The sequence below is a fragment of the Rhipicephalus sanguineus genome, chromosome 5 (assembly GCF_013339695.2).
Source record: "Rhipicephalus sanguineus isolate Rsan-2018 chromosome 5, BIME_Rsan_1.4, whole genome shotgun sequence".
Classification (NCBI taxonomy): domain Eukaryota; kingdom Metazoa; phylum Arthropoda; class Arachnida; order Ixodida; family Ixodidae; genus Rhipicephalus; species Rhipicephalus sanguineus.
Genome location: NC_051180.1, coordinates 126,669,402 through 126,741,490, shown reverse-complemented (window position 1 = coordinate 126,741,490; position 72,089 = coordinate 126,669,402). Strand labels below are relative to the sequence as shown.

At 46.7% G+C, this 72,089-nt stretch overlaps 3 protein-coding genes across 5 annotated transcripts in view; all 3 read right to left on the bottom strand.

Annotated features, from left to right (window-relative positions):
• The window catches only part of LOC119394955 (histone-lysine N-methyltransferase 2C), a 62,126-nt gene extending 56,413 nt beyond the window's left edge, over positions 1-5,713 (bottom strand). The window contains exons 1-3 of the mRNA XM_037662251.2: positions 3,921-5,713; positions 2,554-2,766; positions 620-778 (exon numbers count right to left, since the gene is read on the bottom strand). Of these exons, the coding sequence (XP_037518179.1) occupies positions 620-778; positions 2,554-2,766; positions 3,921-4,070 (522 nt within the window). The 5' untranslated portion in view covers positions 4,071-5,713. The remainder of the gene's footprint in view (positions 1-619; positions 779-2,553; positions 2,767-3,920) is intronic.
• Positions 5,714-14,705: 8,992 nt separating this feature from the next.
• On the bottom strand, positions 14,706-46,883 carry LOC119392949 (serine/threonine-protein kinase Sgk1-like). The gene is made up of 13 exons (XM_049416030.1): positions 46,809-46,883; positions 40,918-41,130; positions 37,581-37,859; positions 32,852-33,142; positions 31,398-31,559; positions 27,009-27,106; positions 24,920-25,053; positions 23,599-23,684; positions 23,049-23,124; positions 22,093-22,221; positions 18,985-19,064; positions 16,718-16,812; positions 14,706-15,165 (listed from the first exon to the last, which is right to left on the bottom strand). The coding sequence occupies exons 1-13, from the start codon at positions 46,881-46,883 to the stop codon at positions 15,114-15,116; spliced, it is 1,770 nt and encodes a 589-aa protein (XP_049271987.1). The 3' UTR covers positions 14,706-15,113.
• A 7,616-nt stretch (positions 46,884-54,499) lies between these two features.
• Positions 54,500-72,089, bottom strand: part of LOC119394232 (histone-lysine N-methyltransferase 2D) — a 128,120-nt gene continuing 110,530 nt past the window's right edge. For all 3 annotated transcript variants that reach the window (XM_049415716.1, XM_049415717.1, XM_037661519.2), the window contains 11 exons: positions 71,291-71,395; positions 70,885-70,994; positions 67,692-67,935; positions 66,982-67,097; positions 66,049-66,166; positions 65,200-65,359; positions 61,319-61,455; positions 60,700-60,830; positions 58,784-59,096; positions 56,047-56,229; positions 54,500-55,121 (listed from right to left, as the gene is read on the bottom strand). In XM_049415716.1, the coding sequence (XP_049271673.1) occupies positions 55,029-55,121; positions 56,047-56,229; positions 58,784-59,096; positions 60,700-60,830; positions 61,319-61,455; positions 65,200-65,359; positions 66,049-66,166; positions 66,982-67,097; positions 67,692-67,935; positions 70,885-70,994; positions 71,291-71,395 (1,710 nt within the window). In that variant the 3' untranslated portion in view covers positions 54,500-55,028. The remainder of the gene's footprint in view (positions 55,122-56,046; positions 56,230-58,783; positions 59,097-60,699; positions 60,831-61,318; positions 61,456-65,199; positions 65,360-66,048; positions 66,167-66,981; positions 67,098-67,691; positions 67,936-70,884; positions 70,995-71,290; positions 71,396-72,089) is intronic.

Genomic DNA, 72,089 nt, shown 5'->3' with positions numbered 1-72,089 from the left:
AAGCCTAAAAAGATGATAAATTACTTTCAGTCGCTATGTATGACGCTAGGTTATGCCATTCAATGATTGTGCGTGGTATAAATGATGCAGCGTAAAGAGATGAGCGGCAAGTTATGCGTGCTAGTTTGTTATCATGGTCACGGCGCGGGAAGCCAGCGGGGGGTGAAGAAAAGAAGTCATTATGAAGCGCACGATGATAGTACAGTTGAAGAAATAAGGTTAGGCGAGCAAAGTGACGTCGACGTGATAGTGGTTCCAACTCGGCTCGTTGCTTTAATGCTGTGACACTCGTGAAGCGGGAGTAATCGGAGTAGATGAAGCGAGCAGCACGGTTTTGCAAGGATTCAGTGTTGTTGATGACATATGTTTGATGAGGGTCCCATATGGCAGAAGCATATTCAATGTTTGGGCGGGTGAGCGTTATGTAAGCTAGCTTTTTTTAAGTGGGATGGGGCATGCTTGAGGTTACGAGTATCTAAAGGGCACACGCAATATAGCAAATCTTCACTCTAGACTAGGTGTGACTTTGTCGCGTTTATTTTGTCGCTGCCTTAATTGTAGGCATGTTTGGCTAACATTGACCAGTAACAATGTGCTAATTTGTGAGCACGGCACTCACCGAAGCAAGGACGGTGTACTGAGGTCCAGTGTAGCGCGAGCACACGAAGCTGTAGAAGTCGTCACATGGCTTGAAGCTTCGATCTAGCGCCGATTTCAGCAGCTCCGTCGCATACAGACAGTCGCTCGTGTTGCATTGCTCGGCCACATCATCTTTCATCTGCGTTTCGGCGTAGACATAAGCGCTGAATTTCTCCATTAAGACTGAAGACTCTATGAAGACCGAATATGTCGATGTCCTTCATTTCGTCCACAAGTGTAAGCTTTCAGCACAAACTCGCAATTTTTAGGAAGAAAAAATATGACTTTCGCGCGCACAGTGCTCTGTGGAAAGGAATTGAAAGTTTGATTAAAGTTTTCCGATTTCAATTGTTAGAGCCAATGATAATTAACTAAGTGGAAGCCACGTAAGTCATCCACTGGCGAAGAAGAGCAACCACTTCTAGATGCTTCTTCAATTTGTCTGATTGTCTTCTAAAATATACAAGTTTAAAGCATATAAATTTCGCGGGAAAGGTGGAAAAGGTCCAGAATCCCTCAGCGGTATCTTCGAAATACACGCTCCTCACGTACGTCATTAAGGGGGAGTTGCGTATTTCGGCTGATGTGCAGTTGAATATCATTATTTGGACGTTGATTGCGACTTTCGCAGCAAGTGCTCCAAAGCGCCATGTAACCGTTATTCGCAGTGGGTATGCCGTTCCACTGCCGCGCGTATTGTCGCTTATTATCCCGGGCACAAAGGGACTGAAATGCATAGTGAATGTAATGCACTTAAGCAAAACCAGTTTGTCTTAATTCTGAGTTCCTGCTTACGCTGTCTCAATTTAAAATGCCGTGTTTTTTGCGTACAAAACCTCAGTGATCACGTTAAATTGCGCATATAAGCTAGCGAACCGAAACTTTGCACTTCATGTCACACATAAATGGGGAGGTCGTTACAAAACCGACGTGCTCGCATACCGTAAACTGTGCGTGTGAATTACGGCCTTTGAAGTAAACTATTACACCAACAAAAGCTAGAAATCCATTCTAAATGGAAAATGTTTTCCTTTTTAGTCTAATATCTGGCTTGGAGGGAATTACTTCGCGCGAAAAGAAGCGAACTTAAATGTCGCAGTGATAAATAATTTCTGTAGTAATAACGAATGGGCAATTATTATGTGAAACTATCCCCAACTGAATGCTCGCCCCAGCGTGTCAAAAACACTCAGCGCTTAAATCAGTATTTTGAGGCATCATACTCAGCGTACCGAAAATCACAGGTCACGCATTGTGAGATTACCGTACTGTCCAAAATGTTATGTACTTGTTTACCTGCCGTGCCGATATCACCAGATGTTGTGTTCTATTTAAACTGTCAGGCAACAGGAATCGTTTAATGGGTCAGATACCGCCAAAGTTGTACAAAGCATATGGTTTAGCTGAGGAGTGACAATCACTCATGCAACGGCTCGAAAGAAACCGCTTCGCCAGAAATCGCTAAATAAGCATTTCTTTTTCACCTAGGTGTTGCGTAATGAGGTGCTTGCTTAAAGTAAAACGCACAAAAAGGAAGACGCTCCAACCCACGCACCGTCGCTAGCGTGCCTCATGTGACAAAACGTTTTCGTGAGCCCTTTCAGTGGCAACATATCTTTCAGATTTACATATATGGCGAGCCCGTACAGGTCCCCGGTTTTCTCATTTGTTGTATACAGTGTGGAGCTTAATCAATCAGTCTAGGCCAGTCGCCAGTCCAACATCTTACTTAGCCTGAATGAGTGTTATAGCTATCACACTCATTTAGGTTAAGTACTATGTTAGACCTACTTACACTGATTGCTTAAGCTCAGCACTGAAGACAACAAATGAGAAGATCGGGGGACCTGTACGAACTAGCCATATGGTAGTGGAGTAGACTAGTATATATATACTCCACTGAGAACCATGCACCTTGGACCATTCCAGGTAGGCGATCGCAGCGCCCGCCAGCATTCCGGGAAGTAGTCCCCAGAACCAAGCCAAGGTGCGCACACTTCTGGTCAGCACAGCATCGTCGCCGGGCTGCTGTCCTTCCTGCGGTTGTTCAGGGCCAGCAACAGGGGCAGGACCCTGCCTCTCCTCGCTCGCCTCGGTGTCACCCACTTCGGCGTCACCGCTCGTCGCCTGCGTCCATTTGATAGCCGTTGAAATTCAATGGGCAACTTCCAGCGTGTTCTCAGTAGCTTCAGCAGAACTGAAATAAACGCAAACGCAATTCGCATGCATTCTTGGCGTGGGTGCTCTGCTGATGCTGGCGCATTCGTTCATGGCCGCCCGGCTTGAACTTAAACTTAAACTTGAACATAAGCTTGAACTTAAAGCGCTGCTAAGTTGAAACAAGCGTACGGACGAAATTTGCACACACGAAGCGTATCAGCGTTTTATAAAACAAATGGAGAGAGTGAACGTCGTCGGCAAGCAACGTCATGCGCAAAGAGTAACGCGCGAATTGAGCTTGGCACGTGGGGAGTGTCTATTTGTGTTCTTCATGCGCAAGTGAATAAACAAAATTCATAGATGTGCGCACGCTCTGGATTTCTTTCCTAACTGTCCGAAGAGTCCTAACTGTAGTCATTAATAGTATAACTGTTGGGGTTTAACGCCCCACAACCGCGATATGATTATGAGAGACGCCGTAGTTGAAGGGCTCCGGAAATTTCGACCGCCTGCTGTTTTCTAACGTGCACCTAAATCTTAGCACACGGACCTCAAGCATTTTCGTCTCCATCGAAAATGCGGCCGCCGCGGCCGGGATTCGATCCCGCGATTTGCGAGTCAGCAGTCTAGCACCATAAGCACTAGACTACCATGGAGGGTCCATTCGCCGTCGAGTACAAAAATTAAGTTCCAGCGCAACAAAAAGTGTGGCATTCAATTATCACCGTTGTCCGTAATTTTACAAATATTTCCTGGAAGACTATTGAGGGCTATGTCACAAGCATCTCCCAGAATATTTATATCTTGTATTTGTATATTTACACGCACATACACATGCACATACATAGACACGTAAAGGGGGGAAGGTAGAGCCCCACCTTGCGTAAGTTTTTCGCTGGAGCGCTGGCGTTCGCTGCCATTCATATATATCAGTGCAAATTTGGCGAGGCCACGTTCGCTAATACAGGCCGATCCCGCCTCCAGTTACTTCGCGTCAGGCTTGTCGTTAGGCCTACGCTTCAGCCAGCTGGCCAGATCACGATACAACTCCCTGACTAATGTATATATCGCATGTATGCTGGGAAAGCAAATTGGGTGATTGAAGGAAGAGCGTTGCTTACTTGAGCGTGCCCCACGGGCTGATTATCCGGGGTAGCTCGATGTATCGCTGTATCACTAGCAGCCATGTTCGTGCAGCGAAATTCTTCTTCTTCTTCTTGTTCTCCGCTGAAAAAACCCGTAACCGCTGCGGTGGACTGGCCACAAAGCATGTGCGTTTGTCAGTATTAATTCTTAATAACATTGTGATCAAGATAAGACTTTCATTAACATAGTCTGGGTGCAAGCAGGTACGAACGTTGAAATGAGAATAAGGAAATAATTTCTTTGAGATAGAACAACTTCAAAACGTGAAATCAATTTAGGGCCTTAACTACCAAGGCGTGCACCATATCGAGAATGAACTTCCTCGCCTATCAATGCTGTGGCTGCGGCACAAATGTGAATAAAATTTCTTTTCAAAATGAATAATGTTTCTTATTGCGTTAGTTTGCCCTGCGGCATCAGAACACGCCGTCACACATGATTTAAAAAAAAGGAATAAATATTCTACGACAGCTAATCGAAACAGAGAACAGTAGTATGACAGCATACGTGCGCGTAATGCATATAAAGAGCGACACTTTCGCACAAGCGTGTAGCATTAGAAGGATAAATATATATTTGGCGAAATAAGGATGTTTAATGGGCTGGGTAAGTTCCGCTAAACAGTCGCTTGCTGATTGAACGTGGGCGCATTGGCTGGGACAGCAGAGGTGGCTGGTGACTTCGTGCGCAGTGTCGTCGCGCGCGCATAGCGCTGGAGGTCGCGTAATACCATTCTCAATTCCAACGGCGGATTCAGAGCAGCCGGCCGACTCCGCAAGCGAGCACTCGTCTTTGGCGCACATAATTCATGTGATTGGACTGGGCAAGTTATACTGCGAAATCCTATCGTAAGCTTTTTTCACGAAAGGCGTGCGGATATCCCCAGAATACCCACAAAGGTATCGACCTATGGCAAAGTGCAGCCAACAATAACCTCACTTTAATCACTGATCCGGCTTTCCCCACTAGAATTGGCAATTCGTGCTCTAGAGACTCTGTGCCGGATCTTACATTTGTCAAAAATGTCGATTCGATGACCTGGTCAAACTTATTGACAGATCTGGGCAGCGATCACCATATCTTAGCCACTAGCATGTTTGTGGAGACGAAAAGACTAAGAAGCTTTACCGTCACAGACTGGGACCTGTTTCTAACACTTCGAGAAAAGCGTGGGCAGTCCCAACACTCACCTCCTGATTTGGAACGATGGTCTGAACAATTAAAAGAGGACGTCAAGGCGGCCACGAAGTCAATCCAGACCGACCTCGAAGTCGACAGGATGGACAGCCGGTTGGCGCATCTTCTGGAGGCTAAAAAGTCACTCGTTGACCGATGGAAAGGGCAGAGGCTCAATCGGAAGCTTCGAAAAAAGATTGCAGAACTGAACAGGACCGTTGAAGAGCATTGTCAGGTGCTAGCTAAGCAGCAATGGGATGAACTCTGTAACTCTGTGGATGGTCAGATGAGAGTCGGAGGAAAATGGACCTTGCTCAAACACCTCCTAGACGACACGAATTCCAAGTCTAATCAGAGGCACGCGATAGAAAAGGTCCTTCATGAAGCGAAGCGGTCAGAACCCATGGGCGTCATTGCGGATGAGTTGGCGAACAGATATCTTCCGGTTGGTAGCGTACGTCCGACGGACTATCCTACGTACAAGGGCGAGCCGAATCCAACACTTGACGAACCATTCAGTACCAGCGACGTCAGGGCAGTATTACATAGCCTAAATTGTAGGTCTGCCTCTGGTCCGGATGGAATTGCCAACAGGGCTCTCAGGAACCTGGATGACGACTCCATCGAGTATCTCACTGAAGAGATAAATCGGGCCTGAAGGAGGGTTTGGTTCCAGATACCTGGAAGTTCGCATCGGTAGTACTCATTCCGACATTCCGAAACCGGGAAAACCCCCAGGACTCGCAAACCTTCGACCCATCTCCCTTACGTCATGCGTGGGGAAGGTCGCAGAGCACGTCATTCACAAACGCATTTCGGACCATGTAAAGAAGAGCAATTTATTTCCATAGAACATGATTGGCTTCCGTCCGGCTTTGTCGACACTGGATGCGATGAAGCTCATCAAGTGTCAAATAATCGACAATCCAACCAGGGATGTCCGGCCTATTCTGGGTTTAGATTTCGAAAAAGCTTTTGACAACGTGTCTCACGCACACATTCTGAATCCCATATCTGATCTCAATTTGGGCGCAGCCTTTCACGGTTACATCAGCTCCTTTCTCAAGGAGCGGAAAGCGCAACTTAAAATCGGAGACCTAACAACAGAGGCTTTCGAGCTTGACCCTTGAGGCACACCGCAAGGAGCGGTCGTTTCACCGCTATTATTTAACGTAGCAATGAGAGGTCTCTCGGAAAGGCTCTCTGCTATAGACGGTGTTAGTCACACAATCTATGCAGATGACATAACTATATGGTGCACCAAGGGATGTGAAGGAGATGTTGAGGTGAGTCTCCAATCGGCAGTCAATGAGGTTGAGTCATACCTGGAAAACACGGGACTAAAATGTTCCCCCAGTAAGTCCGAGTTACTCCTTTATAGACCAATCAGACGAGGTCCCAAGCCCAGGGGATGGAATTCACGCGCAGATGTCGATATCAGGCTAACCACACGTGATGGAAACCTCATTCCTAGAGTCGAGTCCATATGCATGTTGGGCATGGTTATCGAATCCAATGGATCCAATAGGCTTACGCTAGATAGGATTACCAAGAAAAGTCACAGTTTCGCCGCAAGGGCGAAGCAATGAATGCGATAGCAGAAAACTAATGCTATACGAAGTGAGGCTCGCCAATGGATACTCTCAGTTTGAACAGCGCTCCTGTTGCAAAGGCGGCCGAAGCAGCGAAGAAAACTAGCGTGCTTCAAGTGTCGAGCTGTGACACTTGATAGTTCGCGCTCATCGTCTGTTTGTTCGGTTAGCGGCGTCCCTTGAGATCGAGTGACTTCCGTACGCTCCGTAACATGACCGCGGATACCACGGTGAAAGCTTGAAACAAACCTCTTCCCCTCACCACCAGAAAACCACGCGAGCAGACAGCGGAAGGGCAAGGTTCTCCCTGCGCAATAAGAAGAAGCGAGCGAGCTCGCCGACGACTTTTAAATGCGCCCGTCGTTCTCCTAACGCCATCTCACTGGTAATGAAGAAACGCTTATAAGCGCAGCCGTCTCTGAGTCCTCCAGCGGTAAATGGTGTGTATATAACGCTCGCCGTTACCTACGTGGAGGATCTGCGTTTCGTGGCGTAGTGGCTAGCGCCACTCGCTGCGGAGCAAGAGGTCCCTGGTTCGATTCCGCGCTTCGGGAGCATTTTTCTGAATTATTTTTCTTTGGGGCTTTTATATATATATACATACTTATACATATACGGTGCATGACGGCGACGGCGACGGCAAAATTCAGCCGAGACTGTCCATATAATTGCTATCGCAATAAAACGGAAATGGTCATCAGACTCATTACTAGGGTATCTAATAGAAGAGGAGGCCTGAAAGAAGACAATTTACTAAGGATTTTCCATGCCTTCCTCATAAGCCACATCATCTACGTAGCGGCCATGCACACCTGGCGCAGCTTCGCGAAAAAGAAGCTTAACACCCTCATTCGGAAAAGCATCAAAAGGGTGCTAGGCATTCCGATGACGGCTAGCACAGAACGCCTCTGTCAATTAGGCGTGCACAATACGCTGGATGACATCATCGAAGCACACGAATCAGCCCAGCTTGCTCGAATATCCTGCTCTTTGGCAGGTAGAAGAATCTTAGCCATTCTAGGCCTCAATCCAGTGTTGGCAGAGGAGAGAAGCCATCCAATCACCGAGGAGCAAAGAGAAAATATTCTTGTCGCACCGATCCCTCGCAATATGCATCCGCAGCACAATGAGGGAAGGAGTAGAGCAAGAGCGATTGCGATCCTGAAGAACATCAATGATGATCTTCAATCGGTCTGCTTCGTAGATGCGGCACAATATGGTCGCTCATCTCACTATGCCGTAGTCGCAATAGATAATAGAGGTGAAATAATGTCGTCGGTCTCCCTGACTGAGACCACCTCTCCTAAAGCGGAGCAGGTTGCTATTGCTTTGGCCCTCTTGGATGACAAGAGGACGCAAATCTACTCGTATTCTAGATTGGCAGTCAGGGCGTTTGCCTCGGGCTCCATAGCGAAAGAGGCAGATGACGTTCTGAAGAACAGGACTATAACTATGCACACAATCATTTGGTTCCCGGCACACCTAGGTCAAAATTTGGACTCGCTCACCAACCTCAACGACATCGCCCACTCCCAAGCGCGCATACTAACTCTCCGCGCGGGAGGAGAAGCCTTGTCACAGGGCAGGGCTCAAGAGTTCCGAGACACTTTATTCACATTTAATGATTTCACTAAGCATTTTTATCTGGAAAGAAGAGTATTTCCCCCACAACACAAAAAGCTCACGAGACCACAGGCGATGACTCTTAGGATGCTACAAACTAATTCTTATCCGAATCTCATCTTCATGTACTCTCTATTCCCAAGTGACTACTGCTCGCAATGCCCTGGCTGCGGGGGAACGTGCGATTTAGAGCACATGCTTTGGCGGTGCCCTTCGTTACGTGGGGATAAGGACCTCACAGAGCAGAAATGGAGCTCGGCCCTCAAGAGCTCGGAATATCAGCATCAACTTTGGGCTGTCCAGAGAGCCTGCGATGCGGCGGTTAGGCTAGTTCTAACTGTCCCCACGTGATAGCGGCCCGCGGTGTCACCCTAAGGGGTGGCACTTCTCCGGATCTTTAAATAAAGTTCTCCGTACCGTACCGTAAGAACAGATTTCGTATTAACTTGTGTGTACCACTGTGTGGTGTGTAGTACTCCGGCTCCCCGTCCGCCAGTGCCCGTTTATCAATCAGCAAAAAAAAAAAAACACGAAAAAAAACGACCCTTCTTCCTGACGTTCATTGACTGCTGTTATAAAACTCACATGGTCGTTTATGCATCCTCCTCAGTCGACTCGAAGGCGAAAGCCATCTTCTTCTTTTTCTTCTAATTCGATGTAGTGAACCTCCCACGCCCCCGTCCGAAAGCTTTCTGCAACTAACGTGTTTTGCAATGCCTCCAGGATCGGGGGCGTTGTAAGCCTTCTGCACCTCACCGGGTTTTGCACAGCCTCCGGGATCGGCCCACCTTTGACCAAGCAATGATGTCACGTGATGACGTCACCATGTGGTGTCACGTTGTGTGACGTCACAGGTAAGTCATGATTACGTCACGGATTTTGGCGATATGTGACGTAATGATGACGTGATATGGTCTGAATCACATGTGTTTACGCCATACGTCGGCAAAAAAATTTCAAGCTCACTAGGACTGACTCGTGAAATAAACTTCGCCCTTAGAGCTCACTCGGACTCCCATTCACCAAAGTTTTCCTCAACCGGACTCGCTCGGACCCAGACTCGCTAAAGTTTTCCTCAATCGGACTCACGCGGACTCAAACTCACCAAAATATTACTCACTTGGACTCGGACTCAGACTCAGGCTCACGGCTCTGAGTCTCAGTGAGTGTGAGTGAGTCGACTCATGAGTCCGTTAGCGTACTATTAGCTTTTTTCGTCCAAGGTGTCAATGCTTTTTAACACCGATATTTCGCCTGATCGGCGCTCTACTTGACGCTTTTGATCTATTACGTTTAAACGCGAGTTGTCAGTGGTTGCAATCCTCTAAGGACGTTTTTATTGAAAGCGACTCACACGTTTTTAACAAGACCTTCCTTTGAAAGAGAATGGGTGAAGGGTCAAGCCACCTTTCTCCCCCCCTCCGTAACTCACGCATTTGTTCAATTCATATTGAGCTGGTGTACGAACGCTACTGCGTTGACCTGTGAGTAGACAAGTATAAACGTAAGCCGACATGTGAGGCTGATAGTAATGCTGAAGTTGAGTAGATCGGATGAAAGGTCGGCAAAACAATGTGGAGCTCACTCAGGCTCACTCAAGAAATACATATTGCGCTTAGGACTCACTAGACTCAGATTCACCAAATTTTCCTCAAGCGGACTCACTCGGACTGAAAGTCGCCAAAATATTACTCACCCGGACTCGCTCAGACCCAGACTCACGATTCAATCTGAGTCTGAGGGAGTCTGAGTGAGTCGACTCATGGGCGAGTTTGCCGACCTATGATTGACGCCGCTGACGTGGGACGTCAAGCGGGACGTCGGTGAATTTTTGCGTTTTATGAGGCGTCTAAGGCTTTCGCCTTAAAGGGACACTAAAGGCAAATATTAAGTTGACGTTGATTGTTGAAATAGCGATCCAGAAACCTCGTAGTGCTGCTTTTGTGCCAAGGAAGTGCTTATTTTGAAATAAAATCACGTTTTTAGTGGTCCGCATCGCATTAGCGCGCTTCAAATCTCCCGCCTGAAAATACGACTTTCATACGTCACTGCTGCCGTGCCCAACGTTGCCCGCTTTTACTGCGCGGCCGCCGACACTAGTAGCAGGCGAGCGGAAGTAGCGGGACCCAGAGTCAGGGTGTCGGAACGGAACGAAAACCGAAAACGAAAAACGAAAAAAACGATATTTTTGACCGGAACGAAGACGTAACCGAAACTTTATCTATTATTTCGTTCCGGAGTGAAACCGAAATTTTTTCAATCGTTTTTCGGTTCACGAGAAAACTTCGCCATCCGGAACAGCTGCGCTCATGCAATGTGAGCATATCTCAGGGTAAAGTATTAACGCGTACCTTAGGAAGGAATTCCAAAGCAAAGATATGTAGAAATTGTGCGAAAAACGAAAACAGTGGCAGCCAGAAATATTTATATTTCTGGCCAAAGTAAAGAGGGCATTGTAGGCGCTGAAGTTTGTTACGGCGAAAACTTTTATGAGATCACAACAACTGATTTTGGCGCCATAGTGGTCCGCCGCCGGTGTCCGTGACCGCTATCGCGTGAAATAAGGAAAAAAAATGAAATCAGAAAAAATTTCTAGGATCGGATGGGATTTTAACCCGCGCCCTCTGCTTGGCGGTCGAGTCTTCGACCACAGTGACATGCTGGTACTTGTAACTCATTCGCAAAAACGCCAGGCCTGTGCGAATAGAGCAGCACAGTCACAGCGAAACCTGGAAGAGCGGAATTTCTAGAGCCCGTTATAAACCCTATAGTGGCTACTAATACAAGTACACTAGCAGCGTAACCACTTCGCCAGAAATCATAAATTTTTTGAAGTCCGGAAGCACGCACCACATTATTCGTCATTCTGCGGAAATGCGAGGTACCATCTGTAAGCCATTATGTGCCTTTGTTGATGCGACGGTTGACACGATGAAGAATTGTGGCTGAGCCATTTGTAATGGGTTGGAAGCTTTCAACGACCCACTAGTTACGTAATTCACATTGTGTGCATGACGCCCGGTCGTTACTTAATTCTCCCACGACGCTTTATAACATACGTTAACGTGAGACAGAGAGAGAGAGGGAATCAACTTTATTAAGACCCTGAGGAAATGGATCATGGGTGCCTTATGGGCTTCCTGGACAACCAATAGAAGTACACATGCGAGGAAGCCACTACGCTATAAATCATCATAATATTTGTGAAGTAGGGATGCAGCCACTATTGAATTTTTCGTCAATCTGCGGAGAACCGTGCTACCCGCTAAACACTTGTACGGCATTATGTGCACTTTGTTGATGCTGTGGCTGATGACGATGAACAATCATGGCAGCCCTCTGCAATGGGTTGCAAGCATTCAACAACCCTCTCGTTGCACAATTCACGTTGTGTGACGCCTGGTTACAAAATTCGCGTTGTGTGACTCCTGGTTGTTATTTTACTCTTCTACCACACTACATTACACATGTTATTGTGGTTCCTTTCCGACATCAAGCTTGTAAAGGATCTTTTTGCAAAGCAGTTACAAGCGCCGGCATGGCTCTGAGGTAGAACACTGGGCTCCCACGCTGAGGGCCCAGGTTCGAACCCCGTTCCGTCCTGGATATTTTTTTCTTATTTCGCTTTTTGTCCTCATTTCGCGCGACAGTGGTTACGGACACCGGCGGCGGCGGCGGACAACTACGGCGCCAAACACGGCCCTTGTGATCTCACAACAGCTTTCGCTCTAAAATATTCTATAAAGGTGTCATGCCATGCAAGGAATCGTGTTAACATATGTAATATAGCGTGGCAGAAGAGTAAAATAACAACCAGTCATCACACAATGCTAATACCGCAAAGAGTATGTGGTTTAATGGTTCTCACTCACCGCAAAGTGCTCAGCCATAATTCTTCATCGTCATCAGCCACAACACAAAGTACACAAAGTACACAATAATGCCTTACAGATATGTAGCGGGTACCACGATTCTCCGAAGAATCACGAAAAATGGCATAGTGGGGACTTCGCTACTTCAGAAAAATTACGACAATTTATGGCGTAGTAGGTACCTTGCATTTCTACTTGTATTAGTTGCTCCAAGAGACTCTACAACGGGCTCTACAAAATCCGCTCTTCCAGCTTTCGCTGTGACTGTGCTGCGTGCAGGCCTGGCGATCTTTCTATCAGAACAGCGGCCTTGCACATCAGAGAATACTGAGGCCGGTGTCGGAATTCTCACTGCCTTCACACAAAGCATTGTGCCTGCTCAAAACATTCGTAATTGACTTTTGAGAAAATAAATACTATGACTCTGAAGACTATACTGGTTTGTGCTAGCTGGTAGGAATTCGTGGTACATGTAACAACATCACAAATCCAATGTTTTTTATGATTACCTTAACCTCAAATTTTTGCATACAAAAAAAAAACGTTACGAACCGTTACGGAACACTTTTGTTTCGTTCCGGAACAGAAACGGAACGGAACTTTTTGCGGTGGAACGAAACTAAAACCGAAACGAAAAACATTTCGTTCCGACACCCTGCCCAGAGTCAACAACGGCGCTGCGGCAAAGACTTGCTCGGATGGGCACATTCAAAGCCTTCACCAAGTTGCGGTTGGTCTCGTAATCCTCAGTACGAAAGGGCAGCGAGCACACACGCAGAGGTTTTGACTGTTTAGCACACTGGCGCAATGGCATGACACTAAGCCACTTCGAGCGTAAGGGTTCATTCCGCGGCACCCAGTGAAAAGACACACCGGTTTCCTTGCTGCAGCACTGGCGTTGTGCACCATTCGGGCATCCGGCAATATCACACGCATGCGGCATTTTGTCAAACTTTCTGTCAGAGCGACTTTCACGAGCGCGCAAAACACGCACGGCAGTACGCGATCCGGAAACTACCACTGAGACGGGCGAGGCGCAGTTCGGCGAAAACGGAACCTTTGAACCACGCGCGCCGTACCCCATGTCAACGCCATGGAGGTTTTGTTTTCCATGAATCAAACGGAAACGAACAAACAGCATTTTATTACGTCTTTTGATGCTCGGAATGTTCTTTTTTTACTGCTGCTAGTTTGATTACTAGTGATTTATTGTAGGCCGACTTCCATACGTCATCGGGATCACTTCGAAAATGTCCCACTCGTGGCGCTCATCATGTGATACATTTAGCTTAATTTCTCGGTAAGTAGGGCACTGCTGTTGATATTATTGCCATTTTAGAAGTTGTCATACATTGGGCTTTCACTCTGACATAAATTGTTATTTGCCTTTAGTGTCCCTTTAATAAAGAAACGGCGTTCATGTGACTCTCACTTCGTCTTTGAGAGAGGGCGAAATAGAGGCGATAAAGTAAATAAGGACGAAGATCCCCTGGCGCAGCAGACGTCATGGAAAGTGTCCGCGGAACGGCACCGGCCGCTTGTATACAAAATCGGCGTTCGCGTCTAGGGGAGCGAGGACCATACAAAAGCGAAAGCACGGCTCTGCATATATATCACGATTAAAGCAAATTTAGGGACTAGCGAGTTAGTGAGATAGACAGTTATATAACAATCTAAAGAGATTAAGTGACGTCCAAGTTAAGTAGTGCAGGTTAATGACAGCTAGCTATTTGCAATGGTTAACTAGTGAATGCCGGGCGTCGATATAACGTGTGTGGTAAAGTAGCCACACCGGATGGCTTTCGCCTTCGACTCGTCTGAAGTAAAGTCCCTAGAGTTTTCCTTTTTACTTTACTAAAGAACAGGGAAAAATCTAGGGACTTCAGTCTGAAGGGAATGCAAGCGGGAGTTTTTCCTTCTCACGTTTAGCCAGTGGTTTGAAAGTTGACGCGTCCACCTCGTCGTACGTGACGGTCGGCGTAAATGACTGCTAAAATTGAGTAGCGGCCATGCGTACGTTACACCGGCCCTACTCTGCGGAATGACTTTAACATAGCACACATCGCAAGAATTGAACGTATAAACGTAGCCCTGCTGCACTGATCGAAAACAACCGTCGCCTCTAAGGCCATCACGTACGTTTGGCGGGAGTCGCATCCGGTCCGTTCATTGATGTTGCGGTAGGCTTAGTTTTATACAAGAAGCTATGGCATGACGTTTTCGCACGATGTATGCAATATTGAAATTGCGAAGAACTTTATCGTGCTAAGTCCGCCCTAACCGTTGTACATCTAGTCCAAGAAACTGCTACAATCTTACCAACAGTAAAGCGCTTCCAGCTATTTCGGGAAAATTTAATCGGTAGGAGACGGAAACAGTGCTATATGTTTCTCTCGTCCTTTCGCGATGTGGTACTTGTCTTATCCTTGAATATACGACACGCGAACTCCTGTGTGCGCTCGTGGGCCTGTCGACCATCGATCGCTTTCAGCAAAGTCGACAAAATAAAACAAACTAAAATAAGCCTTCGTCGGGTGTCAGTCGTGGTATTTTGTGCACCCCGCGAACCTTCTGCGACGTCGACAATACTCGCTTTCCTTGTGGACGTCACCTTCATCGACGTCATACTAGTAGCGATGTCGAAAGCTGCTGCCAACTCAGAAGAGCACTCACGGTTAATTTAAAAACCAATCAAAATGCCTTAAAGGCAACGCTCGCCACTAATATTCGGCCACAAGAGCCCACGTATACAGGACAATCAAACAACACAAAGTTCTCGAGGTTTCGATTTTGGTGTCAGGTGTTCTTTAAGGCCGAGCGTGACGCCAATAATGTTGATGACGATGGTCCGGGGGCACATCTGTGTCGGCTCGCTTTCGGCCCACTTGCGTGAGTCGGCCCGCCCTCAGAATGACTGGTTACCCTTCGGAGCATTTCGCGTCGTGACGCTTTTCGCCCTGCAAATAGATAGAAAATAAACCCTGTGATGAAATACATGAAAATTTACTAAGGTCTCTACATTTTCGTTTTTAACGTGTGCATGATGATCTAGTGATACAGTGAGAAATGTAGGACACCACGAAAATAAAAATTAATGCTCAGGGGGGTCTTACAATGTCACTTGCTCTACATTTCGAATTCGGCGTTTATAGAAGTGCGTGCTTAAGGCTTTGAAAATAGACTCGAGCAGCAGCCAAGTGCTTCGTATGCAGCCGGTTCACGCTGACCAACGCCGAATGAATGATGATGATGATGAAATGAACTTTATTTGGTCCTGGAGAACCCCGATCAGACAACCCCCCGAAGGGGGGTCCGCCGCAGTTGCTGGCCGCGCCCACGCCGGTACTGGAAGACCGTGGCCCTCCGCCCGTTCGCAGGCCTCCTGGACTGCCGACAGCTGGACTGAGAGCTCGTTGCTGAAAGAGCAACTTTAATTATCCCTGTTTAAAGGTAAGGGCGATGGGCTCGAGGGTGGGCGACGAACTAATTGGAATAGGCCTCCTCCGTCTCGGCCCACTCCAGGACGGCATCCTGGAACTCGGGCCTCGAGCTGCGGAATGCAGCCTCCCACAGCTTCTCTCTAGATAATTTTGTGCGAAAAGAGGGCAGGGGGTGCTTAGGGCACAACGGCATCTTGACGGTATCGGGCAGCATCGAGGTACAACGCGTGCCACGCCACTGGTGACGCTCCTCTTTGTGTCAGCGCTGCGGGGCGCCTAGTATGTACCAGGGCGTTGTTCCTGCTGCGCAGCGGCAGTTGTCGCCAAAATCACAGTGCGAAAACACCTCAACTTACGCTTTAAAACGACCCGCCACGGTGGTCTAGTAGGTATGGTGCTCGACTGCTGACCCGCAGGTTGCGGGATCGAATCCCGGCCGCGGCGGCCGCATTTTCGATGGAGGCGAAAATGCTTGAGGCCTGTACTTAGATTTAGGTGCGCGTTAAAGAACACCAGATGGTCGAAATTTCCGAAACCCTCCACTACGGCGTCTCTCATAATCAAATATTTGTTTTGGGGCGAACATATCTCGATTCCGATCAGGTTTTACGGTAGCCGACAGAAATGTGGAAGACATTGAATGGCGGCGAGCTTGGCACAAGAAACGCGGTCGAAATGGCAACAATTAAAACGGGATGAGCGTAAATATGTTTATTTCTTTCAACTTTAGGCCAGTGCTCGTTCTTATTTTAACAATGTACTACCAGTTTGCCGGCCAGTTTTCGTCGAACATTAAAGCTCATATGTGTTCTTGACACTACCGATTAACATCCGAAATTGAAGCGGCGAGACTCCGGTGACCTTGTGTTTTCCATACAAAGTTGGTCGACGTGAGTTGGAAACGTATAGTCCTTTTAATCTACAAACTTTTGTAAGCTGAGTGCACTTTAACAGATGCTCTCTTGTATACCTACTAGTCCGGCTGTCCGCTCTCCCGCGTCGTGATAAATTTGTATACTTGTAACACCAAGACATGCGTGATATAGCAACACCACAAACGTATACTCACCTCGTGAAACTGTCCCAGTCCACATGGTGGAAGAATGGATGTTTCATCACTTCGTAGAAGCCCGTTGAACGACAACCCAGGCGAAGCCGAGGTCTCTAAAAAAATGTGTAGTATATCAAGATTACACATGTGATATGCCATGTATTGCGAACTTCCAACATGTCACGTTTGGCTAATAACGAAAAACGATTCTCCCTATTATAGACACACATACACAAGCCTTATTACAGCGATCAGTACACCGTACTGTCTCGTTATTACCCGAGCTTCTGTGTGGAAGAAAAGCCACAACCTTTTATATACAGAGGTAAGGCTAATGCACGTTATCTCGCACGTCGCTATACGCTTTAGAATGCTTGCAGTAGCGCGCCAGACCGCTGATCTCTAACCGATGTTAGAAAAGAGACATCACGAAGAAATTAACAAGTAGCAAATAAGCTACGTCAGTGAGTTCGGAGTACTTCCTCGCGTTTTGGCCATTGCTGTGGCATAAAGATTCTCGAAACCGCAGCTAAAATATTAACTCAGTCTGAGTAGATGGTGTCAAAGTCACCCAATGAAAAAGAGACGGTCGCGCGTGCGTGCGTGCGTGCGTGCGTGTGTGTTGAGGGGGGGGGGCAAAGGTGGGGTCAGCATAATCGGACGGCACTCGATGAACAGCACAGAGCTCAGCTGGTTGGTAAGTATTCAGGTTAAAAAGACTGGGCGTGCAAACACAGACACAAGAGACTATTCCAGACACCATAAACGCAGTTTGCGGTGTCCTGACTTACCTCTTGCGTCAGTGGTTGCACACCCGGTCCTTTTACCTTTATGGATATTTCCGCACGCTACGTAGCCTCAATGACACTCGTACGCATTGCAGTCCGCTCATGTTCAACTCAAGAGCATTCAATATCACCAGCCCAGACTTACGTTAGTTTACTCACGTTCACTTGCGCCCATTTCCGTTAATTCCCACGCCCACTCAAGTTCACCATCGCTCAAACATATTCGTTCTCACGTCCACTAATTGCCTTCGTCGCTTACTATAACGCTCCATTCCCACGCTTTTGAAATGACTGCTCAGCTATGTTAGCGCTTGAAGGGGTCCTGCAACTCTTTTCCAAGTAACCATCGAACGGCTTTATTACGGTAGTTTATTGCCTCCCGAATCCACCGCCGCGAAAATTCTTGGAAGTACGAGCGAAGTTACAGAGATTTGTCGCACGCTGTTACAGAGCGCGCTGAAAGCTAGGCAAGGAGGGGTGGCACGGGGGACAGAAGTTACGTCATGCGCGCCTCATGACCTTGAGCACTTTTTCTTTTCTTTTTTTTTTCTTCGAACGCGTGGCTTACTTTCGGTGTGATCGCGAGCGCGAGCGCAGGCACGTGTCGGCCTCCCGCGGCGGCAGCGTAACAAGGCAGCTAAGGATGCTCAAATCGGCCAATCGCCGTGAACTTGGGGTACATGGCGCGGCCGTCTGGGTATACGGCATCATTTGTCTATAGAAGAGGGAACAATTTCCAGCTAAGTTTGAGAATTAATTGTGAATTTCAGGCCGCGTGCTGCGCTATAATGTTTGGCTCGCGTGTTCTGAGAAGCCTCGACTACCGATGGGCAGCGTTTTTTGACCAAGCTGAAAAAGTGTTGCAGAGCCACTCTAAACACCGTGAACGTGTAGAAAGAAAGGACGATCACAAACAATGGTCACCATCTAATAACTTGCCCAAGTTACCTGCGAAGTAGTTTACAAAGTGTTCGTGAGCTAGTGTGACTCGGGAGTAAGTATGCCGACCTATCAATGAAGCGCCACTGATCACCCTGTTTAATGTGCCCTTGAAGGATTGCCAAGAGAACCTGCCGATGCATCAAAATCAAGTTTCCATAATAATATAATCTGGAGTTTAAAGTCCCAAAACCACCATATGATTATGAGAGACGCCGTAGTGGAGGGCTCCGGAAATTTCGACCACCTGGGGCTCTTTAACCGTGCACCTAAATCTAAGTACACGGGCCTCGGGCATTTTCGCCTCCATCGAAAATGCAGCCGCCACGGCCTGGATTTGATCCCGCGACCTTCGGGTCAGCAGACGAGCGCCATACCCACTAGACCACCGTGGCAAGGCAAATGAAGTTCCGAAGACGACATGGTGACTCTGCATTCTGACGACCTTAGTTCGTTCAACCGACATCCATAGAAATATCGTTTAAATTATACATTCTCAGATGTTCCTCAGAAGACCGCCCTTTGCGGACCTTTTTGCATGCAGCCGCGTTTGATTACCTCAACTAGAAGGCCACATATGAGGCTTTTTGCATGCGGAGGCATGTGCTTGGGCAGGATAATGGGGACCACCTCGGCGTCTGAAAAAAAAAAAAGAGATAAAAAGGCACCTTATTAGGCACACTTTTTCTCTTCGTGCTGGTGAAGTCGATGTCACAGTTAACCCGAACACGAAACAACTCGGAAATTAAGAGAAAGGTCGAAGCCTTAAAGCGCTAAGAAATCGAACAAGTGCCACTGGATATCAACGTTTCGACAAGGGGATTTGTCACGGCTGCGACTCTCGATAATGAGCCCTAACGAAGACAAGCATCTGTGCCGAAACGTTAGCTCCCGCCATATTTCTTCTTCAGGGAATTATCATTTCTAACTCGAGGCTTCTCTCGCGGAAAATGCCGCGAGTAACTGTGATTTGGGAGCGTCAAATTCGCTAGTTAATAAGGTAACAAGCGGCGCAGAACGGCAAGGACGACAACCACCTGAGTAACAGTGCGCGCGCTGCCATGCTAGTGGTCCACGTCCTGTCATCCTGGGTATCTGTCCTCGTCAAATTGTATTACCTTGTTACGCTAAAAACAAGAACAATTAACTGACCCTGAACAAGACCCTGTCTAAATGTGTCACAACTAATCCGTCTTCCTTTTTAAAGCATTAGATATTTGCTCCGTACAGCCTCTTTTTGTTGTAAAGCTATTATCAATGTGTTTTAACACGATAGCCGGTGTCGGTGGTGTCGGCGGTGTCGGCGTCTTTGGCTGTGAGGGAAAAAAAGTCATAGTTCCGCCGCAACGTCAATGAATGCGATAGCAACAAATTGGAGTGTAACGCGAAGAACGGAAAGCAGCTCAAAATTTCCAGTGCGTCACTCAAGCGCAAAGGACGCACGAAAAGAACACACACAGGACGAGCGCGAACTATCAAGCGTCGCAGCTCGACACTTAGAGCGCACTCCTCAAACATAAAGAAGGACGCATGAAACGAACCCACAGGTATACACAGGATGAGCTCGAACTAACAAACAACTGTCACAGTTGTTACTTATTTCTGTTTGAACAGCGTGTTCGTTTCGCAAATACGGCCACTGCAGCGAGCGAAGTGACCTTCGTACGCTCTGTAACTGCAGCGCGGACATCGCGGTGAAAGCACAAGACATACAAACACCCCCTCCCTCTACGAGATAAGCGCGCGCGCAGGCGACCATGCCCTGTAGGGCGAAGTGCACGGAGGCGCGCGCGCATCGCTATGAGCGGGGCGATGACCTTCAAAGCGCGCCCCTCGCGCACTTCGCGCCATCTCGATGGTGAGCCAGAAAGCATGCTGAAGTAAATGGTGTACATAAATAGCTCGCCGTTAGCATGCTGAAAACGGTACTCTTCGTGGCCTAGCCGTCTAACGCCGCGCGCTGGGGGCGAGAGGTCGCCCGTTTGATTCCGCGCGTCGGAAAGTATTTTTCTGTGTTTTTCATTGTGGCTGTTAATACATATACGTCTCGCCACGGTGGTTATGGCGCTCGACTGCTGACCCGAAGGTCGCGGGATTGAATCCCGGCCACGGCGGCTGCATTTTCGATGGAGGTGAAAATGTTTCAGGCCCGTGTAGTTAGATTTGTGTGCACGTTGAAGAAATTTCCGGAGCCCTCCACTACGGCGTCTCTCATAATCGTATCGTGGTTTTGAGACGTTAACTCCAGATATATATATATATATATATATATATATATATATATATATATATATATATATATATATATATATATATATATATATATATATACGGGACATGACGGCGACGCCGACAGCAAAAAACAGCCGAGGGTGTCCATATAATTGCTATCGCAATAAAATCAACGTTGTCCGTGAGCGAAAATTCGAGGTACCTAGATGCAAATAGAGAAATAAGTATCTTTGGTTCGAGCGGGATCGGGGACTCGAACCTGCGACCCCTCGCTCCGTGGCGCGATACGTTTAGCCGCTCGGCTACCACGCTTACATCCTCTAGCATACTAACGGCGAGCTATTTATATACACCATTTAGCGTTGGTGGTACGCACATCTCAGAAATTCTTCAGCGGCTTGACAGAAAACCCGCGAAATGGCGCAAAGGGCCCTAGGGCGCGCTTTCCGTGTTCTGTCTCGCCGCATGCATGGATATAGGAGCCGGCGCGCGTCCGGACTTGGGCTTTCCATGCGGCAAGGTTTAGGTGTCGATCGAGAAGCCAGGTTAGCGATTGGGAAGGCGATATGAACACATTCCGATTACGCTATTACATTTTACTTTTGAAAGCGAAGCTCAAGCGTCCACCAAGTTTTTCCATTATTTGACTCAATTCTTACGGCAATCGTAGGCGAAGCGTGGATGTATAGTGAAAGAAACAATGAACTTTCGGTTACGAGACCAAAATGCGCCAAAATGAGTACACTATTGTGCACTCTTGTCTTCTCGATCGTGCGTGACAGTCATTATCAAGACATCCCCTGTAATTTATTACCACATTTTAAAAAAGGCGTACCTGCTTCTCAAGCACTCGTATTTACCTGTCTTACTTGTCCTTTCTCAAATACATCACTCGATATTTTTCTGTCAAGAATGCTGTGACCCGCTGGTATACAGTGCATGCCGCTCGGGACCTGCAAGTGTCGAACGCGCAGCGGTAGCCAAGAAAAGTAAAATGAATCTTCTTCGGCTACAAAGCAGTTCCCAAGGTGGCCAACCTTTCTTCGAGTCCAATTTCAGATGGGCGCGTGCATTTCCAGCAAAGGGGCGCGTGTTATCAAAGAATCCCAAAGCAGTCAGCATTAATCTCGAAGGCTACCCTTTATAAGCTCTCCCACCCACCCAATAGGACTGTGAAGGTCCGCGACTAAGAGGCGTCTAGCGGCTAACACATCGCGACAGGATATCGCGAGTCGAGGGCTCGCATACCTTAGATTACTGCAGCGTTGTGGTGACAGACAAGGTGGTTGACAGCCAGCAAGTGCGCTTTCATGGTCGACGAATGTGCACGTATTCTCTCGCTGTCGGGCGAGATAGATTAGTTCGTACGAAGCAGGCTTTTTTCTATTATGCAAGCTTTAGAGGAAGCACCGTTAACGGACTTCCCTCACTCACATTGGTACATGTAGTCCCGGTCGGCCCAGTGGTCCAGGTTGGTCTTCGCCGAATAGATGGACATGGGCGTGTGGCGAACGTACAGCACGTACGTCAGAATGCCCAGCGACCAGTAGTCGGACGTGCGATCTGCGTCGAAGCGTGGCACAACGCATGTGCGCAAGTCACACCGAGGTCGGCGAGATAACGTTGCTATATCTAAAAAATACGAAAGAAGATCGTCCACTCGGAAGTGGTATGGAAATCGTAGTTCAACAGTCGAATAGCTGTCCTGCTAAGAGAATCAGAAAGAAATTCGTGACGTCGATGTGAAAGAAGCGTCAGCGCGACGTCAACGGTATGACAAGATTGACTGACATTACGGCAGTCATAGGTTGTACCAGTTACCTGTCACTGCGATGTTACGTGCCAGTGTTTCTTGCAGTGCTGTTACTACTCTCAAAATTTATGTTTCCAAAGAATGTGAGGGTAGCCGAAATTTCCAATGATAATCCAAGAGGCGTTGAGTGCCCCTTTTGCACTCACCTGCCTACGCCCATGGGTCTAATAATTTCTCATATTTCCTCAACAAAAAAGCTTTGCGAGTTTTCTTGTTCTTTCATGAAATTGCGGGAACGGGCATGTAGTGTGTTTGAGCGCTTCAAACAGCCCTGACGGCTTTTCTGTAATACCCTCGATGCAACAAATGCACACCTTCAAGGTACGTCATTCCAGGAAATAGAGCGAACAGACTGCTGAGAGCATTCCGCTGTTCGCTTACCAGGACAATAGTCACCGACGTTTTCTGAACTGTTTTGCCTATCCTTCGTGTTTAGGACGGCCAAATTTCGCCCTACAGATCTTACACCTAATGTATATCACACGCTTTCACACACATTGAGACTGCTGGACAGACACGCGTATCTGCAAAACCAGGTTAGGAAACATTGCGCAAATAAAGAGAACACGACGGTTACCGTATACTTCCATTCTTAGGACTTCCGGCGCCATGTAGGGTATCGAGCCGATCCGGCTGCTCGACGTCTTGCCATGCTGCAGAAATGAATGTAGATAGACTATTAACAGCACGAGCGCTTAACAGGAAAAAACTAAGACGACGCAGGACAGAGTGCTCAATTCAACTAACCAGTTGGTTGAAGTCAGCAGTCTGTCATGTGTCTTAGCTTTCAAGTGAAGCGTGTTATGAGTTGCAGATTTTGGCGACGGTGGCGTTATACGCGAAAATCCCGGCGCCGGCGAGTGTATACAGAAACACGGCCCTCTAAGGTGCCCCGGTCCCATGCTTATTCGTATGCGCCGTTTGCAAATCATTGATGCGCGTATTGGTATTGCCGTGGAAGTCGCCTTCCTCGCATTTCTGTAAAATAGTGCCGTCAAGCCAACTTGCACGCAGAAATTCGCGTACAACTTGCACCCCGACTTAGGCTCCAAGTTTTCTCTACATCTTGCACGGGTTGTACGCGAGAAAGTACGGTGTTGCGGACGCATCGGTCGTCATGGACTCACCGAGCAGAAGGCGAAGTCGAAGAGTCGTGCGGTGCCCTTCATGTCAATGAGGATCGTTGTCGGCGAGATGTTGCGGTACATCATGTCTGCACGACATACCGTAGATAAAGCGCTGATAATTATGACATAAAAGGGTGAACTCGATGGACGTCCTGCTTAAAACGATAGTGACAAAATAGTCACCTAACCTGCTTCATCTACTTCACGTTTGAGTATATCACAGTCTAACATTTTGCCTAACACCCTCTTGTACTCTTTAATAAAATTTCCATATTTATAGTGCACAGCTTCTTATGCTTGTAACGACCCCTGTTCTACCAATATATAATTGCTGGTTTATTTCTACGAGTACTTTAAATATTAACCATGATTAACTTTTCCTTCCAATGTTCATGTAATCATAGTTTATGAAATCGTAAAGCGTAACGATGATGATGATATGTGAGTTTTATTGGCGCAACGCTACGTACTGAAAGAAACAAAGACAAATCTTTCACTTTGGGATAGTCTTGAGCAACGAGTATTCGTATGCGTTGTAGCTCCGAGTTACTAATGAATGAATAACAATGTAGTTTCCCTTTCACGAAATGTCCGCCAGCTTACGGACTTTCGCAGAACTGAATAGACATGACAACATCCTGAAAGCTACCGTACCGGGAAGACTTTTTTTTTCATCGCACGAAAACTTGCATGGCTATCATTGATTGCGCATATACCGGTCAACGTGCCCCCGACCACGGCATGAGTATTTTCTATAGCACGAGGTTCGCTTCATTGTATGGTTCGTAGAATGTGTTGTTGAGGAGGCTGAACACTGGCGGCGCGCCTTTGCATTCAGAATGTGCGTTCTTAAATTAAGGAAAACTATGGCAAACGCCGGCATCTAATGCATTCGGAATCTCAAGAAAGCTCGCATTTAGGCATATGCAACACATCAAAGAACGGTTACACACAAAACTGTAACCTTTATTTCCCTCACTGCAGATAATTATCCGATGCTAACTGATTTTATGGCGCTCTTCATTTATGTATATGTGTCTAAAGTAATTCTCTGTCGCCACTTGTCCCACGAAGTCTCTGTCTAGTCAAGATACAAGAGCAGGGGCGTCGTTGCAGCTGATAATGGCTTTTGACACCAGTTACCGTTTTAGATACCAGTTACGTGTGAAGCTACATACAGAACCGTCCACTTGAGTGCCAATTCAGGGTTCCGTCCGCTTAACATATACTTATCGGATCGCGCTTACTCTACAAGTGAACTGCGCTAGGGTGCCTACATTTTTTTTTCCTGGTCACAAACAACAAAGAAAGCACAGCCCACCTCTGTCGTGGATGTACTTGAGCGCGTACGTGACGTTGGCGACAATATTCACGATGACGTCATCACGCAGCGCACCTTCTTCGAGAAGTGACTGGAGCGTGCATCCTTCGTAGTACTCGGCCACAAAAACGTAACTGCGAAATACGAACGCGGCTCATGGCTTGGTGTTTACGAATGGCACACAGCTTTCGTCGCGTACAACACTCTACCGTACCCTGCAGTCGTTAAAGGGACACTAAAGAGAAACAATGAATTGGTTTAAATTGATAAAGTGTGCTCGGAGAACTCTTGTGTTGTTTATTTAACCACCATAGGTTTAATATTAGAGGAGAAAACCAAGTGCAAAGCTTCATTTTTAAATTTCGCGCCGAACTTTGTAATTCGTGACGTAAAAGATGTCAAAGAGCACTTAACGTATTTTGGCGCCACTGGCTCGACGAAATTTCCACAAACTCGTTATGTCAAGTCTCTAGCCCCCTCAGAGGACATTGTACTTCGATTGAACCGATTAGGAGCTACGTAGGCCCAAGCAGGCGCCGGCAAAGATATGTGACGTCACGGCAAATGGTGCGAGAATTCCAAGGTGGCGTCGTCACCTGTATTTTCTTTTCGCGCGTTTTCTCGCTTATTAAGCGTCTTCTCGCAGCAAGCGTGGTGTTTTCGGTATCGTGGAAGACTACTTTACTAATGCGAGAAAAATTGTTTTGCTCTTTAGTGTCCCTTTAAAGGAGAGCAAACCCGAAGCCGATATTTTGTAAGAATTCTCGTTGCTTTATAAGCATTCGTTTCTTAGTGGTTTGAGGTTAGGAAAAGACGCTAATTTCTGCAACCCACGAGGAAGCACGTGGAAGGGCCACCTTCTCGAGATAAGCCCCGAGAGCCAGGTCGGAATACCTCCCACCTCCTTAGGAAAACAGGTGAGGCATGCACGTGGAATCAAACCCAGTACCTCTATCATAAGAAGCGGATGATGTACCACTTCAATATGGCTTCAGTTTCTTTTCTTCACACGCTGCCGCGCTGTCTTTGTCACAAAGGTAAGCGTCACGCAAATGGCGATAAGAAGAGAGTCATGTGAGCACTATGACATACGATAATGGTTGCAAGGCGACTTCACCTTGCAACCATTATTCGTGATCTCTGTAACATCCCCCTTACAACAATGCCTTCGAGTGATTTGTAGTATTATAATAAATAAATAAATAAATAAATAAATAAATAAATAAATAAATAGGACGAATAAGTCGTCCACTGGGGAGTTTTGTTGCAAGGAAATCCGAAATCGGCATGGATTTCTTTGCAACTTCTTGTGTGCTGCCAACGGAGAGATAGCAATTTCTTGCCTTCCATAAAGTGGTGGCACATCGCTTGCTTCCGCAGGAGTGATCTGTCCCACATATGGAATTTTACAAAATATAAATCCTTCGGCTGCATTTTATAACTATCATTTTTTTTTTTGCTCTTTTTCGCAAGCTCCGACGCCTCTTATCCCTGTCATCGGCAGCATACCACTACTAATGTTTTAAAGAGACACTAAAGGTAAATATTAAGTTGAGCTGTATTGAAAGGTTAGGCTTGCGGAATAACCAACTCACCATTCCTGTCGAGAATAGAGCGTTTGTAAGCGAGGAAACAACGAAAGTGAGACATTGGAGTGGCGCCCTCTGCCATGCTATGTGGGTACCTCAAAAATGACGTCAGATCATCTATTTTGATTACTGAACGTCTTACAGATGAAAAGGGAATTGCATAAATTTTGACAATAAATAAACGTGCAGTAAGCCAAAGTTGTTGCTGCATGTTACAGCCGCGGTGCTCTCGGACGCCCGCTGATTACAGCAATCGGAAGCCGAGATGGTGACGTCAAGTCTGCTATTCGGTGCGGGTGACTTTCGGTGGCAGTTTTCCACGCAAAAGATACCTTTATTCGCGTTCAGAAAGCGGTGGTATAACCCAACGCAAGCAAAGAATCAATCTAACAAAACTAAATATTTTCCTTTAGTGTTCTTTTAAGCAACCACAAGGAAAAAAAAAAAGAAGCATTAATATGAAATTGAAAAATATTGCTTTTCACTTGGCAGAGTCTTACCACTGCGATGAGGTGAAAAATGACTTGAGCCCCACGACAAATTGGCACTCGGACAGCATCTCCCAAACCTTGCGCTCACGGGCAACGGCTCTTCTTTTCTGCAGCAACGAGACAAACCCCTGGCTTAGAACGCGGTCATGACTGAAGAATGACAAGAATTCCAGTGTATAGCCAACAGCGAAATTCAGGAGACTATTTTATTCATCTTATTTTTTGCAGCCTATGTACGTTGGTCGAAATCGAGTGGCACAGTAAATGCGCATGTTCGGCCAGTGCAATACATTCAAGCAATTCTACCCTGTCGAAAGCGACTCGCGTGCTCCGCGAAGCAGCCGACCCGTGAGCGTAGCCGTGTCAGGTTGTTAGCGGTACTTCGCAACGTCGCGTATGAATTGCTGTGTCGTAAACTGTGCCATTGTCTATAGGGAGCTTGCGTGAACGGTAACGGCGGGGTTGGCGGCCATTTCGTTGTCACAGCGAGTCGAGCCGGCGAACGGGCAAGCGCGCGCGGCGGCAGGTCTCGCTTGAGCGATGCTGGCGCGATGGTGCACTGTGTGGTTGTGGTCTGTAGCAGTTGTACCCAAGGTAAGGCAAAGAAGTTGCAGTCGAAGAAGGATGATTGCTGCTTCTTCAAGATGCCGAAAGTGCATGCGCTTCAACGAGCCGGACACGACGAAGGAGCGATCGGAGCGGCGTTCGCGCGCAACAGAAGCGGGGTACCGGACAAACCCCACAACATCTGTCATCGCCACTTCCTTTCAGGTAATAAAACAATGCTTGGCCTTCGCAGTTTGATTCTCTGTTTCGGTAGTTTAGTGCACTTACCACGCGAAGCGTATCGGGTTCTGTTGCGACTTGCGAAGCTGTTCTCGGAGCGCCTGCGGTAGCTCCACGTAAACAAACACACGTCGTAGAGTACATACCAGTGTGATCCCCGTGATGATATCGTGGTTGCAGTCTTCGACTACCGAACAAGGAGTACGAGGTCAACAAAAGGACCGTGAGCGATACAATGAAAAAAGACATCTATGCGCTCCCGTTCGCGCTTTAGGCAGCCGACTGCTTCGTGTACGCGGGCTTGTGGACACTCCAACGCCTTGGACATTTGCGAAATACTCGTCTTACGGACGAGTTTTGCCACGCGGCAAAGGCATGAACGCCTCACGAAGGCCACAACATCGGGAAGAGTGGCTATATAGGCACGCGAGTCTGCGAGTAGAGTTGCGGCCGATAGCGGGGTCGTCATGACGCAAGTAAACTTGTAATGACTGCGAGCGGATAATAACTTTATCTTCTTTTTAAAAATCCTTACGTACGCTGAACAACTGGCACAAACAGTGAAGGCCACGTTAAAGAGGGACCTTACATGCCGGAGGCACAAGGGCCCCGCGAAGTCGCAAAAGAACCCGATACGCTTCGCGTGGTAAGTGCACTAAACTTAACTACCGAAACAGAGAACTAAACTACGAAGGCCAAGCACGGTTTGCTTACCTGAATGCAAGTGGCGATGACAGGCGTTGTTGGGGTTGTCCTGTACGCCACGTCATGCGCGCTAGCCATTCACGCCGGCGCCACTCCGATTGCTCTTTCGTCTTTAAGAAAAACAATGAAAGTGAAAAACAAAAAGGCAAGTTTTCTTTTTCTCTTGCACACCGGGGTTCCCTTCCACAAATTTTAAATGCGAAGCATTTCTTAGCGAACTTCTGCGACTTTGAGCGTATCTATCTATCTATCTATCTATCTATCTATCTATCTATCTATCTATCTATCTATCTATCTATCTATCTATCTATCTATCTATCTATCTATCTATCTATCTAGCCGCCTACGACTTTGTGCTCTCCTGGTCGCTTGGTTCATCGAATGTGCACCAAAATTGGTATGGTGTAACATGACAGTATGACGAACATAAATGACAAGTCATAACATGAAAATCATGACACGCATGTCATGTACAGCATGACTTACGTGGCACGCTCATGGGGCGCTGGCGGCAGTTTCGCTAGCTTGATCTACCCCGAAATTGGTATTGAGCGACGTGACTGTCTGACGAACATAAAAACTCGAGTTAACATGAAAATCATGACACGCATGTCATGTACAGCATGACTTACGTGCCACGCTCATGGAGCGCTGGCGGCAGTTTCCCTAGCTTGATATAAACCAAAATTGGTATCTTGTGACGTGACTGTGTAATGAACATAAATAACACGAGTTAACATGAAAATCATGACACGCATGTCATGTACAGCATGACTTACGTGCCACGCTCATGGAGCGCTGGCGGCAGTTTCGCTAGCTTGATCTACCCCGAAATTGGTATTGCGCGACGTGACTGTGTGACGAACATAAAAACTCGAGTTAACATGAAAATCATGACACGCATGTCATGTACAGCATGACTTCCGTGCCACGCTCATGGAGCGCTGGCGGCCGTTTCGCTAGCTTGATCTACCACGAAATTGGTATTGCGCGACGTGACTGTGTGACGAACATAAAAACACGAGTTAACATGACAGTCATGACAAGCATGTCATGTACACCATGACTTACGTGCCACGCTCATGGGGCGCTGGCGGCGGTTTCGCTAGATTTATATACACCAAAATTGGTATCTTGTGACGTGACTGTGTAACGAACATAAATAACACGAGTTAACATGAAAATCATGACACGCATGTCATGTACAGCATGACTTACGTGCCACGCTCATGGGGTGCTGGCGGCGGTTTCGCTAGCTTGACCTACCCCGAAATTGGTATTGCGTGACGTGACTGTGTAACGAACGCAAATAACACGAGTTAACATGAAAATCATGACACGCATGTCATGTACAGCATGACTTACGTGCCACGCTCTTGGGGCGCTGGCGGCGGTTTCGCTAGATTTATATACACCAAAATTGGTATCTTGTGACGTGACTGTGTGACGAGCATAAAAACACGAGTTAACATGACAATCATGACTCGCATGTCATGCACAGCATGACTTACGTGCCACGCTCATGGAGCGCTGGCGGCCATTTCGCTAGCTTGCTCTACCCCGAAATTGGTATTGCGCGACGTGACTGTGTGGCGAACATAAAAACAGGAGTTAACATGAAAACCATGACACGCATTTTCCTCACTGACATACAAGACGATATATGCAGCTCTTTGCTGGCTGCTTCGCATTACATCGATTCCCACAATGCGTGGGATCTGCCGGCTTTTTTGTTGAACACAATGAGCGAAGCTCTATACAGGCTGACGGACAATCTTAAAGGGGTCATGAACCACTTTTCCAAGTAATGATCTAATGGCCTCAGTATCGGAGTGTACTGCCTCCCGAATCGATTGCCGCAAAAATTTCTCGAATCCGTCAAGAATCAGCGGAGTTACGGGGGTTTGGCGCACGCTCCCAGCGCTTTCTCTCTTTTCTCGTGCCGGCGAGCGCACTGGAAGCTAGACAGGGAGGGATGGCATGGGGGAAAGAAGTTACGCCAGCGCGCGTCATGAAACGCGATCGCTCTCCCGCTGTGATTCGCTTGCGCGAGTGCGGCTACCGTGTACTGAGGAGTGCGGCGCCGGCAAGTGGCGGCACCCCGCGGCAAGAAGCGCATCTGATCCGAACGCCGCTCTCGATTTACGTCGGCTATCGGCCAATAAGCATGCTATGTCTCTTGCGACGTACAGCGGACAGACGCCCCGCCCACCGACGAGAGTGAGAACCGGCCTCTGTTTGAAAAGAGGGTGCCTGGGGAAACAGCAACTTCGCGCTCCGCTTGTGGCCATTACGCGGCGCGCACGACTGTAATATTTGGCAGAGCAGTTCATAGCCGTGTCAGCTTTCCGCAGGATGTGTTTTTTCAATCAGCCCAAGGGGTGCTTCATGACCCCTTTAAGGCTTGTTTTCTGAGGCATTCAAGGTCGCAGTGATGCCCGCGTCAATTACAGTTCAGGCTCCTTTGTTAAAAGCACTGTACATTTCGAGTCATAGAAGGCTCTAGAAGAGGACAAGGCTTGTTATCGACAACGGGATAAGAAGAATGCTTAATAAAAAGTTGTTGTTGGGCGAGTTGAACACTTGACGATATGTTCATTTTATCTCTAAAAAAAGATTAATACATGACAGAACACATGTCCTGTCGTATCTCATGTGTTCGTCTTTCTTATTGCTAAAATGAAGATGTGGTCAGGGTTAAGAAAAGTACGAATGTAGGCCAGTTGACGATTCACGACTGCGACACAAAGCTCAGTTGTCAGCACCGCTATGCGTTGTCCCTCGGCTCCGTCCTAGGTCTTTCGTGTGTATTTATGCCAACTAAGATGATAACCTCTAAGAGCCAACATGCGCCACCCGTTGTATTCCATTCCCGTCGTGTGATTATATAGGATGTACTATGCATACCGAGCTGAAGCGCCTCTTCCAGACTATCTTGAGGATGGCCCACTCTCCGGAGAAGGTGTGCCGGGCGCTGCACACCAAGTCCTGCTTGCGCGTGCGCAGAATGTCGATGACGACGATCCGCGAGAAGGACCACTCGCGCAGGCTCTCCAGCCGCGGCTTTTCCTGCGTGCACGCCGTCGGTGACAGTTGTTTCTATGTGTTGTGAACCTAAAGCGCAAATTAGATAACGAGCTATTTACTGGGAGAACCTGAGCCCCGCAGAGCGAAGGGTACGCTCACGGTAAGATACTGTAGCGGTGAGCACAGACGTTGGTCGTCGACAATCTGATTCTACGGGTAGAACGCAACCACTATGTTTTTAAACGAGTCATAGTGCATTCTCCATAGTTGCTGGTGCTCGCGTGCGTTTCATAATGTACTCCACTATGTATAAAATGTTTTTCGTAAGAAACATATGGAATTATTGTAATGACATGCGGAACATTTCAATATGGATATCTGTGACGAATTTCTTGTATATCTTTCACGCTGAGGTCACTATAATTTCATTACGTAATTAAAGGTACACTATCACCACGCGCTGAACTGGGTGTGCTCACATGTATGCTCACAAGAGAGACTTGCGCAGGGAACGATTGAAAAGGAAAGCTACCAACTCACTGTTTGGCAGTAACAAAAACTCCTGGCCAATACCAAGGAGGCCATATTACTTACGAACAAAAAAAAAAGGCAGAACACACTTAGGTTGTTATTTGTTTATGTATATGCGGGAGGCAGCATTGGCGCTGAATGACGGCAGTATTTATGTTGCAACAGCCGATAGCCTACTTATCCGATGTTGTCTAACATTATTCAACAGGCGACAACCATTCGCCCACATATGGCAGCACAGCTGGTCCACATTTGCCGGTAATATCTGGGGTTTTACGTTCCAAAACCACGATATGGTTATGAGGCACGCCATAGTGGAAGGCTCCAGAAATTTCGTCCGCCTGGTGTTCTTTAACGTGCACATATATACCTAAGTACACGAGCCTGTAGCATATCGCCTCCATCGAAATGCGACCGCCGCAAGCGGGCTTGAACTTGGCTGCGGCGCCACTAGCCTGTACTAGACTGTGCTGTACTAGTCTGTGCGGTACTAGCCTGTGTTGTACTAGCTGGTGAAGCACTATCTTGTGCTGCACAAGCATGTGCTGTACCAGCCCGTGCACCGGCCTGTGAAGTACTAGCCTGTGATGTGCTAGTCTGTGCTTCACTAGCCTGTGCTATGAGCACGTATCATTTAGCCAAAATTAGCCGGTGCGAAGCGGTGCTGCTTGTATACCAGTAAGCATGGTATGCCAGCCAGGGCACCAGCGCTTACTGTTCACATTGCGAGCTAGGTGACGCGCCAAGATGTGCTCACTCTCGAAATATTTGTGAATTCCTGCCCCAGAGCCGCGTTAACTCACCACAATTTGAGAGAAGATGGAGAGCGTCTTCCAGCTGGAGGGCTTGGACCTCATGCTCATGGTCATGTGACTGCGCTCTTCGTCTTTCTCGCACACGCTCTGACTGAACGAGCCCGCGTGGCTCTGGCTATGCCGGCCCGGTATGAGACGAGACAAGAAACGCATCGTCGGCGACCGGAGGCCGCGCCGCGGGCCGTGCGATCCGGCCGTCGTGTCGGTCTCCATCTCGTCCCGGGAACGCACGCGATCCAGCGTCACCGTGGGAAGGTTGAGCATCGGTGGCGGCGGCACCTGCGGTCACCGCGAGTCCTGGCAACGTTTACGTCAAAAGAGGTGCATGCCATGCAAGTATCTGTAGTCCCGCCCTGACGACCGAAGCACGGCCGCCGACTACCTCTGCGACTAAAGAAATAGTCCCTCTCGTGCGCTCGGCAGCGTTCTCCGAAGGTGGGGTCACCGGCCGTCCGGCTCGTGACGTCAGTCTGGAGAGCGCGCCCGTTGGTGCAGGCTTGCGCGCGTTCGCCTCTGAGGAGGAAATGCCGCGGACTTCTAAGTTGCGTCCGACTATATAGTTGGGATTTCCAGATCTCAGGTTTGTGCGTTATCACGATTCTTGAAGGCAACATACATGCAGCTTTAGAAGCAGCGCATACTGCATCGAAATAATACGAACACACTACGGTACACAAAAGCTAACGCATATGAACCCTCAGCTATGAATGCGCATTTCACAATTACCACTGTAGTCCCCAATACAGCCGCTTAGTAACTGCGTTTAAAAGGAAAATACACACCTACCTACTTATGCTTCAAAAAAAATTTTTTTTTTCAAGACGGTATCATTCAGCTTGTCGCCAAAACTGACGGTATGAATATTTGTCGCAATTTCGATAAGTGAACAGTATTAAATGCGAAGCATTTCTTAGCGAACTTCTGCGACTTTGAGCGTATCTATCTATCTATCTATCTATCTATCTATCTATCTATCTATCTATCTATCTATCTATCTATCTATCTATCTATCTATCTATCTATCTATCTATCTATCTATCTATCTATCTATCCGCCTACGACTTTGTGCTCTCCTGGCCGTTTCGTTAATCGGATGTATACCAAAATTGGTGTGTCATAACATGGCCTTATTACGAACATAAATGACAGGTCATATCATGAAAATCATGACACGCATGTCATGAACAGCATGATTTACATTCCACGGCCTTAGGCTCTTGCGGCCGTTCCGTTAATTTCATATACACCAAAATTGGTACGGCGTGACAAGAATTCATGACGAACATAATGACAGTACCTAACATGCAAATCATGACGCGCATGTCATGTGCAGCATGATTTACATGGCATGGTCTCTGGGCGCTCGCGGCCGTTTAAATGAAGGGATATATACGAAAACTGGTATGACGAGACATTTCTGTATGACGAACACAACTGACACGTGGTAACATGAAAATCATGACATGCATGTCATGTACGACATGATTTACATGCAACGCTCATGGCGCACTCGCGGTCGTTTCGCTAGATTGATATACACCAAAATTGCTTTGTGCGATGTGACTGTATGAAGAACATGAATAACAGGTGGTAGCATGAAAACCATGACATCCATGACATGTATGTCATGATTTACATGCCACGCTCATGGTGCATTCGCGGCCGTTTCGCTTGCATGATATACACCAAAATTGGTATTGCGCGACACGGCCGTATGACGAACGTAAGTGAGAGGTGGCAACATGAAAATCATGATATGCAAGTCATGTACGACCTGATTTACATGCAACGCTCATGGTGCGCTAACGGCCGTTTCAGTATATTGATATACACCAAAATTGGTATTGCGCGAATTGACTGTATGAAGAACATGAATAACAGTTGGTAAGATGAAAACCCTAACATGCATGTCATGTATGTCATGATTTACAAGCCACGCTCATGATGCATTCGCGGCCGCTTCGCTAGCTTGATGTACACCAAAATTGGTATTGCACGCCGCGACTGTATGACGAACGTAAATGAGACGTGGTAACATGAAAATCGTGACATGCATGACATGTACGACATGATTTACATGCCACACTCATGATACATTCGCGGCCGTTTTCCTAGCTTGACATATACCAAAATTGGTATTTTGCGACGCGACAGTATGACGAGCATGAATAACAGGTGGTAACATGAAAACCGTGACATGATGTCATGTATGTGATGATTTACATGCGCGCTCATGGTGCATTCGCGGCCGTTTCGCTAGCTTGATATACACCAAAATTTGTATTGCGCGAAGCGCCTGTATGACGAACGTAAATGAGACGTGTTAACATGAAAATCATTACATGCATGACATGTACGACATGATTTACATGCTATGCTCATGGCGCACTCGTGGCCATTTCGCTAGAATGATATGCACCAAAATTGGTATGGCGCGATGCGACTGTATGAAGAGCATGAATAACAGGTGGTAACATGAAAACCATGACATGCATGTCATGATTTACATGCCACGCTTATGTTGCATTCGCGGCCGTTTCGCTAGCTTGATATACACCAAAACTGGTACTGCGCGATGTGACTGTATGATGAACATTAGTGACAGGTGGTAACATGAAAAACCATGATATGCATGTCATGTATGGCATGATTTACATGCTATACTCATGGTGCACTCGCGGCCATTTCGCTCGTTTGATATACACCAAAATTGGTATTGCGCGATGTGACTGTATGACGAACATAATGAGAGGTCTTAACGTGCGAAGCATGTTATGCATGTCATGTACGTTATGATTTACATGCCACTGTCATGGTGCGCTTCCGGCCGTTTTGTTAACTGGATATATACCAAAATTGGTATGGCATACACGAGTGCGTGATGAACATAAACGACAGGTCATGCATTGTATATGTCAGAATATGCGTTTCATTGGCATGGTGTATACTAGATTGTGCATGCATGCGTGCATGGCAAACATGCGATATATGGTGGACTAGATGCCATGGCATGAATGATTTCATTTGGCTCAAAGACAAACAAGGCGATGTATGCAGCTCTTTGCTGGCTGCTTCGCATTACATCGATTCCCACAGTGCGTGGGATCTGCCGAATTTTTTTTTCTTGGTCTTGTATTTGCACATTATTCTTGCTTTGCGTTTTCGAAAAAAGTGTTATAAGGCCCTATTGTTGTAAACTAAGTCTTGCAGGCAGATCTCAAGGTATGAATGTTCTTCTGACGAAGTTTTTGTTTATTGTTATAGTAATTTGTGTAACTATAGCTGCTTCTTTGTTACCATCATTGTTAACTGTTGTGTATATTAATGCTCCTTCTGCGGTTTAATGAGTGAGACGGGTTACGACACTTTGTACGGCATTGAATTGTCTTTTTCCCAACCATGCTCGCTTACCCTGCATGTATAATTAATCTACAATACACTCAACAACTAACTGGTTGACTGCAGCTGCATCCTACTTTTTTTTTTTACTTGTAGGCATTTGAAGGGTTCCTGAACCACCTTTCGGCCTTCGTGAAAAAACACATTCCACGAACAGCAAACACTGCTGTGAGAAGCTCAGCCAAACTTTGTGGTCGTGCGCGGCACGTATAGTTTACGAGCGGAGCGCAAAGTTGCCACTTTATCGAGCGCCCTCTTTTCATTCAGAGGCCCGTCCTCATATTCTTCGACGCTGCTGGCGGCTGTCAGTATTCGTCATCTAGCAGATTGCTGCTATTGGCCGATAGCTAACATAAATTAAGAGCGGAGGTTGGATAATGTGCGCTTCTTGTCACGGGTGCTCACGCATGCCGGCGTCGCGCTCTATAGTGCGTTAAAATTACACAGTAGCAACACTAGCGCACAACAGAATCACACCGTTAGTGGGTGAACGCGTTTCATGACGCGCGGTGACGAAGCTTTTTGCCCCTTTGTCACCTTATCCGCCCCTGGTGTAGCATCCAGCGCTATCGACGGGATGAGAGTATAGAGAAAAAGCGCTCAAAGTGTGCAACAATTCCCTGCAACTTCTCTCGTTTTTGATGGAATCGAAAATTTCTTTTGCGGCAATCGATTCGTGAGGCAATAGACTCCGATGCTGAGGCTCTTCGACGATTACTTGGAAAAGTCGTTCAGGACTCCTTTAACGGGCGATTTTCGTCGTCTGCGAAGTTAGAATTGTGTATACCAAATTGATTTTTCCTTTTTGCAGAATCTGACAACAATAACCTCACATGGCCCTTTATGCATTGGCCTGAGGTGTCTTAAAGGCGAAAGCCATCTTTTACTTCTCAGTCGATGTATTGATCCTCCCCCGGCTCCCTTTGAAATCTTTCTGCAACCTAACGCGGTTTCTGCACTGCCGCCATGATCGGAGGCATTGCAAGCTTTCTGCACCTCACCTGGTCTTGCACTGCCCCCGTGATCGGCCCACCTACGTTATGCGACGTCAGAGTGACGTCACGATGACGTCATATTGCGAAGTAATCACGTGATGATTTTTTGCGTCACTCGTGTTGGCGCCGACGGTCAATTTTCGCGTTTTATGAGGCATCTAAGGCTTTCGCCTTAATAATGTGTTTAAACCACTTTCATTTATGTCTGCGTGCATCAGACGTTATGTGGAGGACGATTACTTTCATAATCGCGCTCGAATCAACTTTGAATAGGACCAGTTGGGTACTGAGGAACTGAACAGTCCTGCGCGGACCCGACTCACGTTGCGAACGCTGGCCTTGGGATCCCACTTGTGCAGAGTGTTGGGCCGCGACTGCGAGTCCCGGAGGGCGCAGGTGCTGATGACCTTGGCACAATCGACAGCCTGCTCGATGACGGACCGGACGTAGTCGAGCAGCGAGGCCCGCACCTCGGGGTCGTGCATCTTCTCGCGCGGGATGCAGTACCGCCGCGAGTTGGCGAACGCCGACGGCTGCTGCTGGAAGTCCCGGTAGACCTCGCGCTGCTGCGGAGACATGCTTTCGCGCAGCTTCCTCGGCATCTGCGTGCGCGACAAGTGGTATAATAATAATTGTTGGAGTTTTACGTCCCAAAACCGCGATATGATTATGAAGGACGCCGTAGTGGAGGGCTCCGGAAATTTCGACCGCCTGGGGTTCTTTAAAGGGGCCCTGCAACACCTTTCTTAGTTATATTGGAATAGTCTCATTATTGACGTATGACTCTTCACGAGTCATATGCCGCAAAAATTTTTCGAATCCGTCAAGTCTAAGTGGTGTTACCAAATTATAGAGATCACGTTCCGCAGCTTTCTCCCTCAACTCAACGCCGCGAGCGCGCGTAGAGCGAGGCAGCGAGTCGAGGGAGGGAGCGCAGACGAGCGAGGCTCCGCCCAAGAGCGCCGGCGGAAATTTTTCATTTTTTTCTCTCTGACGTCTGGGCGCAACCACGTGGTCTGTGCCGCCACTTCCGGTCGGCTCGCGTCGTTCTCGTCGAGCGGAGCCGTATCGCGCGTGCTTGAAAACTGCGCGTCGGTTTGGTAATGTTCACCTCGAACGCCGTAGTGTTTTCATCGCTTTGCCAACCATGGAAGCAAACCTGCGCGCTCGTTTGGAACGAATGACAGCTGAGATCGGTTTCGGCCCATACTCCGATACACCGCCTCGTAACACGGCACTGGCAGACGACCCCGAAGCGCCGCCATTACCGGACGCCAGCATTGTTATCGGAGACATGCTGCACGGCTGCCTCGGTCGGTCGTGAGAACGTGCCGACGATGCAGTTCCCAGCTGACGAGACAACACTCGAACGGCTGCCACTCTCAACGGCAACCGGCGATGGTCAAAAGCACAGAAATATTCACGTTTTGGGCACTGCGCATGGCGAAGAAAACGGAACCACGCAACTACGAGCAGACGAGCTGTCGGTGAGACCGGAAGTGCTAATATTAATGTTTGTTCGGTGTTTTTAACGCGATAACAGAATATAAACATACATATTATCTACTTATTGAACTCAAAATTAACAACGAAAGTAATAATGAGGGTGTTATCGTGATTATAACATCAGCCAATGGTGGAACTGCCGACAATCGCGTCATATTTTGCGGACTAATACATCATTTGTCGAGAGAAGAGGGAGCGATTTTCAGCTGACTTTGAGAATTTATTGTAAATTCCAGGCCGTGCGCATCGCTATAATATTTGGCTCGCGTGTTCTCGGGAGCCTCGACTACCGATCGGCAGCGCTTTTTGAGCATGCTCGAAAAGTGTTGCAGGGCCCCTTTAAGGCGCACCTAAATCTAAGTACAGGGGCTTCTAGCATTTCGCCTCCATCGAAATGCGACCGCGGCACTTAAAGGGGCGGTACCATCAAATTTCGAGGCTATAACAAGCCTGTTGTGGGTTTCCTCTGTATGCAAGGACATTCCACACGAAGGGTCGGACGCAGCAAACGTTTAGAATATATTGTAATTCACTTCGAAAGTGTACCTAAATGCTGATTCTCCTGATCGAGACCCATCGCTAGCGCGCTAACACTGACGTAGCTCTAAAGGAGGGGCAACGAAAGTTGTAGTGACGTCACACCAGATCTGCTGTAGTGACGTGAGTGACCTCTGGACCTCCGCCACCTCTGCAACGTACGTACCGGCAAAGCATCGGTTGCTGCATCACTCGCCTAGTTTATATCGCTTCCTGGCTTAGTGCGTCACAGCCTTGTGTGGTCACGTGACCAAGCCCCCTACACAGCTACGTCACTGCCCAACCTCGGCGCCCAGAAACCGAAACCGAAAGTTATCCACATAAAAAGGCGATATTAAATTATTTAGCGAGAATACATGAATCTTGGTGCGTGTATCACGCTTCCTGGAGCTATAGGAAACGGTTACAGCAAAGAACGCGCAAGCCACAAATTTGGCGACACCATCCCTTTAATGGAAGGGGATGACCCGTTCGTGGCGTCAACACTACGCTGTACCATACCGGGTCAGAAGGACACAGATGCGTTTGTGAAACAGATTTCGTTACGTCATATCCAGCAGAAGCAGCGACGCTCTTAACTAGCTTTCGTTCTCGGTCGGATTGTTTAACATAGCTTTTTCTCCCCGGTTGATTGAAATCTGCACTATAATATGCCTGGGTCACAAGAACGCCTTACAGTAGATTTCGCTTACGAACGTAAGCGAAATCTACTCTCAATCGTAATGCTTGGCCTACCATTCACGACGCTAGCTTACCACTATGAAACCGCACTTATGAAGTGAAAGATCTTATGAATTAGACCCCAGGTCACGTCAGATAATTGCCTAGAGAAACAATCTGCAATGCTTTATATTGCTGCATACGTACATTTTAACTGCACTAAGGTACCATATGTTCATTTTCCCGACGTTTTACATCTCTCATGCTTGTTTTTCTTCTTTTAGTTTTATGCATACGTCAGAATGCACTGTTCCTTTGTTTCTTGCATGTTTACTAGGTTTTTCGATGTTTGTTTATCTTGCCCATGTACATTTACTCCTGCTATGGCACTGCTAAAAGGGCTGCTTAAACAAAGAGTGTCAACTTTAAATAGTTTCGCTATGCTGTAATCTTTTCGGTGACGTTAATATTTTCCGAGGACGTCACTAATCCTGTATAATTATGGCATGACGTCATCGTGTATGAATGTGACGCCTGCGCGACGTTTCATTGGTTGCCGAGAATTCACGCCAGCATAGGAGTAGACTGAACTAGGTTTATGCAGTAACGATTGTTTTCCTAGTTCATCTCGGCCCCGCCAGGTGACACCACCTATCCGGCCTCTCGTTTACGCCTACCAGGGGCGTAGGCAGAAATTTTTTTCGGGGGGCCCCACCTTGATTTGAAGTGGGGGCCGGGCAGGCAGATGTGGTCAAGTGTCATTTTGGACTCTGTATGTCATAGCAAAAAAAAAAAATTCGGGGGGGGGGGGCGAGGCACGGGCCCGGTGTCCCCCCCCCCCCCTGGCTACGCCACTGACACCTACGGTATATGGCATAACGCGAAGATAAAGAAGGTGGCGGATAGACTGAAGCTTTCTACTAACTCGCCCAGCTTTGAATAGCGTGACGCACTCACGTGAAGGAACTGTGCCTGCTGAAATTCCGCAGACTCGTTCGGTCGCCGCGGAAGGACCGCTGAAGAACGCATGGTCGAGGTGTCGACGTCGCGGCGTCTTCCGGGCGACATGGGCCGGTGTACTCCATCGGAAGGAGAAAAGGGCGTCGACAGGGTCTCCAACAGCGAGAGCTCTTCGGACCCTAACTGCTGCTGCTGGCTCTGTTGGCCTTGCTGAAAATCAGTGCACCGCACACGTTGATTTCACGTGACGCGACAACCCATTCACAGCTACAGGCTTATAGCGCATGTGTACTTTTCCCCCAAGGCGTAGGCGCTGACAGCAAAGTGTTGGCGAAGACAGTGGCGGTATAATCTAAGGAGTCCTTTCTCTGGATGCTTTTCCTAGGAATACATAGAATAAAACCATATGTTTTTACTGTACTGTTGCAGTATGCGAAAATATCGTATTGCCGCGAACACTGCAATTTATAATGTAATGTTCTAATGTCGTGGTTTCTTTTCTTCTTTACTTTATCAACGCGTTGCGGCTTTCGCTGCCTGCAGTGCACTGCAAACCCCATGTGCCTTTGGTAGGCCCGATTTTGTATTCTAGTGATATTATTATTATTATTATTATTATTATTATTATTATTATTATTATTATTATTATTATTATTATTATTATTAGCAGCAGTAGTAGTAGTAGTAGTAGTAGTAGTAGTAGTACTAGTAGTAGTAGTAGTAGTAGTAGTAGTAGCAGTAGTAAATATTGTCGGCAATATTCTCCTTCCGAGCTCTGTGCGCAAGCGGGTCTAGAAAGTTTGGAAAGTAGGACGAAGATTGAGAGACTGAACTTTATTTTTTAATTCATAATCAGTTTAAACTTACCCATACAGCTTTCTTTCAGGTTAGCACGCAGGAACATTCCAGGCATCGCCATAGTATGTACATCGTGCCCCTTGCCTCTCGTAATGACTGCTTTAGGTTCAATTACTTCCCCCGTATTATCGATGAATGGAATATGTTACCCGATTCCACTATCAGATGTACTTCGCTAACGTCATTTGAAGAAAGTGTCAAACGGCTTTTCAGTGTAAACATTGTGGCTACACGTAACTTTTGTTCTGCGTATATGCTTTGAACAGTCTCGCGATGCTGCCTACGCTTGTCCTTTGCTTTTGAACACGATGCACTTTACCCTGCTCTCTGCTTGTACTCTTTAGTATGCTTTTGTCATTTCTTTTTTGTATATTTTCGCTGTTGTTCGTATCAACCCTGCAAAATATCACTAGAATTTTGTAGCAAATTTTGCCTGTAAACTATGTGTACCTTCCACCCTGCAACGGCCCTCTTCAGGGCTAACAGTATCAATAAACGAAATGAAATGAAGTAGTAGTAGTAGCATTATAGCAATACCGTCATTCACAGTCGGCCACTCCCGGCCGTATGTGGATGCATTCTAATTGCTGGTGACTCCCGAAAAAAATTGGAATAGAATCCTGTTACGTTTCATTTGACTACCTTGCCAGAGCTTCTTCGGACAACGACGAAATCAACGCGAGAAGAGTCCTATGACGCAACGATATGTTTCTGGCGCCATCGGGGCCACCTCAGAGCTCAAGGTTACACGAGTCTGTTGTTCTACGCACCACTCGAACATAGCAAAACACGTTATCGAAGCTTCGCACAAAGCTTATCTAACGCCAGAAGACTTGCTCAGAGGGAGCTAAAGGTTTCTTCGTTAGGAGCGGAAAATCACACTTGGAGATCCGAAGTATTTAAACGGAAAAGCTTGGTGCGATGATGCTGGTCCACGGTGGTTGTTGGGCAGCGGCATGAGGGTGACTACATTTGATTGCTAATAAGTATAATTATTATACAAGACTCGTTTTTTCTCTCTCTCTCTCTCTCTCTCTTTTCTTTTTTTGAGAGCAAGCTGCGCTCAGCGCTGTATTATGACGGACGCCAGTGGTCGTACGTGAGGGTTGCGTTTGACGGCTGTGTAAATCGGGCCTCACAGATACAAAACAGCAAGGTTCGCAACCCAAGATGGCGGCACGTAAATGCATCCGTAAAATAGTCGACAAGCCGATTGGTCATGTGCGTGATGTATAGCGTGTGCGACCTATTCGGCAAGACCGCAGCAGCAACAGCAGTAGTAGTATGACTGCTTAACTAAACGGCTGTTTAAGTTGTCACGAAGGAATTCATAAGCCTTACCTTAGGCTGCCCAGTCGGCCTTGTTGACTTTACGAGAATCGTTTTCGGTTGCTGCGAAAATTGCTCAGGCGTCCTCACGTCCGATGCCGTCCTCGTGTGGGAGCCATGCTGTTTGTAGATGGTCTTGGACAAAGACTTGTTGCTCCTACGAGTTCCGTACGAACGTTTCACAATGTCGTCGCGAACGCATTTAGCGATATGGTATAACCAGGGGTCTCAAAGGCGCAGACCTTTCGCCAGCGACCCGGCCCGCCCATGACTGTCTTCGTCCCCAAATTTATTTTTTAGATGCGAAGCAGCTTAAGGCGGAGGTTTTGTCCGTCCCTCCTCCCGCGTCCGTCCACCCCCCACTGCGCTTGCGCTTCCCCTCCCCCCTCTCCTATGCTCCTCCTCTCTCTCCTCCAGGAATCCTCTACTCTACGGAGCGACGCGCACTACAGGTGGTGCGACAGCTGCATACTCCGCTGGGGGCGGCACGGTAGTTCCGCGGTATAAAATGACGGAGCGCGCGCGCCTCATTCTCTCCTGCGCAACGCCGCGATGAGCGCCAGCGTCAACGCCGCCGCCAGTGTCAACGTCAGCGCTGACACTGGCTCCCCGCTGCTTCGCATCCAAACATGGTTCCCTTTAGCGGGAGATGGTGTAATTTTTTTTTACTTTCTTAATATGCATGTTCATGTGCTTCACAGACGTGACAAGGTCTCAAGCATTTTTTTTCCCTGAGGCACTCCATGCGGTCACTATGTGTTGAAACATAACTGTGGAACACAAACTCCAAATTTCATAATCGGCGTCCAGATTTTAATAATTCAGTAGATCGGTATCGATGTGTGTGATCGAATCCTGACGCCAAATCACCTTCAGAAATAGCCCATATAAAAAATATAGGGACGGCCTTCTTTCAAGTGGCAACGTTATCGGACATCTTGTTCAGCTCCCCCCACCCGTTCCAACATCCTTCCATGTCGACATCCAGGCTCCTGCGGGACCAAATTTTATGACTGTCGTACGCTAGCTGACGTGCTTTTGAGACACCTGATATAAACAAAAAGAATCGGATGCACAGGGTACTACAGAGGAAGCGTTCAAAATTTCTTCATTAACTTAAGAGACAAAAATTCCTTGAACGCCGGGTGCCGCTGGAGCCGACGTTTCGACAAGTGGTCTTGTCTTCTTCAAGGCAGAAACTGCCTACCTTGAAGCAGACAATAGCACTTGTCGAAACGTCGGCTTCAGCGACATCCCGTGTTCAAGTTGAACTTCTTCCTTACTTGGATTTTCATCAACTTAAGGATGTTTCGTCACTACCGTTATTTATTTTTGAGGTGTGCATTCTACACGACTCAATGTAGTAAATATTTTTAGACTTTAAATCTCTCAATGATGTAACAGGAGTCACGATTCACGTGACATACTAAATACAGAGCTGCCACCCGTCATCGAAGATCCTAAAAAAAAAAAAGAAATATCTGGGGTGTTTACGCCACAACCACGATGGGGTCATGATGTGATTATGCCGTGGTTGGCGGGGGACTCCGGGTTAATTTTGACCCACCTGGGGGTTTAAGTAGCGGGCACCCTAAATCTAAGTACACGGGTGTTTTTTTTAATTTCGCCCGCATCAAAATGTGGCCGCCGTGGGCGGGTCTTGAACCGGCGTCCTAGAGGTTAGAAACACAACGCTATAGCAGCAATGCTATCACGTCGGGTGCGAATAACTTCATGATCGCTTACAAACGTGCTAAGCGTTGACGCTGATAACTTCGGCAGCGCAATAAATTTTGGCCTAAACCATCTCCCGCACCCTTTCCGCCAGAAAAAAAGATAATGAAAACTTACACACAACTGATATAACGCGGCTGTCTCGCCGTAAGCAGACGCTCGCGAGTGACGGCACTGTCCTATAAGTATCAAGCGAGGGGCACTGAGACTTTGATAATGACATTCGCTTAACAGTTCACCTAATAGTGTCATTTATATAACTAGCGATATTACTACTTCATTTTCAGCTAAAGATTGCACACGTAGAGTAATTTGTATGACTACATTTGTAGTTATAATCAGATTATTTAAAAACGTACAGGGTTCTGTAGTAGGTGCAATTCGGAGAAAATCGCGCATTTATCTTATGCATCTTTACTTAATATACTATATTTCTAACGGCCGTAAGCCGCCACGCAAACTTATTCGCACTTTCCAGATGAGCTAGCGCCACCGCGCGGATTTTTTCGGAAGGCAGGAGACGGTGGTGGGTTTCCCACTCGCCACGTTTGTGTGCATGTTTGTGTGGCTGCCGGAGCGTCGTAGTAGTGCGCCATGGAGAAAAACGGGCTAAGAGCGAAGAGCAATCGCATGTGCAGTGTGCCACAATGCACAAATCGTGCAATATTTGGAAATGTCAGCTTGCACCGCTTTGCAAAAGAGAAAAAAAAAACAACGGAAGTTGTGGACAATCAAGCTCCGCATTGGGAAAGAAGTTAGCAAATGGTCGTGTGTATTTCAACAAGGACCACTAATATGTGACTGTTAAGTAGAAACATGTAATTAAAAGTCACGGTTGGGAGTGCAACAACAAACACCAGATGCAATTTAATTTCCTTTTATTGCAGTGATGCCTCTATGTTTTTACATTGACGCTTTTAGTACGGCATATCGCACACATTCACTGTTAGTCCCTCGGTGCACATTGCAGAAGACAACCAACAAAATATGATAAATTCATGTTGTTAAAAGGTTTTTAACCTGTTCAAATATATCAGTGTGGCATACACATGTTTGCATTGAGCAGAGAGACCGGCCTTGCATGTGCATTCTCCCAGAAAATAAACAAATCAATGATAACCATGCAAACGACATTAAAACTGTGGTAACTTTCGGGGGGGGGGGGGGGGGGGGGGGGGGGGAAGAATGCGACAGCTGCCACATGCATAATGAATCCGGTAAGCTTTAAGCAATATATTGCTACTTTTATAACACTAGAATGAAGAAGTGACAGTGTCTCCCCACCACCGCAGCACAGCACGCGAAAACGCCAGTCGTGCGGGAAGCTGGGTATTGGCATACCTCATCATCGCGCTCATATCTGCTGAATCGCCACTACATAACTGTTTCAGTGTCACTCTTGAACAATCATTTTACAGCTAAACCGGCGCGGGGAACCATGTATCTCGCCGTGAACGCACACACTACATTTTAGGCAGCGCAAAAGGGTGAGACGGCGCTTTGTTTACACACGAGCGCTACCGCGGCTTGGTGTCAATTCTCGTACATCATATATAGATTACAAAACGTAAGAAGAAATACTGACATTTACGGCACCTGTTGCGTTGCAGACTTGAACATTAGGCAGTTTTAGAATAGCGTACGCTAAGTTAGCGTTAGCGTTTGCGGCCCGCTATTTTCGTCACTTAACGGGAGCCCGCAAGCGGTTAGCGTATGACGCATGCGCAATTGCGCGAAAACCCAATGCAAAGCTTTGCGTACGCTATTCTAAAACTGCCTATTTATTCTATGCGGCGGGCCTTTCATGGCACTCGTCTGCAGGCAGAGGGACTCCACCTGGACGGCCGCGCGCTTGTCGTCTCGCGTACTCCACAACATATTATATGACCAGCGTTAAACGCCGCCTTTCCTTCGACAACACATATCTGTGTTTCCTTTGCAAGATCAAGGATCGCGCTTAGAGATACCAGAGGCTCGGAAGCCGCCTGGTTCTCGAGACGTGCACGCTTTTGTGTCGCTTCCATCACCTCTCGTCCCGCCATATTGAAACGTTCTCCGCGCCACCTATAGGTGCTGGAAAGTGCGAATAGCTTGCACCAATGAACACCAGTCGCCAAGAATTCGCCACTTCCAAAAGTAACTTTCTTGAATGCGTGATTGCTGCACTGTGAAGAATTCCTTAAGCGTTACTTTATGCAGATTAAATAACAAACGTATGTTTGTTCGCAACGTAGCCGGAATGGTTACCGTTGGTGGCTGCCTTGCACCAAATTAGCTATAACTTACGACCTCGTCTAGAGATGAAAGTTTCAAGTTTGCTGCACGGCTACTTTTTGGCTACTTTGATATTATTTACTAGCCATTTTTCTTATTATTTGAAGATAAGATATCAAGCAAGCCTAAAGAATGACTATTGTCTCCTAGCTTTCCTGCCATGTGGCCGATGCTCGTGCGTCTCCTCATCCCACCATCGGGCTGGTGCGAATCGAGGCACTCAACGCGCGGCGCGATTAGGGTGATTTGAGCGGCTTGGATGGTGAGCACGACTGCATAACTGTCGAGGTTGCGCACATGGCGAACGCGTGGCTAGCACGCTGCTGACGCTGCGCACATGTTTTTTCATGTACACTTAACATAGAGAGATACCCCGTGGCATAGCCAGGGGAGTGGGGGGGGGGGGGGGAGGCACACCGGACCCGTGCCCCCCCTCCGATTTTTTTTTTTGCCATGGCATACAGAGCTGAAAATGACACTCGATCACATCTGCCTGCCCGACCCCCACTTCAGATCAAGAAGGTGCCCCCCCCCCCACCCCGAAAAAAATTTCTGGCTACGCCCCTGGAGATACCCAAAACAAAATGAAGGGGAACTGCTCATCTTCAGGTTTTTTTTTTTTTTTTAACCGTACGGTGATATTAGTTCGCTTTTAGCCATCGCGCGGTGCATCTGATGCCAGCATTGACGCGTCCTGGCAGGATATGACGGAAAGCGAAAACATCGAAACTTGGGTCCGGAGTGTTCGAGCGCAAGGATTGCTATTGTTTTCAGTGATTTGCCATTTGGGCGAAACTTCCAGATTATTGCCGGCCAACGGAGCCACACCTTCCTGCGTTCAAATGCGTTAAAATACGAAAAGTCTAACGATGAATCATACCGTATAAATGACAGGAATACGCACTCACATGTTTACAGATGAACGGGCTGTGGCGAAACGACGGCGAATTGTGGTCCAGCCTGCTAAGTGGTGGGCGCGGCCTGTCTGCGACACCAAGGCGTCGAAGAACGCGCACAGCACGCGCCTGCGCTGCACGTTCTTTCCTCTTCTTTCTCCTCCTCTCTAGCGCGCGTACGTGTATAAATCTTTTTTTTAAATGCGCCAGCAACTTTTTCGGCCCGCCTTAAATGGCCCATCCTAAATGAAGCCCTGTTGATAGAAGAACTAAAACTTCGCTGCGGACGTCACACTGTGGTAGAGGAAGATGAGAAGACTAGTGCAGACTAGTATTTCTTTCTGTTTTATTAATTGAGAAAAGATAACTTATAAAGATTTCCTTTAAAACTAATCGGTTATTGACCAATTCCTATATATACCAACTACTATACTATACTACTACTAATTCATTGTATCGGTCATGTACAAGGAACTGGCAAGCCACTTTGTTTGATCAGATGAAGGTGTTACGGTGAGCGAAGGGCCAAAGGACCAGTTAAATTCCGTAAGATTACCCGATAGCAAGACATATGGTCCAGATAGGTGCGTCAGCGATTCATCGTGTTTGTCTTTTCAAGAAAGAGCTTGATTTTCTGGGTTAAATAGGGGGTCATTGGATATGTGTGCGCTGATGATCAGGGGTGCTTCTTGCGTATTGTTCGAAGAGGCAAGATGTGTGTTCAATAAAGTAGTAGCTATTCTCCCCTTATCCTGTTTAACATTGTCTCACCAACAATAGTCTTCCTGTTTGCCTCTACATCTCAAGCAGGTGGCGTATACGTCCTTGCTTTCGCGCCTGATATCACACCCGCCAGCATCTGCAGCTAACCGGCTTATATAGAATTGAATTTCGACTGATGATGTGCGCTAATGAAGCGCGCTCACTTCCGTTCTCCGTAGTAAAGCACTAAATTATGGCAGAAAACGTGTAATTATGCCTTGTCTACTCTGAAACAATTGCTTCTTTTGATAGCCCGAACCAGGGGCGTAGCCAGAAATTTTTTTCCGTGCGGTTCAACCATACTTTATGTATGTTCGTGCGTGCGTTTGTATGTGCGCATGTATATATACGCAAGCAAAATTGAAAAATTTCGGGGAGGGAAGGTTGAAGTTGAACCCCCCCCCCCCCCCCCCTGGCCCAAACCTTCTACAGCGAAGCTTTACCTCTATACCCCGCATGCATGAAACATCTCGGTTGGTGTGTGCATATCTGGCGTTTAGAACAACAAGTCATTGCAGAATAGCTATTTTCATCATTCAGTTTCTGTCAGGGGAGCTTGTCTATTGCATGCGAGCATAATGCTTCGTCAGCAAACTCGGTCGTGGCCGGGATACTATTTTCGAGATCGAAATCTGCCACATTGGCAAATCCGCCATCTTCTCAATTCTGATTGGTCCCGAGATCAGCAAGGGCCCCTCTGAGTGGCTTAGAATGTTGTCATTATATAATAACACACCTGGTTAGGCCACCGGCGCCGTTTGCGAGCCAGCGCATTACCCAGTGTGACGTAGCGCTTATACCATTCGATATCGTCAAAATAATTTCTTTTCCACTACACAGGCACCTACGAGCTAAGCCTGTTTCGCCAGGCGCGACACCAATAGCGGTAGCTCGAACGCCTTCGGCAGGCATCGTGGCGCGAACTTTGAAATAGAATCTCCGGTCTGATTCTGCATTAAAAAAACTTCGATATCGCTAACATTTTGAGACCGCATGCGACTCAAATCATTAAGGCAGCTGAAACACCTCTCTCAATCATCCAGCTTGCTCGACCACGTTCTGATATGTTAATTGGTCGCGACTTTTTTTTTTTTTTTAAGTGACCGACAACCGAATTTTCTCGACCCATATTTTTACGGCGCGACAGAAAGCTCACCCTTCGCAGTGTTTGTAGCTGCAGTAGTTAATCCCAAAGCACGTAGTTATTTTACAAGCAGTATTTTTCGATCTGAAAGGCTCTAAACACGGACGCACCTTTCCACCAGCAACGCTGAGAATTGATAGCGATGCCGCCAGCCCTTCTCGCGATTTGTGAAAGCTATCGCTGTTCTGCTTTTGCAGGAGTTCCTGTAACTATGCTTAACCATTTTTATTTATAGTTTTTCAACTATTTTTGAAAATAACAAATCTGTTACAATGAGATGATGAGCCATTATACACCTTCCCTGTATCTGTACCGCGTTGTGTGCGCATGCGTCCAAGGTTGCCAGCGCCTCTGTCATGGGTGGCTTGTCCCGGCGTCGTTACTCTCTCGATGCACGAGCCAAGCCAAGTAATCGAAAACGTCACTACGCGTATGCGAGGTCACGCCGAGCAGCAGCGCGCCATTTCTGAGACCAAGTGCAGGTAGCAAAACTATGTCGGTCCAAAATCTTAGCGACCTGGAAACTGCGTGCACGGTTGCATGAGTACGCTGAAAAGTTGCTCAAGATGCACTGACGAGCATGGGATCATTACGTCACGCGAAGGCAGCGCCACTTTGATGCATACTACTAATGCAGGCCTATATGTGCATTTTTATGGAGTAATACTTCTTAATATAAAGAAACGAACAATATTGTCGACCACATACAGCAATCAACGGTCACGTGGCCGGGTTCATCGGATCGTTCATGTTATTGCCGCCAGAAGTCATTTTTCGCGACTTTCAATTAAGAAATAAAAATATAAATCCATCTCTCACGAAAAAAAACAGGGTTGGTTTGAGTCAATGCGACGGACAATCTTTCCATCAGTGGAGTCATCTCATTTCATGTTCTCGGAAGTTGTTGGTAGCTGTTATACACTAGTTTACAGCGGATCGCTGCGTGTGTAGACGGAGCGCGCAGACCAAAAACAACAGCGGTTGCCGTCTCACTATATGCCGCGAGATCAGGCTATAGGTGTCACCACCGTTATCACGTTAGGGCATTAGTGTGGATAGGCGGTTGGCGGCACGCTTCCAAATGCATAGAGTTAATATATTAACTCTATGTCCAAATGTACATAGCGGCGCTTCGCTGTGAGCGGTTTGTGCCGATTGTGGCGAATATTGCGCGTTGACTGCAGCCTAATGGCGATATATACGCCCTCCATTGTCACATTAATGCATGAAGCTGGCCTAATGTTCCTATTACGTGTGAGAGAAGCGCAATGGTGCTGGCCTTCGGTGACAATCGTGTATTGCACCGTAATCGACGTTTTTTCTCGTTTTATTAGTACGTGTTTTGCGCATACTGCTGCGCGACTAAGCCAATTAAGTATTTACTTATTGCTCTAGCGGCTACAAAAAGAGCCTGTATTTCTGCGTAATTAGTTCAAGTAGAACTTTGTGCACTATACGCTTTTCTGTTTGCATGAATACGTTTACCGCTAACCGGCCATTGCAGGCTCTCGTTCGTGCTTTGCGGCATCGCAACAATTTCGAAATCGCCAACACTTCATCAGATGTTGTCGCTAAAATTTTGCACTCACACCTCGACATTTAGTATTCTTTTTGTTTAGGACGACCTCAAATGCACTGTGATTTACTTAAACGACAATTAAAGGGACCGACAGCTAGTCACAACGTGATTAGATCCTGGTAAAAATGAAGACAGTAAAATATAGCAACATATTCCAGCATCCTTTTCACGTTGTCAGTAGGATTTATATTTTTAAATCGTGTTTAAAAGTAACAAAAACCGATATGTCACCCAACTAGTGAAAGAGCCTTGATGCTGGATTGTGGAGTCGATCACTTTTTGCTGTACGTGGTCAAGTAGTCTCATGCTGTCATGTGCGCCATAATAAGTCCTGAAAATTAGAGTATGTATATTATTATCTATCCACGCTCTACGAGGGCGGTCCGATAAGTACTTAGCCTCACCGCGAGAGCGCGACTCTATCACATGAGACATATACTGACGTTAAGTACGCTCTCTTAGAGGGACACATGTGAAGGTCCAGTCGAAACGGGCTCGCGGTTTTGTTTTGGCCGCTTGAGAAAGCAGGTGATGTTCATGTGTCCGTTAAAAATTGAAAATGAGCAATATCGGTCGGTGATTCGATTCTTGTTTTTGGAAGGGAAATCGCGCAGCGAAATCAAAGAGCGACTGGATGCCGTCTACAGTGAGTCTTCTCCTTCGATGGCAACCGTAAAAAATTGGTTCAACGAGTTTAAACGTGGTCGCACGTTGGTTTTTGATGAGCCTCGCCCAGGGGCCCCGCAAACGGCTACCACGGCCGATAACGTGGCCAAAATCCACGACCTCATATTGGCAGACCGCCGACTGAAGGTGCGCGAGATAGCTGAGTCAGTAGGCATCTCAAAAGACCGCGTGGGTCTTTTGAGACCCATATCCTGCATGAAATTTTGGGCATGAGAAAGCTGTCGGCGCAATGGGTGCCGCGTTTGCTCACTCTGGACAACAAGCGCGTCCGTGAGACCACTTCAGAGCAGTGTTTGAAGCGGTTTAAGCGTAATCCGAAGGAGTTCTTGCGTCGTTTTGTGACCGTCGACGAAACATGGATCCACTGGTACACACCAGAGACCAAAGAACAGTCGAAACAGTGGACTGCACCCGGAGAACCTGTTCCGAAGAAGGCGAAGACTGTCGCATCAGCCAGAAAGGTGATGGCCACCATTTTCTGGGATTCTCACGGTGTGATCTTCGTCGACTACCTTGCGAAGGGCAAAACGATGACAGGATCCTACTACACGGAATTACTGGGCCGATTTGACGCCGAATTGCGAAAAAAAAACGGCCACATTTGGTGAAGAAAAAGGTGCTCCTCCACCATGACAACGCGCCAGCTCATACCTGCGCCGTCGCCACGGCCAAGTTGGTCGAACTGGGCTACGAAGTGGTGCCCCTCCAGCGTATTCTCCAGATTTGGCCCCGAGTGATTTCTTCTTGTTTCCCAACTTGTAAAAGTCACTCGCCGGACAAATTTTTGAGTCGAATGAAGAAGTTATCGCCGCCACAGAAGCCTACTTTGCAGCTCAGGAGAAAACGCATTTTTCTGACGGGATCAAAAAGTTGGAGGATCGCTTGGTCAAGTGTATAGAGTTGAAAGGGGACTATGTTGAGAAATAAATCGACACCATTCCAAAATTTTCGTTTTTCTTTTGAAGGCTAAGTACTTATCGGACCGCCCTCGTATTTTGTGCTGCTTACGAGGTAAAAGGAGTTGCACGGCAAGAAGCAGCGCTACCTTCGCGGTAACCAGTGGAACATGTCCAGCCGCAGCGCATGCACGCGTAGTGCACGCATGCGTAGCAAATTGCTGCGCTCGAACACGAACCGCTCTCGCGCTCACTGTTTGCAGCATGGGTTGTCACTTGTGTTTGCGACTTCATATTCACCGCAGATTGAAAAATTCTGATTACAAATGTGTTACGGTGTTTTCCACATTACCGTTCCATGAATCACACTGAACTACATTTTGTAATTGGAGAGTTAACTTCCCCACAAAGCAGTTAAGCACATTTTCTGAAACAGTATGTAAATGCAACTTCTGTGATGAATTCCTGCATGAGCTTTTGGCCAGGCGTGTGCACCAGTCGTGATTCACTTGAATTTCAACCGGCGCCACCTTTGCTTGGGCAAGCATTCAATGTGACAAAATATATTTTCAAATTAGGAAAATGACCTGCTGTCAACTACCTGCATCTTATATTTGATTAAGATAGACAACACGCAAACAAAAAGTACAACCAGCTTACACAGCTTCCCTCCAATCTGATATCAACTTATATATCTACGACTATTACATGCAGACTTCGCAGTAGCAGTCGCGCAGCGAAACTTGTGGCATCACTCTACTAATACAAGCCACTTAGTGGCTAAATCGTCACACTGTTAAGTTCGAAGACAGAGGTTCGACTCCCGGCAACAGTGGCCGCATTTCCATGAAGGAAAAATGTTAAAAAAAAAAAGAATGTAGTATACTAAGTGCACATTGAGGAACATCAGGGTGTCGAAATTAACCCGGCGTCTCCCATTGGGGCTTGCTCGCTAATTAGATCACGGTTTTGGCCGGCAAAACACCAGAACAAAAGTTATTTGTAATCCGATTATTGTACTAACTAGAATAAGACGGCAAAGTACTGCAGGACACCCGCTGTCCACGTACGAAGAGTGCAAAATGCAGGCATTGTCAGAAGTGGAAGTTTGGCATTAATAAATCCAGTTGCTAGTCTGCACTCGCCCTGTCCATTTCTTCTACCTGTTTTCCGTCTCCTGCGCACTTTTATTTCAGTTTCAATGTCGTATCAAATAGCCCCCCAACAGACTACACTTGAGGTGACATGTAATCAACATGTGACACATGAGAGCTTACTGTGATCTTACCTGAGCGCAACGCTTTCAATCCATGATGGAAAAAAAAAGGAGAAATTGAAAGAAAGAAGAAAAAAAAAGAGGCACCCCTGCAGAGTGCTGCGATTAAAACCAAGCCAAGAAGGAAGCTGTGAAAAACCACTGTACATCCAAGAATTCATTTTATAAACATATATTGCACTACATATTCCTTGACAGGTCTTTATAGTACACAATTCATGTCAAGGAGGCGCAAAATACAACAACACACAGAGTAATGTTGTACACTTTTACACTGTCAATGGGAGCACTGTGATTTAGTAAGATGGGTGCGGGTTGCTATTTATAAAATTTACATGGATGCTAGAAAAAAAAAAAGTAAAATGGAGAGAGAGAGAGAGAAAAAAAAATAAAGAGATGTCTATTAACGATTTTGAAGGCATACATGCATCATAGTAGCGTCAACTTAAGTGTAAATAACAGAAAGGCAGCCTAAGCGGCAGATAACAATAACAAAAAAGAAGACTGTACACAAAAAGATAAACAACATATACAAATGTCCAATGCCCACAGCAATGGCGATGAACTGCCATGCACAGACTAACAAACAAGAGGAGGTTTACACTGCAAGTAAAAACAGTCTGTGGATGTGAAATCACGAGTGAAAAACACCCTATCCACAAAGTCTTCGCAATTAGTTCATCCATTTGCGACAGTTCGAAGCACTGCAGAGGCAAGGGATCTTGTGCCCGTCGTCTTCGTAGTCAAACTTGTAATCGTAGGTAAGCTGTAAATGAAAAAAAAAAAAAAAATGCAATCATGTTCCTCAATGGATCCACAGGAAATGTAGTAAATAGTATTGCTGCCTTTCTTTGCACAAAATATGTCATTCTAGTTTTGTGTTAAACCACACAGGCAGTTTGGATTTGGATGTTCATGCATTTGTTGACAGCATACATAGCTAACTACTGAAGCTCTACATTTACGCTCAAATTAGGTGCATTGTGTATTTTTGATATTAGAGTTAATGAGCACTAACAGACAATAGACTTTACTTTCTCCACATTTATATTCTAATTACTACACATAACACCCCCTATACTTTCAATGGCATTATTGTCTGTTAGTTCTCATTAATATTGTGTCTAACAAAGAAAAACGAGCCCTTAAAAGTCACCTTCTTTCCTTCATTTGATACTAAAGTGAAGGTTGACACTAAGCAACAAAAACTAAGAAAATAAAAGAAACTCGCGTTACAATATGTAATATGATAATTTGTGCAATACAGTTCAATAAAAGCAGGAATAAGAATAGTGACACCCCCCCCCCCCCCCCCCCAAGAACATAATTATAACTTACTAGCACTATTTACTGTTAGAGCATTTATTTGCAGTAGCACGCAATTACATCAGCAAGGACAATTACCTTTACAGTGTGCATGCTTAATTAACTTTTTCATTATGTAATTTGAGTCAGCCTTCAAGGTGGTAGGACCTTACAGAACTAAATAGGGCCTAGTACTAGGTTTACTGCCATTTTATGTACATGTTCCCTTTAACAGAAGACCATACTGTACACTACCAATAAGTGCGTTTCCGTTTCCGATAGTCTACTATATCACACGTGACAACTTACAGAAGAGAAAGAAAATGAAATGATGAAGGGGCTCAAAAAAAAGATGCTCCACACAAAGATGACAGAATATTGCCCACCTCTTCACCCCGCGTGATGCGGCGATTGGCAATGATGAGGATTTTGTTCTCACGGTCGATCTGCACGAGCTCAGCCACACAGTTAGGACTGCACGAGTGGTTTATGTAGCGTGCCAGGCCACCAGACAAGGTTGCGTCAATCACACGATTTTCATCCAGCCGGAACATGTACACACCACGATTCTGCAGCAAAAGGCAGGGACAAGGCATGCCATTAGAGAAACGTCCGAAGAGGCTCTCATACACAAACAGTCTCTTCCGGATAAACACCATCTCTTTCAACCTAAAAATACCTTCGTCATACATATGTGACATTCCTTATAAGCCCTCATGCTTCATTTTGGCAAGAAAGAGTTACACTGCATGAAGAGTTATGATTCACTTCATCATACTGACTAATAATATGTTATACCGACAACCTACTAAACGTTCACTAGTAATTAGACCAGTGGTTCTCAAATGGGGGTCTGCGAAGCCATTTTTGGAGGTCTGCGAAACCCATCCCCGGAAAAAAAAAAGTGAGTTTTTTGGAGGCACACTATGTCCCTTTGACGGCCCCTTCTGATTTTTTAGTATCTTTCACCGCATAACACCTTTGCATTGCGGCGGAGCTGACTTATGTTTCCCCTTATCCATGAGATGGTTGTGAAGCTTTTGTTGCAGCGTTCTACGACATATGCACGCGAGCATGCTTTTTCCAGGCTTACATCTTTCAAACAAAAGGCACCTATTTCATGCTGCATGTTGTGTTAATTTATAACCCCCCCCCCCCTTTCTTCTCTCACTGCAAGGGGTCCCTTATCACTTCCACCAGTCCACAAGAGGCCCTTGAAACATCCATGGCTGAGAATCACTGAATTAGACTATGCTCTCACTGCAGAAGACCAGCAATTTACAGACTTTTGCTTGTTGCCTGGCCGTTGTAGTAATATACCTCATGCAGTACTATACTGCAACACACGTTGAAAAGTTATTCCGTGGCTACAATTCAAAAGAATTATGCATCGTGCAATGAATGACACCAGCCAAAATCTAAAGCACAGTACAGTAAAACCCCGCTGTTACGTTCCTCACTGCTGCGTTTACCCGGCTGTTACGTCGTTTTCCACCGGTCCCGGCATAGCTCCCATAGGATACAATGTATTGGGAACCCCGCTGTTACGTCGTAACTGTCGGACCGTTCCCGTATTATACGTCGCGAAGTGCACTCGGAGCCGACCGAGTGACTACCGAAGAAAGCGGCCATGGTGCATTTTCACGCAGCTTTTGCTGATTTGACCGTAACATTAGGCGCATTAGAGGCGCAAGCAACAGTATCTTTTCAATTGATGCAAACAAAAGCATCACCTTCGAGATTCGTATTGCAAAGATGGCGTCTATGACGTAATTGCTCGCGAAAGCAAGGCCTTCGAGACTGGCATTTACTATTGACAAAAGCATAGCCTTTGAGATTTGTATTGCACAAACATGGCATCTATGACGTAATTGCTTGTAAAAGCAAGGCCTTCGAGATTGGCATTCACTTCTGCCATCGCGTTGGCGTAGACTCATCATCATCGTTATTTGTTGGAGGACGGGAGGAGTTTCGAACTGGTTGGAGCTCGCATGGTCGTGCGTGCGGTTCGCGGTCGGACTCGCGGCACTGGTTGTGATGCCTACAGCTGTTGGTGTTAAAAAAATCACATACGTTGATTACATTTCTGTGGATGAGGCCATCCCCAGCTCCACATTTCTATCCGTCGACTAGATCGCGGCTGAGCGCGCCAATTTTCGTGCTGCTCGTAAGCATTGAAATAAAATTCTGTACCACTAAATATTTTGTCGTTTTTCCTTTTTTTCGGCTCTTGCGTTTCCCGTCTCTTACGTTTATTTTCTATGGTCCCTTCAAAAACGTATCAGCGGGGTTCTACTGTATATAGGCTCCACACTTGAATGTGCGTCCACACAGGTCCACCACTAATTGTTGCACACTAGTGCATTAGGTGCCACGGAACATTTCTCCTACGCTTTTGCTCAATGTTACACTAATGTTGCCTTGCAGACCTTTAATGTTTCCAGTGCTAGCAAAACCTTCAACACCAAGAGGATAAATGATTGCAAATGCGGGCTAACCCATGCTAAAAACACCCACACCATCCTTGTTCAGTCTCGATCCATTGATCGAGCTGTCAACCAGTTTTCACACTAGAGACAAAACAGCAAGAACACTCGAAATCCAGTGCTTAATGCAGCGCTAATTATGCTCTAATCCAGTGCTAATTCTGCGATTAGTGTAGCACTAATGTAGTTCTTAATTAAGTAGTTCCACATCCCGCGCTAAATCCCACTCTAGTGCTTTTCTGTGTAAGCCCTGTTGTTGTTCTAAATCCCGCACTAAATCCTGCGTTGATATCATTCCTGTGTAAATCTTGGTGCAGTTCTAAATCCTGCACTTCATGCAGCTTCACAACTGTGAAACCTGAAGAGGTGCGTAGTACGGGCAACCCAGCAATTCCCTTGGCAATCGTGCGCTTCAACATCAGCTATATGTTTCAGAAGCGTCTTTTTGTGATATTAGGTAAATTATTACGATTATTTCTTGGTTACTTCTGAAGTTTATAGTATTATTTTAGACCTTGTTGGCTTATTTTGAACTGGTCCTGAGCATTTTTAGCCTTGTTTTGGGCCTGTACTGACCACTGACGACAAGCCGGGCCCCTAAAGTGCTACGCGCTTAAAAGAAAGTGGCAGTGCCAACCTGTGCCTCGTAGATGGCTTCGTTGCGCTCGGCAATCTCGTTACGGATGAGCTGGCCGATGTACTCGATGATCATGGTATGGCATTCGATATCGCGGGCAGCGTACAGGCCCAGGCCCTGGATGCCCGAGCGTGCCAGGTACACATTGTTGCGCCACTCGGTCTTCATGCGCCGGTACTGGGACGACTTGGAGTGCACAAAGTGCTTGGTGTAAGGGGAGCTGGCCTCCAGACAGCTGCCGCCACCGCCACCACCAGCGCCGAGGGTCTGCAGCGAGGGCCGCAGCGTGTTGCTCGTGTGCATCGTGTGGGGCCTGTGGAGGGAAAAGAAGGTGAGCAGTGGCAAGACAAGCAGCACGACAGCACACACAATGTGTGCTAGTGCCTGCATAATTCTTCATCAGTAGAAATACATTACGGTGCGCTTTAAAGGAGCTGAAGATTTAACACGGCGAGTTTCAGGAAGTTTTTTTGAGCCAATGCGGCCAGAATATAGAAAAAGAGAGAAAGAAATTTGTGACGTCACAGTGACGTTCAGACACTGGGATATTGGAACAAAATTCAAAATTGAAAAACATGGCCTTCATTCTCCCTTCATATAATGAAGCTATGGTGGTAAAACTGATGACAATAGAGTACAGTCGAGCCCGACTATATCGAACCCGTTTAATTCAAATTATCCCGTATATCGAACAATTTCTAAACACGGTAAATTTACATTGAGAATATATAGCAAAAGTTACTGTTACATCGAACGAAAATAGCAACGACAACCGATATATCAAACTCCATGTGCCTCAAAAGTGCCCCAGCAAGTTGGCTTTCCCTCGCGGTGGCGGGGAAAACTGCCGGCGCCACCCCAGAAAAAGTGGTTTAGACCCGGTTGTGCACGGGCGAACACCCCCCTGCAAGAAATGATCCTGGCCCGCTCGCAGCGCTTACAGCCAATCAGAGGCCGTCGTGCTTTCTCCGAGGTACAGAGGCGGTAGAAGTGAGCGCCATTTTTTCTTTCTTTATGCTTGTGTGCCTGCTGCTGCCTGTTTTCCTCGAGTCCTCATTCAGCGTGGTCTGTGCTGGTGGTGTTGCCTGTTGGTGCTCTGTGAACCTTCGTGTCGGCAGGGAGCTTAAGATCGACTTGCTCGGAGCTCTTTCTATGTTGAGTAGATCGTGGGCAGATGTCACGAAGGAGACGATCCAGAACTGCTTTAGGCGTGCCGGCTTCCGCATGCCTGGTGATGACACCCCAAATTCCGATGACAGCACTGAAAACACCGCAGGTGTTTCCGCCGAAGTTTGGAGCGAGCTGGCAGAGTTCCCGGGAGCTATCGACTGATCGACATTCGACGAGTTCGTCAGTGCGGACGATGATGTCGCCATCATGGGTGAGCTACAAGATGAGGACTACGTTGCAGACGTCGTGCCGACCACGAGCCAAAGCGACAGCGATAAGGAAATTGACGATGGCCCATTGCCTACATCCTCCGAAGTGATTAGTGCACTTGCGTTGGTCCGGCGCTATTGCGTGAATGTGGAAGGTTGCAGCCTCAGCTGCTCCGACTTGTTGGACAACGTGGAGACGTGTGTGCTGTCGCAGGCAGCGAAGTCGTTGACACAGAAGAAAATCCAGGACTATTTTGTTCCAAAGTAGGGCACGCAAGTAAGCCACCATATTAATAAAGTACTTTTCTTATTATTATGTGCCTTTGTGTCAAAATCCTATAGCGGGCCTATGTCGAATTATGCCATATATCGAACTAATAAACGTTTTTTGGCGAGTTCGATATACCCGGGTTCGACTGTAGTCCAAGAGCAATTTTATCAGTCCTAATTTAATTTAGAGTTTCATTTCAACGTCCCTTTAAACTATCACCAACTGATAACTCCTTACAACGCTGCCACCAAAGCCCCTGAACTCACCTCTTGAAATGGGTGCGCAGCTTTGGTTCTGACCGTGCACAACCGGTCGGGTTGATGGCCAGCGGAAGCTCCAGCAGCGGTGATCGCCCATACCGGAAGTTGTAGTCACTCAGGGTCTCCACACCTGGAAGCTGATGAAGAAAGGAGGCAGGGACACGAGTATGAATGGAAGTGAGCACTGCTTGACGAAAGCACTCACAAAAACCAGTGCAAGTGATCTTAGAGTACACGTTAGTACAAATGCAAGTGTACGCTTGTCAATGTCAGTGGAAACTAACATTATACAGCTGAATCTCTTTAATCATCTCTTGTAGACGTTGGTAGAACACATCCCACTTAGGAGGAGTTTTGTTTACTGAGAAAGGTGTGTAGGGGCACGGAATGCAAATACAAAAAACACGAAAGCAACAAAACAGGAGGCCGATCTCCCGTTTAATCAGCAATTCTGTTTACCGAGACTTTTATCACAATTGTAAAAAGAAAAAAGCCGACTCTCGTATTAGTCGGCACTAATTCATGTCGAAATTTCAGCACAAGCAAAGTAAACAGGGACAACAGGGAAGCGTACAAGGACGAAAACCTGCACGCAAATTGAGCGTTGGGTGGGACGCGAACTTACCGATTCAGTGATCCTCACAATCGCGGGTTCTGTCAGCCCAAAGAGGTCTTCTCCTGTGATGAAGTTAGAGAAGACCTTGATGGCCTGGGTCTCCCTGCGGAAGCTCTCGATAGGCTGGAGAACTTTCTGCCACACACCTGCGCAGAGATCGTTGCATTGAGTCGTATAACCAAGTCTGCGGCTACTCACGCCTGTCGCTTGAAACGCGGTGACCTGGACAACAACGTCAAATTGGGCGCTGACACAAGGCTCACGTAATGCAGAGTAAAGAACTATGCCTGCAGTAGATGCATTCTCTGGTTACACTGCGTACAGCGCACAAACCGATGTGCTATGATGCCTGCACGACATCCCTCTGCCCTACTCCGAATGCAAGGAGGAGGGAATACAGGTTCACCTTAAGGGGGGAGGCTACCTTGGAAGGGCAACTTTTTTGTTTGTTGAGATATCCTATTGAAATTTTCAGGGTAGGCTAATAGCAAAGCCATTTGAATAACCCCAAAATTTCATGCATTTATGCTCACTGGTTCCCAAGTTACAGCCATTTATCAGGATAGTCCACATGGGTTTCTTAGTCAGGCTCTGGTGAATTTGGTAAATGTGCTAGCACTGTGAAATTCACTATAATGATTCCTGGATGGGTGCTCTACACTAAGACAAAGCTCATTTTTAAAATTTCCTTGCTGAAAATTTTTAGCAGGGCACTGGATTTAGTGTTTGCCATTTGGCTTTTATCAATGAAATTTTAATTAATTATCACAAATTACAGACACAATAAATTTAAAAAGCGGCTTTGTCTTTGTTTGGGCAATTTATTCAGGTGCATAATAAAAAAAACCTGTCGGAAATCGGATGAATGGTTCCAGAGATATGTCTAGACTAAGCAGTATCACCAGCCAAAAAAGTCATTTCGAGATATTGGGCTTCGAAAGTTTCGATCACATATCTTGGTCTGAAATGACCCTGTAGATTAAAGGAAATGCGTTTTTATTGATTTCTGTTCTTTGCCACCTTTACTGGCTTTTTTCTATTTTTCATACGAGTCGGGGTTGCGATCGCCGAGGTTGATTCGAGACGCCAAGCTCATTTAAACTATGCATTCACGTGCTGCTGGCGCACACTGGAGATACGAGGGCTGACACCGCCGATGCAATCGTCTTTACCGATACAGAGGTTGCTTCGCTGTGAAAAGGGCCGTCATAATCGTTGGAGGTACGCTTGACCACGGTAACACAGTTTATATAACGATTCAGCGCACCAATCCACCGAACGCGTGTACCGTAACCAGTGGCGTGTCCGATAACACAACGATCGCAGGCACATGACACTTCTTAGGCGGGCAGGATGCGATATCGTATACACGGTGTAGAGTTCAGAAAGTGCCGCGAGCGATAACGAAATGCGAAGCTGCGATAACAAAGGTTGGCTGCACGACAGTGACGACGGCAGCAAAGAACGAAGCAAGCGCTAGCACTAGCCGCGGAGAAGGCCACCGCGTCATCGCGCGCAGCAGCCAATAGCAGCCGCGCGTTCCCCCACTCTCTCGAGGAGCGCGCGCTTAGTCCAATGGTAGCTGCGCGTCGAGACGCGGGAAACTCAAACCCCTGCGAGCTTCCCCAATCATAAGCGAATCATGCTGCGGCTGCGCCACCACCCCTACCGCCGCGGGCGGTAAAGAAACGCGTGGGAATTCACGAACAAAACAAAACCAAGATGGCGCCGATCGGTTGAACGGCGCGGGAACGGTGCTCGCTGGAAGTTGGGCTTGTTTCGGTGCTTCTTTGGCCGGCGCAGCAGCTGCCGCTGCCCGTTATTACCCGATTCGACGTACTTTTACGATGTTTTAGGCTTTCATAATTACAGGAAAGGTCGTTTGTAATACGTACAGCCCAAATATACGGTTTTTCAAGAACCGAGTTTTTCGCGATTTTTCGATTTTCGAAGGGCGCGTCCCCCCTTAAGAAAGACTGTGCTCCGCTGTAGCTTCTCAAGACCACAATAGCGGTTCTTAATGACTACCATAAATTCCAGCATGTTTACTTTAATGCTCATTTGAGTGGGCTTTACTGCTCCCCTGTCTGTAGGCATCTTGTTTTGAAACTCAACGTCTACCAACCTGCTGGAGCCCAATGAAATGTCAGCTCAATTAGTTTGTTTCAAAGGAGTAACAAAAGCTATAGCTACCTCCTGTTCAGCAACTTTTTCATTCTACACACATATTCAATACTCAATTCAATATTCAAAGGCAGCTTTTTGGCTTACATTTGAATTCAACCCGTATTTGAACGCTTCAATAGTCGCACACCACCAGTTCACCCACCACTTCAATACAATACGCCAATACAGCCAAACCAACATATATCGAACTCACACACACAAAAAAAAAAGGGAATTAATTCGATATACAGCTTTTAGTGAAATTATTGCATTTTTGGTACGAATTTTGGTGCTCAAGTTGGCTTCATGGGCACTGCTTCACGATAATGTAAGCGACATGCCTTCAAGGCAATATGCACCTTTTAAAAATAAAAGTTCTATTTTTACGCGGTTTGCTGTTGGCCGTCAACGTCAAGGGGCAAGATATATACGAGAAAATACAGTATCAATGTAAATAGCGCCTACATATCTTAATATGCAGTTGTGCTTACTTGTTTGGCACCTGAAGCGACTAGTCTGCCTTGGTGCTAATGTCAGCCTTGCTTTCCAATATCATACTCAGCGTGCTTCTTGAGATGCTGCACGCAGCGACGATGTAAGGCATCTTTTCCCCCCGTTCGACTGTACTGATTGTCGCTAGCTTTACATCATGTTAGCAAAACCTACACTGCGTTAACAAAACGAACAGAGAAGTGAACGGCGACCTCGCACGACAGGCTGGGAGCTCAATGATGAGGAATCATGGGGGGAAGACACGTGGTGGCAAGCGGTAGTTCCTACTTGCCCTGCCCGGAGCCCTCCTAATCACACCCCTCACTCTCCCACATGCATGCGAAAAAGCCCCATTCTGAGAGGAAAAACCAGTTTTGTGGCGGATAGCCAACCACTTGGGGCGTTTCGCACAACCCGATGTTCGATATATCAAGTGTTCTGGCTAGTTTTGTTCGATGTAGCCATAGATTTCACTATGCATTGACGTTAAAGCACTGTTGTGTTCTAAAACAGTTCAATGTAATCCTAGGAGAATTAGATTTACTCGTGTTTGATACAGTTGGGTTCGCCTGTATTCACCAGGCTTGTGCGAATATTCAAGCACTTCGAATATTCGAACAAATATTATAGTATTCGAATTTGCTTCGATTCAAACTTAAATTATTGAAAATTTCGAAGTACTCGAAATGAACGAATAGATGTACGTTAGTCTGCGTGTAACCCCCTGTAAAGGTGGTTTCACTGCAGTGGAGGTATGCAATGCCGTGAATACACCTTGCCAGGGAAAATCCGCGCTGCCGCGAAGCCCCATTCAGGGTCAAATGACATATTATCCTCACATCGAGTCATTATTTTTGAAGTTTAAACGCTTGTTATACCGGCTAATATGCCCTAAGTAAAGTAAATTTTAAAACGTAACATATTTTACAGGTTATCACTTGCATTCTACACCAAAAGTCAAATCCTGCTACTATTCAAAGTTGCTTCCACTTCCTTTGAACCAAAAAGAACGACATTTACACATGCCTTGTTTCAATTTAAAAAAAATGTTGCGCAGGTTAGTTGGGTCATGACAAATATGCTCCTTTTTCTTTACAATATATGATTAGTGCTATTCGAATTCGCTTCGACATTATTCGACGAAATCACTATTCACTTCGAACCTAAGATTTAGTGCACAAGCCTAGTATTCACACGCAACTGCAGACTGTTGACATGAGCAGCATACGTACCCTTGGGTGTGCGATGAGTGAGAACCTTCTCCTGGCCTTTGTACGACACTCGTACCTGGAACTGTGGCTGGCCGTCCACATCGTGAATGCTGCACGTGTAGCGGCTCCGTGCACCCAGCTTGTGCATGCTCCAATAGATGCGCACCACCTTGTACCCAACCTAGTGAGAGAACACGATGATAAGACCGAGGCTCTTATCACTGACGTTCTTGCAAAGGCGGAAAAAATAAACAGCACCAAAACCAGCCAGGAGCACCCAAAGAAACCAGAAATGCGCTCCTTAAAGTAAACCAAACCTTTGTAGCGCTTACATCCTGTATCACGTGAGGTCACTGTAGTGAAAGTTGCAGATCCTGGCGGCCAATGAGAAACTAGAACCAGCTACATGTTTTTGAGAAAGTTGAAAGGTTGTACAGTGCTGGCGACTATTTCGGAAACCTCAAATTCAAAAAGTTTGTTCAAGCGAGTAGTGCAAGTGACTAGTGCCAATTTCACTAGAACACTTAAAATTATACAAGAAATGAAAATGCTATATTGTTGTATGTCACAGGGACCGATACCGAGCATTTCCATTAAGAACGCTATGTTGTGCTCATTTAGACAGCTGTCTGAAGGTATAATAAAGATGCGAGTGCAAACACAACAAGGATGGCGGTCAAACGGCATAAGCTTTCCTCCACTTTACCTGCCATGCAGCCACCCCAAGGTAGTATCGCTTCATATCACTATGAAACATATAATGCGATCACTAAATTAGAATTTGACTGGAGTAAAAGCCACCAAATCCTAAGTACGTGGCAGAAAGTTGGCAATGATGGCAACACTGTGAAAGAAGGAAGCGTCACTTACGGGGTATATGCAGTTCTGTGTGTGGAAGTTCTGCAACTGGTGCGGCAATAGCTGTCCGATGCTCAGGAAAATGAGGCTGCCCACTCGCAGGAGATTCTGCTCCCCCTTGTGAAACATGCTGAGGAGCAGACAACAACGCGCATATGGTCAAAATTCCAAGTAGCAACCCCAGAGCTACACGTTTCACAAAGCATGCAGAACAATAGATATAGTGCCAGTGTTGGTCAACGCTCTGAGCAGCCTGGTACACAGCTCAACAGGGTTGAGTCAAGCAGCAAGCAAGTCCACACAAACGTGCTCGAGCAACTCCACTGAAGTTTCCACTACTGAAATCACTAAAAATGTGTGCAAGCTAAGGTCTCTTTCTTCTTTATTAATTTGCTTTCATTTGAAACGTTTGCAAACAATGGTGGAGGCTAAGACAAAACATGCAATGAGCAGCTTCAGCTGCTCATTGGCCTCCATGTCACATGGTGGCAGAGAGTCATCACGTATTAAAAATACACGTCTTCATAAAAGAATTACAGATCATTAATTACGCAATGCTACAGAATTCTTAAAGGAGCAACAAACGAATAGAGGAATGGCAAGTGAAAACAATGTTAATGTTACGCATCATTACATTACGTACACTTGACAATAAGTCAAACCTCGTTAATATGTACCCGCTTTAAACGTACTAACGGTGAAAACGTAGTTGCGACAAATCCTCGACTGAGTCTCATAGAGCCCAATGCATTCGCTGACCGCTTAAGATGTAGTAGTTCATCCTATGCCTACCGGTTAGTGCGTAGCCCACGATAACTTTTTGCGCCATAGAGGTGGGAAAGCATAAGTGAATGATTTCTGAAATGGAACAACTTTAGCAAGGGCCAAACAGAGGAAGTGCACATACAAGGTGTTGAATCTTCATTTTGGAGTGTAAGCACTCACCTTGCAACTTGCTTGTGCTCATCGCGGCTTATGTACACCCTGCGAAAAACAGCCACCGACTCGAGAACATTCTCAATGTTCGGGACGCGAGGAGTGTGCTGAGGACAGAGGATGGTCTGCAATGGAAAACAAAGCCCAATGGAAACCCTGCAGCACTACAGAAGAAGGTAAAACATGATTCTATTCAGATGTGGCCTGCTACACCACGCACAACGAATGGTGGGACTGTCGTTTTAGAAGGTGAAATATCGCCGTTAAAAGGCAGAGAAAATTCAGGCAGAGCTACTCCGAGTTTTTTTCCATGTGCATGTTAGAGCATGTGGATATAGACGTATTAAGGCACACAATTTTTGCTGTTGATGCCTTCATTCAGCATGCACCTCGCTTCATACTCTCGCGAAGTATCGTAAGTATAACACGTATCTGAAAGACTGCAAGTGCGCATGAAATTTGTAGACAAGGCAATCATCGGATTCAAATTGAATGAAGCCAACGTCACCGTAGAAAGAGTGTGTAGACGACATCAGCCAAGACACAGCTACACTAGCTAGGCATTTGCCAATCGTAAGCCTACACTGGCAATCGTTCAGTCATCATTAGACGTTAGTCAGTGCTGGTAGCAGGACAGTAAACGTCACCGTTTTCTACTCTTCACAAGTCGCGGCGGGCGTACTCAAAGATAGGCTCACGCGTACGAAATGTGCACGCACCTTGTCCTTGTAGAAGGAACATCCTTCGAGGCTGGCACAGGCAAAGTGAAAGGCAGCGGGACAGCGGATTCGGAAGCAGTGCAGTGAAGCACCTGTGCGATGGCATCGACTGCAGTTGACAAGCAGTGCCCGGCGGCAGGCAGTGGCCACGTTCATAAGGGCTCCGTCGCATGTCTCGTACACTTCCTGCGACCACAGGGCGCAATTCAGGTGCACCCACAGGTCCACATCTAGGTTCAGCAGCCTGTAAAGAAAGGACGCAAGCACCATTATAGGGATGCAAACGCAAAGCACCGATTCAAGCGAGAACGACGGATAATGGTCATAAGCATCATTTAGCCTTCCTCCCAGTTCTAAAAGCATGTTTTCACAGACGGGCCAAGGCTCGAAATGTTTATAGACTCCACTAAATGCGAGATATCGGCACTACTCATTCTAAAAAATTCCTGCCCATCAACGATGCTTCTCAGTACCTATGTGAAGGCATTGAAAAGGAGGTGCATCTTTCAAGCAAACTTCTCGTTGCTGGGCTTATAAAATGAAGGATCACAAGTTTTAATTGCAACACAAGTTATCCTGCAACTTAACTCATAATTTGTTCTAGATTAACCTAATGTACCACCTTGCTAAAATCACTGAACGGTGACTGCAGTACCTGTAAATAAAATAAAATAATTGCTAATGGTGTTGAAAAACTAAAGAGAGATACAGTAAAAGCTCGTTAATTCGACTCTCGTTAATTCGGAAAATCGGTTAATTCGGACACGTCATAAGGTCCCTGTAAATATATGCATCACTCTATGAGACTGGGCGCTCATTATTTCGGACAGATTTGACTGCAAATCGGATAATTCGGCGACTTTCGGGCCGCTGGCGAGGCTCGAAAACGAAAAAAGAACCATTTGGAACAAAAGTGAAGCTCAAACGCTGCATCGCCATGGACATCAATTATCGGCTTGGCTTGACTTGAGACTTGTTGAACGCCTTTTCTTCGCGTGTGACAGCGTGTGGGTATGGCGCGGTGTCATTTTTGTTGCTTTGTTCTCGTTGGTGTGCTGCATCGTTGAACGCCGTTTTATTGAGGAACGATTCAGTACGGCTCCTTTAGCTTGATCGTTGCTGGTGCTTTTGTGCTGACTTCTCGTGTGAACGCACTCTCCGCCGATGGCAACGCCGGCGAAGTGGCCCAAGTACGAGGCCAAGGACTTCACCACCAAAGTAGAAATTTTGCGTGCCCTGAAAAATGGGCTCTCCCGACAAGAAGTAGCTCCTCTGAAATGACGTCGGCAAACAATACGACGTGAGTCTCCTGAGCGCTGTTAGCATTCTTCGCGTATGTGTGGCAGAGCACGCCTGTGCACGCCATTGCCAACTCTTCCGACTCCAGCGATGCCGAAGTGTCGCCGAACGACGGTGCCGACGACAGGCAGGATTTCGGAAGTGTTATGTCTGATGCAGTGACACTCCACGATTATATCGGCATTGATGGCGTTGCCACTGCCGGCTTTCTGACTGATGAGCAAATCGTCAAGGAAGTGATGTATGGCGACGAATCCGAGAGCGAAGAGCCTGAAGAGGAGCAGCCACACCATGAGCCACATGGGGCCCCTCGCACTGTGAAGGAAGTCGTGGAGGCCCTCGTCGTCCTTGAAGAATTTTGTTTTGGCACTGCAGACAGCATGCGAGCTGCTGAGCACCTTGAAGGGCTCAGAAAAATTGTGTCCGCGCGAATTTCTGCTCGAAAACAGACACGCATCCGCGATTACTTTGTAAAGTAAAGGTATGTTGAAAAAACTCTTGCATTTATTGTGTTTATTTCGACCATTCGATAATTCGGACATTCGGTTAATTCGGACATTTTTTCCGGTCCCTAGAAATCCGAATTAACGAGCTTTTACTGTATATGTCTAAATTTCATTTGTTTTTGTGCGTGCCTTTTCTCTTGATGATGTACCAACTTTCCAAACATTCCAATCTCTTGAATTCATTTATATGCTTCTTAACCTTGGGTCAACCATAAATGGTCAGCATGCTGGACATACAGAACATGAAAATGCTTGAAGCACAAGCAGTTGCAATGGGCGCTCCCTCAATCAAATGCCTAGAGGCAAGGAATGAGACAGGTGTCCGTATCTGGATCTTATTTTAGTAACACTGCCTGCAAGTCATACATCGTCTAGCGCAGGGTTCTCAAACATGTGGCCCGCCAACCTCTTGCATGCGGGCCCGCACATGATTCTTCGTCCAACATTATTTTTATTTTTTAATAAGTCTGCTCATGAACTACACATGCATGACTGATCTTAAGTATTCTTTCATGAGACGCCCCCTGCGATCACCATGTGTTGATACATACCCGTGAAAGAAAACTCGATACTTGGAGGACGCTTGAGCATCGCCTTCAAGATAACGATAGCGATAGTGTAATCGGGCCCCGGGCGCATCGCCTTCTCAACTGCTAGCCTGGCTTCAGTTCTCAATGCATGCCTTTGCTGTGCTGCAAGGAAACGAACGCCTGTGCCCATAACATTGGCTCTTTCAAACTATCCTAGAATGCCTCTGCAAGTACAGTTGTACAGTGTCCACTACGCGTACGTAAGGCAACACGCCATTCTACGCTCCTGCCATGCAATATTACATGCGTTAAGGAGGCTCCTCCCACTGCAAGGCATTCATGCAGTGTTTGTTTTTTTCGAAGTTGTTTCAAGCAATGGCATGGCTCTGTGGTAGAACACGTGCTTGCCGTGCAGAAGGCCTGGGTACGACTCTCACTCGAACCAAGATTTTTATTATTTACTTCATTTGCATCTTTCTCAATTTTCCGGTCACGCACAACGCTAATTTTTCACTCACAGCCAACGACACCGACACCGGAATTTCTACGAAACAAGCTCTTTAACGCCACCGTGTTAAAATTGGCGTCCAGAGTTCAGTCATTTTGGAGCTCGAGATCGGTATAGAGTTGTACGTATCCTTGCGCCAAATCCGCTTGAGAAAGGACTCATGTATAATATTTGAGAAGGGCCCTTCAAATGGCAACGTTAGCTGACATTTTGTACAAGCTACCCCCCCCCCTTGAGGTGAGTTCGAGACCCCTGATCTAGCGTACTGCCTTGGCAATACTTTATGAATTATTTCAGCAATAGACTGTGGGTGTGAACATGGCCTCCTTCACGGCTAAGAAATGTGTTACCTGGCAGGGCCGTTGGTCTCGCCGTCCCCGATGTCATGGCACAGGATGCACTGCCTTGTGTCTTCTACAGGATTCTCGGGCTTTAGGAATATGTCCTGAGCATCCAACAGCTGCAGAAAAAAGACCCACTTCACTGCAAAGAACTAAACGCTCAATCTCTCGTGTATGAATACAGGCAACACGGCTAGCTACACAAGGCTTTTCAAAATGTTGCAAGCAGCAAAGCCGAGCCTTGCAAAACAGGAGGTAGGGGTTGTAAAGGGGGTTTATTCGGGTCGTTGAGCAGCAGCAACAATCATGGCACTAGCAGGTACAGCATGGCTAGAGCTTTTGAGTGTGCCTATCATCTTCCTTGCACAGCAAATAATTTGTGATGCTATAGTGAAGTCGAGCCAACAAACCGTACCTGACCAACTTCTTCTTCCGATGGAGGTTCGTACTTTGTAGCGCCTACCAAGTCTCCAGACCACAGCTTCCATCGGACATCTTTCCACTTCTTTACCATAGGTTCCTTTGAAAGCAGTCAAAAAGGAGAGAAAAACAAAGAGAGATGAGAGATATATTGCTGCCAATTTGCAAAGGAAACAAATTTCACCTAGTTTAATTTAATTTGCACCAACCAAATGAAAGCGACACTGCACGAAAATAGTACGCTCTAAATGTGGTAATGGATAAATGTGATTTTGTGCACCTATTTAGTAAGGGTTACATTAGTTTAGAGTGCATACATTCTAAACTTGGTAACCCTTACTATCGGTGCCCACAATCCCATTTATCGGTTACCACATTTAGAGTGTAGGTTGAAGGATTGGGCTTCTTTCCGTAACATTGAATTTATCTGTCACAAAGAGCTCGGAGCATTGTAAAAGAGAAAATGGCAAAATGGACTGACACTGCCAGTTGTGGGCTATGTTGCCAGTCATGCAACATCAGCACTGGCAGACTTATTTCAGCAGGCGGTTGAGATAGAGAAGCAGAGGCGGGCCTTGAAGATGAAATTTGCGGTGTGACAAAGTGACACATTGGAACACAGAAAACGACAATTCACTGCTAGACGAATAACCTATTAATATAGCTTACGCTAATATTTTCCTTTTGAGAACATCAATCGATTAACTGGCCAAGAATACTGGCCAAATAACTCAAACACTCAAATAACTGGACAGGGGGGCAGCTGCCACTGTAGCACAACTAGCAGTGCACCA

What these genes read in the sequence shown, in the direction of transcription:
- LOC119392949 (XM_049416030.1), bottom strand. Translation starts at nt 46,883, where the DNA reads ATGGCGGGACGAGAGGTGATGGAAGCGACACAAAAGCGTGCACGTCTC. An exon ending in CAAGTACATCCACGACAGAG is followed by an intron (nt 23,685 to 24,919) that starts GTGGGCTGTGCT and finishes TATGTCGTGCAG; the next exon opens with ACATGATGTACCGCAACATC. An exon ending in CCGGGACTACATGTACCAAT is followed by an intron (nt 19,065 to 22,092) that starts GTGAGTGAGGGA and finishes TTTTTTTTTCAG; the next exon opens with ACGCCGAGGTGGTCCCCATT.